Source organism: Anomaloglossus baeobatrachus, chromosome 11 (genome assembly GCF_048569485.1).
Source record: "Anomaloglossus baeobatrachus isolate aAnoBae1 chromosome 11, aAnoBae1.hap1, whole genome shotgun sequence".
Taxonomy (NCBI): domain Eukaryota; kingdom Metazoa; phylum Chordata; class Amphibia; order Anura; family Aromobatidae; genus Anomaloglossus; species Anomaloglossus baeobatrachus.
In genome coordinates, this window is record NC_134363.1 from 5176876 (window position 1) to 5248964 (window position 72089).

At 54.0% G+C, this 72089-nt stretch overlaps 1 protein-coding gene across 1 annotated transcript; it reads right to left on the minus strand.

The window, feature by feature from the left end:
* Positions 1 to 14947: 14947 nt before the first annotated feature.
* On the minus strand, positions 14948 to 54504 carry TRIM62 (tripartite motif containing 62). The gene is given in 6 exon segments (XM_075328326.1): positions 14948 to 15907; positions 19841 to 19956; positions 20029 to 20285; positions 28662 to 28757; positions 53754 to 54031; positions 54034 to 54504. Coding segments are annotated over 6 exon segments (1425 nt in total). The 5' UTR covers positions 54161 to 54504; the 3' UTR covers positions 14948 to 15356.
* Between the last annotated feature and the right edge of the window lie 17585 nt (positions 54505 to 72089).

The window sequence follows — 72089 nt, forward strand, 5'->3', positions numbered from 1 at the left end:
CAGAAAGATTAAAAGAGAATATAATGTATGAAAAGATGGCAGCACCAAAAAGGGGATGAAGGTAATCAGGTACAGACCTGCGGGAACAAAAATGTAATACAGTACAGCACACATATATAGCCCAATAAACAAGATAACATGACCTGTGGATCAAATTATTACCAAGTGGCCATCTTTTCATACATTATATTCTCTTTTAATCTTTCTGCACTTGCACTTTTAATTTCTTTGAATAACATATTATTCCCATTTAGCAATTGTGCTCATGCTTTCTTTTTTGCTATACAAGCTCCTCTCTGACTTTCCCTTTTTCGACTCTTGGGGTTTATTCCTTTCTCTTTAGGACCTTGCAGAGTTCCTCACCTTTTTCAGCTGTTAATTCTCAGCCCTTCCCTTGGTGTCTTTTTATACCCCCGTCCCCCCTTACTCTGTGCTGGTGATCGGTCTAATACCCTCTACAACAAGTCTTCAGTGTCAGCAGTCGGCTTGTACTCATCTGGAGAATCTTTGTGGTTGTTGCTGTTCCTCTCCCTGAGTCATCTGGAGATAAGTTATTTGTTCCCTTCTCCTGTTTGTTATCCCGGTGTCTTCTTTTGAGCTTAGTGGGGTTGACTAGCGCTCATCCTATCCGCTCCCTACCTAGGGCCGATTTCAGGGTCAGGCAGGGTCAGGTATCCGTCTCGGCGCATATGTGCGGAACCTATCTAGGGTAGTGATGGAAGCCATGGGCCAGCGGTAGATTTGATCAGGGGTCACCATTTCCCCCTTCCCTAGACACAGGGTCTCACTTCCCTTTTGCCGTTCGGTTGGTACTTCCCCGTACCTAGCGTGACAGATCGCTGATCTCTCTTTGATCATTAGTTCAATCCGACTGCATAATTTTCCTCTGAATTATGTAGTCAGAAGGGCTGAGGGAATCCACATTTATAGATAATAATGCTCCGATCAGTCTGTAATGAAACAATGGTTAACCTCTGATTTAACAAAAGGAATAACACGTCTAACCTAATGAACAACAATTCACCCCCTACACAAGTGGCCAAATGCTGAGTCCTCACAAGGAGGACAGAGGAGCTTGCAAAAGGACTGAGGACTCTGGCAGGAGGTCAGAGGAGCCTACAGAGGACTCTGGCAGGAGGACAGAGGAGCCTACAGAGGATTCTGGCAGGAGGAGGTCAGAGGAGCCTACAGAGGACTCTGGCAGGAGGAGGACAGAGGAGCTTGCAAAAGGACTGAGGACTCTGGCAGGAGGTCAGAGGAGCCTACAGAGGACTCTGGCAGGAGGTCAGAGGAGCCTACAGAAGACTCTGGCAGGAGGAGGTCAGAGGAGCCTACAGAGGACTCTGGCAGGAGGACAGAGGAGCCTACAGAGGACTCTGGCAGGAGGACATAGGAGCCTACAGAGGATTCTGGCAGGAGGAGGTCAGAGGAGCCTACAGAGGACTCTGGCAGGAGGAGGTCAGAGGAGCCTACAGAGGACTCTGGCAGGAGGACAGAGGAGCCTACAGAGGATTCTGGCAGGAGGAGGTCAGAGGAGCCTACAGAGGACTCTGGCAGGAGGAGGTCAGAGGAGCCTACAGAGGACTCTGGCAGGAGGACAGAGGAGCCTACAGAGGATTCTGGCAGGAGGAGGTCAGAAGAGCCTACAGAGGACTCTGGCAGGAGGAGGTCAGAGGAGCCTACAGAGGATTCTGGCAGGAGGAGGTTAGAGGAGCTTGCAAAAGGACTGAGGACTCTGGCAGGAGGTCAGAGGAGCCTACAGAGGACTCTGGCAGGAGGACAGAGGAGCCTACAGAGGATTCTGGCAGGAGGAGGTCAGAGGAGCCTACAGAGGACTCTGGCAGGAGGAGGTCAGAGGAGCCTACAGAGGACTCTGGCAGGAGGACAGAGGAGCCTACAGAGGATTCTGGCAGGAGGAGGTCAGAAGAGCCTACAGAGGACTCTGGCAGGAGGAGGTCAGAGGAGCCTACAGAGGACTCTGGCAGGAGGACAGAGGAGCCTACAGAGGATTCTGGCAGGAGGAGGTTAGAGGAGCTTGCAAAAGGACTGAGGACTCTGGCAGGAGGTCAGAGGAGCCTACAGAGGACTCTGGCAGGAGGACAGAGGAGCCTACAGAGGATTCTGGCAGGAGGAGGTCAGAGGAGCCTACAGAGGACTCTGGCAGGAGGAGGTCAGAGGAGCCTACAGAGGACTCTGGCAGGAGGACAGAGGATCCTACAGAGGATTCTGGCAGGAGGAGGTCAGAGGAGCTTGCAAAAGGACTGAGGACTCTGGCAGGAGGTCAGAGGAGCCTACATAGGATTCTGGCAGGAGGTCAGAGGAGCCTACATAGGATTCTGGCAGGAGGTTAGAGGAGCCTACAGAGGACTCTGGCAGGAAGAGGTCAGGAGTCTACAGAGGACTCTGGCAGGAAGAGGTCAGAAAAGTCTACAGGGGACTCTGGCAGGAGGAGGTCAGAAAAGTCTACAGAGGACTCTGGCAGGAGGAGGTCAGAGGAGCCTACATAGGATTCTGGCAGGAGGTTAGAGGAGCCTACAGAGGACTCTGGCAGGAGGAGGTCAGAGGAGCCTACAGAGGACTCTGGCAGGAAGAGGTCAGGAGTCTACAGAGGACTCTGGCAGGAAGAGGTCAGGAGTCTACAGAGGACTCTGGCAGGAAGAGGTCAGAGGAGCCTACAGAGGACTCTGGCAGGAAGAGGTCAGGAGTCTACAGAGGACTCTGGCAGGAAGAGGTCAGAAAAGTCTACAGAGGACTCTGGCAGGAGGAGGTCAGAGGAGCCTACAGAGGACTCTGGCAGGAAGAGGTCAGGAGTCTACAGAGGACTCTGGCAGGAAGAGGTCAGAAAAGTCTACAGGGGACTCTGGCAGGAGGAGGTCAGAAAAGTCTACAGAGGACTCTGGCAGGAGGAGGTCAGAGGAGCCTACAGAGGACTCTGGCAGGAAGAGGTCAGAAAAGTCTACAGAGGACTCTGGCAGGAGGAGGTCAGAGGAGCCTACAGAGGACTCTGGCAGGAAGAGGTCAGAGGAGCCTACAGAGGACTCTGGCAGGAGGAGGTCAGAGGAGCCTACAGAGGACTCTGGCAGGAAGAGGTCAGAGGAGCCTACAGAGGACTCTGGCAGGAAGAGGTCAGAGGAGCCTACAGAGGACTCTGGCAGGAAGAGGTCAGGAGTCTACAGAGGACTCTGGCAGGAAGAGGTCAGAAAAGTCTACAGAGGACTCTGGAAGGAGGAGGTCAGAGGAGCCTACAGAGGACTCTGGCAGGAAGAGGTCAGGAGTCTACAGAGGACTCTGGCAGGAAGAGGTCAGAAAAGTCTACAGGGGACTCTGGCAGGAAGAGGTCAGAAAAGTCTACAGAGGACTCTGTCAGGAGGAGGTCAGAGGAGCCTACAGAGGACTCTGGCAGGAAGAGGTCAGAGGAGCCTACAGAGGACTCTGGCAGGAGGAGGTCAGAGGAGCCTACAGAGGACTCTGGCAGGAAGAGGTCAGAGGAGCCTACAGAGGACTCTGCCAGGAGGAGGTCAGAGGAGCCTACAGAGGACTCTGGCAGGAGGAGGTCAGTGGAGCCTACAGAGGACTCTGGCAGGAAGAGGTCAGAGGAGCCTACAGAGGACTCTGGCAGGAAGAGGTTAGAGGAGCCTACAGAGGACTCTGGCAGGAAGAGGTCAGGAGTCTACAGAGGACTCTGGCAGGAGGAGGTCAGAGGAGCCTACAGAGGACTCTGGCAGGAGGAGGTCAGGAGTCTACAGAGGACTCTGGCAGGAGGAGGTCAGGAGTCTACAGAGGACTCTGGCAGGAAGAGGTCAGAAAAGTCTACAGAGGACTCTGGCAGGAAGAGGACAGAGTAACCTACTGTATTGCAAATATAAAAATGGCTATTTTTGAGTTTATACATTAAACGATACGTTATAGTTTCACATAATCAAAGTGTACATGGGTACAAAATCTTGTGTATACTTAAGGGTTTCTGTATATCCATTGTAATAGAATCCTTATGATTTACTTACCTCAAATATCTTATGTTTTGTGTGTTTGTCTTGAATATACAGACAGACAATATATCCATTGTAACAGAAACTTTATGACTTAGGGTACCGTCACACTTTAGCGACGCTCCAGCCATCTGACCTGGTCAGGATCGCTGCTGCATCGCTACATGGTCGCTGAGGAGTTGTCAATCAGGCAGATCTCACCAGCGACCAGTGACCAGCCCCCAGCGACGTGTGGAAGCGATGCTGCGCTTGGTAACTAAGGTAAATATCGGGTAACCAAGCGCTTGGTTACCCGATATTTACCTTGGTTACCAGCGCACACCGCTTAGCGCTGGCTCCCTGCACTCCTAGCCAGAGTACAAATCGGGTTAATAAGCAAACCGCTTTGCTTATTTACCCAATGTGTACTCTGGCTACCTCTGCAGGGAGCCGGCACTGACAGCCTGAGAGCAGCGGACGCTTATAACCAAGATAAATATCGGGTAACCAAGCAAAGGGTTTCCCTTGGTTACCCGATATTTACCTTGGTTACAGCTTACCGCAGGCTGCCAGACGCCGGCTCCCTGCACATTCAGATCGTTGCTCTCTCGCTGTCACACACAGCAATGTGTGCTTCACAGCGGGAGAGCAACGAGCAAAAAATGAACCAGAGCTGTGTGTAACGAGCAGCGATCTCACAGCAGGGACCAGATCACTGCTCAGTGTCACACACAGCGAGATCGATAAAGAGGTCACTGGTGTTTACAAAAACCGTGACTCAGCAGCGATCTTGTACCCCTTACTTAGTACAATGATCTGAATCCTTGGGAGATTTGAAGTCTATGGGTTAATTGCCCCATTGTCTGATGTGTGGTGTATCTCTGATTCATCTAAGCCCAACGACTGGCCATCAATGGGCATGGATCAATAAGAATTAACTTTAAGGAGTACTTTACACGCTGCGACATCGCTAGCGATTGTTAACGATGTGGAGCGCGATAGCACCCGTCCCTGTCGCTCGTGCGACATTTGGTGATTGCGATTGCTGCCGTAGCGAACATTATCGCTACGGCAGCGTCACACGCACATACCTTGTCAGCGTCATCTCTGTGACCGCAGAACAATCCCTCCCTCAAGGGGAAGCTGCGTTTGGCGTCATAGCGGCGTCAATAAGTGGCCGGCCAATAGAAGCGGAGGGGCGGAGATGAGCGGGACGTAATTGCTCATTGCCGGTGGACGCAGGTAAGGAGATGTTCGTCGCTCCCGCGGTGTCACACATAGCGATGTGTGCTGCCGCAGGAACGACGAACAACATCGTACCGGTGGCAGCAGCGATATTAAGGAAATGAACGACGTGACAACGATCACCGTTTTGGAACGATTTTGCGATTGTTGATTGTCGCTGCGATGTTGCTACCGGCGCCAGATGTGCGTCACTAATGACGTTACCCCGACCATATATCGGTAGCGATGTCGCAGCGTGTAAAGCACCCCTAAGGTTTGTAATTTTTGTGCAAGCCTCTATTTAAGATCAGATGAAATATGGCAAAGACAGAAGCTCATGTACCTGCACCGAGACGTCCGGACAGTGATGTCCAGGAGTTCTCTGTCTATGTCATGCTTCTCTGACCTCCAGACAGAAGCTCATGTACCTGCTCCGTGAGACGTCCGGGCAGTGATGTCCAGGAGTTCTCTGTCTATGTCATGCTTCCCTGACCTCCAGACAGAAGCTCATGTACCTGCTCCGTGAGACGTCCGGGCAGTGATGTCCAGGAGTCCTCTGTCTATGTCCTGCTTCTCTGACTTCCAGACAGAAGCTCATGTACCTGCACCGAGACGTCCGGACAGTGATGTCCAGGAGTTCTCTGTCTATGTCATGCTTCTCTGACCTCCAGACAGAAGCTCATGTACCTGCTCCGTGAGACGTCCGGGCAGTGATGTCCAGGAGTCCTCTGTCTATGTCCTGCTTCTCTGACTTCCAGACAGAAGCTCATGTACCTGCTCCGTGAGACGTCCGGGCAGTGATGTCCAGGAGTCCTCTGTCTATGTCATGCTTCTCTGACCTCCAGACAGAAGCTCATGGACCTGCTCCGTGAGACATCCGGACAGTGATGTCCAGGAGTCCTCTGTCTATGTCATGCTTCTCTGACCTCCAGACAGAAGCTCATGTACCTGCTCCGTGAGACGTCCGGGCAGTGATGTCCAGGAGTTCTCTGTCTATGTCATGCTTCTCTGACCTCCAGACAGAAGCTCATGTACCTGCTCCGTGAGACGTCCGGGCAGTGATGTCCAGGAGTCCTCTGTCTATGTCATGCTTCTCTGACCTCCAGACAGAAGCTCATGGACCTGCTCCGTGAGACATCCGGACAGTGATGTCCAGGAGTCCTCTGTCTATGTCATGCTTCTCTGACCTCCAGACAGAAGCTCATGTACCTGCTCCGTGAGACGTCCGGGCAGTGATGTCCAGGAGTCCTCTGTCTATGTCCTGCTTCTCTGACTTCCAGACAGAAGCTCATGTACCTGCTCCGTGAGACGTCCGGGCAGTGATGTCCAGGAGTCCTCTGTCTATGTCATGCTTCTCTGACCTCCAGACAGAAGCTCATGGACCTGCTCCGTGAGACATCCGGACAGTGATGTCCAGGAGTCCTCTGTCTATGTCATGCTTCTCTGACCTCCAGACAGAAGCTCATGTACCTGCTCCGTGAGACGTCCGGGCAGTGATGTCCAGGAGTTCTCTGTCTATGTCATGCTTCTCTGACCTCCAGACAGAAGCTCATGTACCTGCTCCGTGAGACATCCGGACAGTGATGTCCAGGGGTCCTCTGTCTATGTCATGCTTCTCTGACCTCCAGACAGAAGCTCATGTACCTGCTCCGTGAGACGTCCGGGCAGTGATGTCCAGGAGTTCTCTGTCTATGTCATGCTTCTCTGACCTCCAGACAGAAGCTCATGTACCTGCTCCGTGAGACATCCGGACAGTGATGTCCAGGAGTCCTCTGTCTATGTCATGCTTCTCTGACTTCCAGACAGAAGCTCATGTACCTGCTCCGTGAGACGTCCGGGCAGTGATGTCCAGGAGTTCTCTGTCTATGTCATGCTTCTCTGACCTCCAGACAGAAGCTCATGTACCTGCTCCGTGAGACGTCCGGGCAGTGATGTCCAGGAGTTCTCTGTCTATGTCATGCTTCTCTGACCTCCAGACAGAAGCTCATGTACCTACTTCGTGAGACGTCCGGGCAGTGATGTCCAGGAGTTCTCTGTCTATGTCATGCTTCTCTGACCTCCAGACAGAAGCTCATGTACCTGCTCCGTGAGACGTCTGGGCAGTGATGTCCAGGAGTCCTCTGTCTATGTCATGCTTCTCTGACCTCCAGACAGAAGCTCATGTACCTGCTCCGTGAGACGTCCGGGCAGTGATGTCCAGGAGTTCTCTGTCTATGTCATGCTTCTCTGACCTCCAGACAGAAGCTCATGTACCTACTTCGTGAGACGTCCGGGCAGTGATGTCCAGGAGTTCTCTGTCTATGTCATGCTTCTCTGACCTCCAGACAGAAGCTCATGTACCTGCTCCGTGAGACGTCCGGGCAGTGATGTCCAGGAGTCCTCTGTCTATGTTATGCTTCTCTGACCTCCAGACAGATGATGTTCCAAAACTCCTTGGTGATGTAAGTATTTAACTGTACTTAACCTTTGTATGTTGATTATACAAAAGTGTACGCAATATCATACTTTTCTTTTAAGTTTGTATTTCATATTAACCTTTATAATAAAATTATTTATTTGCCTTCTTTAAAGCCGTATCTGAACCTTAGTACTAAAAAATATAGCAAAACATTTGGCGCTGCGAGCAGGGTATACGCAGAAGGCTCTGAAGATATTTTTGTTAATGTGATATTGCGTAAAATATGCCTCTTTTTAAGAAAAAAGTGGTTGTGAGTGAATGCATTGAGATTCCAGGTTGGGAACAGAGTCCCTATGATATTTTGGCAACCAAGTGGTCGCACAGTGTTGGCTTGAGTGAACCATGGGACAAATGTTTGAAAAATGCTGAACCTGTAGATGTGGTTGAATGCTTGCAGAAAGTGAAAGTGGAGAGAGGTAAAGAATTGGGCGCTGTTGGTAGGCGTGGATGGGTCCTGTTGTCTGCATATAGAAAACAGCATCAGGAAAAGATACGTATGGTAACAAAAGTTCAGGAATTAGAGAGGCAGTTGTGTGAGGTCCAGACTGCATTGGTCACAGCACAGTGTCAGAATAAGTTGTCAGTGGACAAGTGTGATGGATATCAGCATGATGCAGACAAGTCTGCTGTATGTATAGAGCAGTACAAATACAGAAAGAAGAGAGGGAAGGAGAATAGAAAGGAAGGAGCTTTGGCCATAGCCAACGCCGGGACAGAGGGGAACTCAGATGAGTGGAGTGGTGACGTATGGAACTCATCTGATTCTGAAAACGTCACCGATCCAGAACAGGAGGAGGAACATGTCAGCGGGGAGAAGGAAAGTGATCCTCATCTTATCCCAATTCATCCTATATACCATAGACAAGTTGTAAAAACAGCTACAGGTAAACAGAACAGAAATATGGTAGAGGATTGCAGTCAGCTTCATGATCGTTATTCACAAAGGCCAAATGATCCTTTAATAACTTAGATAGTCAGATTATGGGAGGCGGGGGCTCATGGAGTACAGCTGGATGCTGTGGAGTGCAGGCGGAGGCTGGGGAGTACAGCTGGATGCTGTGGAGTGCAGGTAGAGGCTGGGGAGTACAGCTGGATGCTGTGGAGTGCAGGCGGAGGCTGGGGAGTACAGCTGGATGCTGTGGAGTGCAGGCGGAGGCTGGGGAGTACAGCTGGATGCTGTGGAGTGCAGGCGGAGGCTGGGGAGTACAGCTGGATGCTGTGGAGTGCAGGTAGAGGCTGGGGAGTACAGCTGGATGCTGTGGAGTGCAGGCGGAGGCTGGGGAGTACAGCTGGATGCTGTGGAGTGCAGGCGGAGGCTGGGGAGTACAGCTGGATGCTATGGAGTGCAGGCGGAGGCTGGGGAGTACAGATGGATGCTGTGGAGTGCAGGCGGAGGCTGGAGTGCAGGCGGAGGCTGGGGAGTACAGCTGGATGCTGTGGAGTGCAGGCGCGGAGGCTGTGGAGTGCAGGTGGAGGCTGTGGAGTATAGCTGGATGCTGGGGAGTACAGCTGGATGCTGTGGAGTGCAGGCAGAGGCTGTGGAGTACAGCTGGATGCTGTGGAGTACAGCTGGATGCTGTGGAGTGCAGGCGGAGGCTGTGGAGTGCAGGCAGAGGCTGGGGAGTACAGCTGGATGCTGTGGAGTACAGCTGGATGCTGTGGAGTGCAGGCGGAGGCTGTGGAGTATAGCTGGATGCTGTGGATGGCCCAAAGTTTGTTCAACTCAGCCATGAGCCTGTAGTGAAGGAGGCATTTTGTTCCTTGATAATTCAGCGATCACATGTAGTGTGTAGTATGTTGGATATTGTGGCTATGGCATTGAAGCATAAATACCCATCTGATAAAATTATAAGCAGGAGGCATAATGCAAGAGCACACACTCCGATCTCCGACAGAAGTTCTGTCGCTTCTCCATGTTATGTAAATAAAAGCTTATAACCTGACTTTAAATTCATCCATTGGTTTTATAAATTACTCTTTTGAAAGCTGAAACCCTCCCAAATTTGGTTTAGGTTATGAAAATAAAGTTGCTGCAAAGCTGAAATATTGATCATTTAATGAACACAGAAAGCTCAGATTTTGGCAAGACAAAAGTTGTCGCCTTGTCATATAATGTCCCCAATCCTAGTTTACATCCTCACCTGTGTTCACTAAATGATCGGTTAATTAGTGGGTGTGTATAAAAAGAAATCCAGCACCCCAGATCTTCACTTGAACTGCTACTTGACCTCTGACAACATGCCAAAAATCCACCCTGCGACCTAAACCTTGATTATCAAGAGGCTGAAGACCAGATCCACTGCAGAGGTGGCTGCACCTTTAATGTGTCTCAGCGTCAAGTACAAAGAATTAAAAAAAGATTTGAAGAGCCTGGAGATGTTTTTGACAAGCCCAGGTCCGGCAGACCCCGCAAGACAACTGCTCAGGAGGAACGTTTGTTGGTTAGAAAATCCAAAGCCAGCCCCTCTTCCACTGCAGCAGAGCTCCCACAGGCCTGGTCACCTCAAGTCCCTGTGTCAACTACAATAGTTTGTAGGATTCTGACTCGAAATGGCCTCTATGGTCGAATCAGTGCCCAGAAGCCAGCACTAAACAAAAGGCAATTAAAAAACGTGTGGCATTTGCCAAGTCCCACAGCCTGCTAAACAGATGGACGCTGGAAAAGTGGCAGAAGGTGGATTTCTCTGATGAATCTTCAGTTGAATTTCACCACAGCCGCCGCAAATACTGCAGGAGACCTACCGGAGCCCGTATGGATCCAGAAAACAGGTAAGTTTGGTGGTGGAAAGATCCTGGTCTGGGGTTACATTTAGTATGGGGGGGTGCGAAACATTTGCAAGGTGGAAGGCAAAATCAATAGCCTAAAATATCAAGAAGTATTAGCGACCTCTTACATTCCCAATCATAAAAGGGGTCAGATTCTGCAGCGGGATGGTGCTCCGTCTCATACATCCATCTCTACAACAAAGGTCCTCCTGGCAAAGAAGATCAAGGTGCTCAAGGACTGGCCACCAGTCACCAGACATGACCATCATTAAGCATGTTTGGGGAAGGATGAAAGAGGAAGCTTGGAAGACAAAACCAAAGAGTCTAGATGACCTCTAGGAGGCATGTAAGACGCATTCTCTGCTATTCCTGATGACTTCATCAATAAATTGAATGAATCATTGCTGAGCCGCATGGATGCAGTCCTTCAAGCTCATGGAAGTCACACAAAATATTACATATGGCTCTAATAGCACCACAACTTCATTCACCAATGTTATGCCACGTATATTTGTATTAGAAGTTCATTATTTGTTTGAATTTCACATTACTTTCTGTGGGCGACAAAACTTTTGTCTTGCCAAAATCTGACCTTTCTGTGTTCATTAAATGATCAATATTTCAGCTTTCCAGCAACTTTATTTTCATAACCTAAACCAAATTTGGGAGGGTTTCAGCTTTCAAAAGAGTAATTTATAAAACCAATGGATGAATTTAAAGTCAGGCTATAAGCTTTTATTTACATAACATGGATAAGCGACAGAACTTCTGTCAGGGACTGTAGTGTAGAGAAGAGCTGAGTGTAAGGTTACGTGTCCACCATCAGGGTTACGTGGCGTTCTGGAAATTCAAGCACCTGTGCATGAGACATTGCACATGCTGCGGATATGAAACCCGCACTGCAGATCAGTTTATGCACCGTTCTAAAGAAGCACAATGGGCACGGGATTTCTATTCCAAGATCTGTGCTTGTACTGTACAACACAGCAAAATATGCTGCATCCAAAATGCTACTAATCCTGATCGTGGGCATGTTCCCCTATATAAACACTTGTAGATCTCTTAGGGCAGTGGGTGAGAATACAGCAGAGCGGAGTGTGATTACAAACACTTCCAGATCACCTCTCAGGGCAGTCACTGTGGAGGAGGGAGAATATAGCAGAGCTGAGTGTGACACAAACACTTCCAGATCTCCTATCAGAACAGTGTAGATAAGGGAGAATACAGCAGAATTGAGTGTAATTGCAAACAGCTACAGATTGCCTCTCAGGGCAATAAGTGTTGGATTGACAATACAGCAGAGTTGAGTGTTATACAAACACTACCAGATGTCTCAGGGCAGTCAGTATAGGGAAGAGTGAATGCAACACAGTGTGATTGCAAACACTTTCATATTTCCACTCAGGTCAGTCAGTGGGGGAGGGGGGGGGGCAGAAGAATATACCATAGCTGAATGTAATTACAAACATTTCCAGATCTCTTCTTCGGGTAGTAAGTGTAGAGGAAGGAAAATACAGCAGAGCTGAGTGTGACACAAACACTTCCAGATCTCCTCTCAGAGCATTTAGTGTATGGAAGGAGAATACAGCAGAGCCTAGTGTGATTGCAAACACCTCCAGATCTCCTCTCAGGGCAGTATACAGCTAAGGTGAATGTGACTACAAACACTTCCAGAGCTCCTCGGAGGCCAGTCAGTGTGGGGGATGATACAGCAGAGCTGAGTTTGATTGCAAACACCTCCAGATCTCCTCTCAGGGCAGTATACAGCTAAGGTGAATGTGACTACAACCACTTCCAGACCTCCTCGGAGGCCAGTCAGTGTGGGGGATGATACAGCAGAGCCTAGTGTGATTGCAAACACCGCCAGATCTCCTCTCAGGGCAGTATAAAGCTAAGGTGAATGTGACTACAAACACTTCCAGAGCTCCTCGGAGGCCAGTCAGTGTGGGGGATGATACAGCAGAGCTGAGTGTGATTGCAAACACCTCCAGATCTCCTCTCAGGGCAGTATAAAGCTAAGGTGAATGTGACTACAACCACTTCCAGAGCTCCTCGGAGGCCAGTCAGTGTGGGGGATGATACAGCAGAGCTGAGTGTGATTGCAAACACCTCCAGATCTCCTCTCAGGGCAGTATACAGCTAAGGTGAATGTGACTACAACCACTTCCAGAGCTCCTCGGAGGCCAGTCAGTGTGGGGGATGATACAGCAGAGCTGAGTGTGATTGCAAACACCTCCAGATCTCCTCTGAGGGCAGTATACAGCTAAGGTGAATGTGACTACAACCACTTCCAGAGCTCCTCGGAGGCCAGTCAGTGTGGGGGATGATACAACAGAGCCTAGTGTGATTGCAAACACCGCCAGATCTCCTCTCAGGGCAGTATACAGCTAAGGTGAATGTGACTACAAACACTTCCAGAGCTCCTCGGAGGCCAGTCAGTGTGGGGGATGATACAGCAGAGCTGAATGTGATTGCAAACACCTCCAGATCTCCTCTCAGGGCAGTATAAAGGTCCAGTCACACTAAGCAACTTACCAGCGATCCCAACAACGATAGGGATCGCTGGTAAGTTGCTAGGAGGTTGCTGGTGAGATGTCACACTGCGACGCTCCAGCGATCCCACCAGCAACCTGACCTGGCAGGGATCGCTGGAGCGTCGCTACACAAGTTGCTGGTGAGCTCACCAGCAACCAGTGACAAGCCCCCAGCGCCGCGTGGAAGATGCTGCGCTTGGTAACTAAGGTAAATATCGGGTAACCAACCCGATATTTACCTTGGTTACCACCGCACGGAGCTACACGTGCAGAGAGCAGGGAGCAGCGCACACTGAGCGCTGGCTCCCTGCTCTCCTAGTTACAGCACACATCGGGTTAATTACCCGATGTGTGCTGCAGCTACATGTGCACAGAGCAGGGAGCAGTGCACAGAGCAGGGAGCAGCGCACAATGCTTAGCGCTGGCTCCCTGCTCTCCTAGTTACAGCACACATCGGGTTAATTAACCCGATGTGTACAGCAGCTACATGTGCACAGAGCAGGGAGCAGCGCACAATGCTTAGCGCTGGCTCCTTGCTCTCCTAGCTACAGCACACATCGGGTTAATTAACCCGATGTGTACAGCAGCTACATGTGCAAGCAGCAGGGAGCAGCGCACAATGCTTAGCGCTGGCTCCCTGCTCTCCTAGTTACAGCACACACCGGGTTAATTAACCCGATGTGTGCTGCAGCTACATGTGCACAGAGCAGGAGCCGGCACTGACAGTGAGAGCAGCGGAGGCTGGTAACAAAGGTAAATATCGGGTAACCAAGGACAGGGCTTCTTGGTTACCCGATGTTTACATTGGTTACCAGCCTCCGCAGAAGCCGGCTCCTGCTGCCTGCACATTTAGTTGTTGCTGTCTCGCTGTCACACACAGCGATCTGTGCTTCACAGCGGGACAGCAACAACTAAAAAATGGCCCAGGACATTCAGCAACAACCAACGACCTCACAGCAGGGGCCAGGTTGTTGCTGGATGTCACACACAGCAACATCGCTAGCAACGTCACAAAAGTTGTTCGTTAGCAGCGATGTTGCTTAGTATGACGGGGCCTTTAAGCTAAGGTGAATGTGACTACAAACACTTCCAGAGCTCCTCGGAGGCCAGTCAGTGTGGGGGATGATACAGCAGAGCTGAGTGTGATTGCAAACACCTCCAGATCTCCTCTCAGGGCAGTATAAAGCTAAGGTGAATGTGACTACAAACACTTCCAGAGCTCCTCGGAGGCCAGTCAGTGTGGGGGATGATACAGCAGAGCTGAGTGTGATTGCAAACACCTCCAGATCTGCTCTCAGGGCAGTATAAAGCTAAGGTGAATGTGACTACAAACACTTCCAGAGCTCCTCGGAGGCCAGTCAGTGTGGGGGATGATACAGCAGAGCTGAGTGTGATTGCAAACACCTCCAGATCTCCTCTCAGGGCAGTATACAGCTAAGGTGAATGTGACTACAACCACTTCCAGAGCTCCTCGGAGGCCAGTCAGTGTGGGGGATGATACAGCAGAGCTGAGTGTGATTGCAAACACCTCCAGATCTCCTCTCAGGGCAGTATAAAGCTAAGGTGAATGTGACTACAAACACTTCCAGAGCTCCTCGGAGGCCAGTCAGTGTGGGGGATGATCCAGCAGAGCTGAGTGTGACGCAAACCCTTCCAGATCTCTCCAGCTCCGGAGAGGTGAAATGACAAGTGTATTATGCAGCTTTGCAGCTGCTATTGCACCTTGTGGCCATTGTAACCTGTTCACACTGGTGACGAGTTCCTGTGGTCTGGTCCCACCTTCTCCACATACAAACAGGCTCGGTCAGTTCTTTACTATTTCAAAATCTTTGCTTACTGTCAGTGAATGATTGATTTATAATGAGGAGGCTGCAGATTCCTGATCGAGTCCTCTTCAGACAGCTGAGTGGGGTCAATGGGATTCTAACATGTTTCTATTCACTGACAGTAAGCAGAGATCAGGAAACCCGAAGAATGGACAGTCACCAGCCATGATGCCTCCTACACAGGACACCGGATCTTTAATGGTGCAGCATAGCCTCTTCCAGCCAGGTGTATAGTGAGCCTGTCCACCGCTGACCACACCAGCACCATCTCCAGCCGCGGCTTCACCTCCTGCATATCCCCTCCCCCGTCCATTAATATGTTATAATAGTCCAGGTCCGTGATGGCACCCGTCACAATAAGCGAGGATCCGTGATGAGGGAGCAAGAAAACGAAATCCCCCTGCCCGAGTCTGGACTAGGCCGGGCTGGTCCAGGCCGGATATGGACATTCATCTGGTGGTTTGAGGCCAATCACCTGACCAACATCAGCATATAGAGGGCGAGTCATGAATGCTGTAGCTAGTCTTGGCGAATATATCGTTCTCTACACCCCATCCTGCCCCCTCCCTTCGGGGGACCCTCATATCCGCACAGTGTTGATCCGCAGCGGCTGCACATTCTTGCCGTTGGCATGGCTCTGTCCAGGGCTGAAATAGGAGCAGAGTTTTCCAGGGAACTTTTCCCGGAAGGTGTAGAGCCAGGACATGTCATCAGCATTATAGAAGATGAGAAGACCCTTGTCATAATCCAGGTAGACCCCCACTTTCTCCAGTTTGCTCCTGACGTTGAGCCGCGTCCAGGGCTCGGTGCAGGCGCTATAGCGGTTCCCGTCGTGCATTACAATGCAGTAGAAGCCTTTCCCGGGCTGGATCTGGATACTTCCCTTACGGCTTACAGCTTCATGGGCCAGTCCAATCATCCACTGGGTCTTATCCGATACCACCACCTCCCAGTAATGCACCCCCCCATCAAACACCTGGGTGCCCAGCACTGACACCTCCACGTCAAACCTCTTTGGGGAGTCTTGGAGCGGCTGGGGGTGTAGGTTACCGTAGGCCACAATAGTGCAATCATCCGACAGGATCAGGCGTTGATGAGCGGTGATGGGATCCAGGGTGAGTACTGCCGGAACTGAGGGAACAAGAATCGGGATTACGACAGCGCCATGTGACCCTCAGGACACCAGAAGCTGCATTACACCCCACCTCAGAAATGGGAGAAGCTCCGGGGTACAATCATAAGAGGGTCTCAGAACAGGATCTGCCCCCACCCACAGGAGGAGCAGGAGGGACGAAGAACAGGATCTGCCTCCCCCTACTCTCAGGGTCACAGGAGAGCTCAGAACAGGATCCCCCTCCCCCCTACCCTCAGGATCTCAGGAGGGCTCAGAACAGGATCCGCCTGCCACCCTCAGGGTCACAGGAGGGCCTCAGAACAAGATCTGCCCCCCACCCTCAGGGTCACAGGAGGAACGAAGAACAGAATCTGCCCCCACCCTCAGGGTCACAGGAGGGACTCAGAGGATCTGCCTCCCGCTACTCAGGGTCACAGGAGGGCTCAAAACAGGATCCACCTACCCTCAGGGTCACAGGAGGGCTCAGAACAGGATCCACCTCCTCCCTACTCTCAGGGTCTCAGGAGGGCTCAGAACAGGATCTGCTCCCACCCATAGGGTTACAGGAAGAGCTCAGAACAGGATATTCCCACTCCAAAGCCTGAGGGGCTCAGAACAGGATCTGCCAATCCAGGGTCACAGGAGGGGCTCAGAACAGGATCTGCCCCCTCCACCAACCCTCAGGGTCACAGGAGGGCCTCAGCACAGGATTTGCCCCCACCCACAGGAGGAGCTCTGAACAGGATTTAGCCTCCCACCCACATGGTCACAGGAGGGGTCCAGAACACAATCTGCTCCCCACCCACAGGGTCATAAAGGGGGTCAGAACAGGATTTGCTCCTCCCCCACCCTCAGGGTAACAGGAGAGGGTTAGAACAGCATCTGCTCCCCACCAACATGGCCACAGGAAGGACGAAGAACAGGATCTGCTCCCCACCCACAGGGTCACAGGAGGAATGAAGAACAGGATCTGCCCCCACCCTCAGGGTCACAGGAGGGACAAATAACAGGATCTGCCCCCACCCTCAGGGTCACAGGAGGGCTCAGAAAAGGATCCGCCTACCTCCTACCCTCAGGGTCGCAGGAGGGCTCAGAACAGGATCTGCTCCCCACTCACAGGGTCACAAAAGAGCCTCAGACCAGGATCTGTCTCCCACCCTCAGGGTCACAGGAGGGGCCCAGAACAGGATCTGCCCCCACCCATAGGGTTACAGGAAGAGCTCAGAACAGGATATTCCACCCCAAAGCCTGAGGGGCTCAGAACAGGATCTGCCAATCCAGAGTCACAGGAGAGGCTCAGAACAGACTCTGCCCCCTCCACCAACCCTCAGGGGCACAGGAGGGCCTCAGCACAGGATCTGCCCCCCTCCTTAGGGTCACAGGAAGGGCTCAGAACATGATCTGCCCCCCACCCACAGGAGGAGCTCAGAACAGGATTTACCCTCCCACCCACAGGGTCACAGGAGGGGCTCAGAGCACAATCTGCTTCTCACCCACAGGGTCACAAAGGGTGTCAGAACAGGATTTGCCCCTCCCCCACCCTCATGGTGACAGGAGAGGGTTAAAACAGCATCTGCTGCCCACCAACATGGCCACAGGAGGGACGAAGGATCTTCCCACCCCCCACCCTTTTGGGCTCAGAACAGGATCTGCCCCTCCAGGGTCACAGGAGAGGCTCAGAACAGGATCTGCTGCCCCACCCCACCCTCAAGGTCACAGGAGGGCCTCAGAACAGGTTCTGCACCCCTCCTCAGGGTCACGAGGGGCTCAGAACAGCATTTGCAACATCAGGGTCTCAGGAGGGTCCCAGAACAGGATCTGCCTTCCCCCCACCCTCAGGGTCACAGGAGGGGCTCAGAACAGGATCTGCCCTCCACCCACAGGGTCACAAGAGTGACAAAGAACGGATCTGCCCCCCACCCACAGGGTCACAGGAGGGACGAAGAACGGATCTGCCCCACACCCACAGGGTCACAGGAGGGCTGAAAACAGGATCTGCTTCTCCCCCACCGTCAGGGTCACAGGAGGGGGTCAGAATAGCATCTGCTCCCCACCCACAGGAGGAGCTCAGAACAGGATCTGCCTTTCCCCCACCTTCAGGGACACAGGAGGGGCTCAGAATAGGATCTGACCCCCACCCTCAGGAACACAGGAGGGACGCAGAACCCCACCCAAAGGGTTACATGAAGGGATCAGAACAGGATCTTCTCACCCCCCACCCTTTTGGGCTCAGAACAGGATCTGCCCCTCCAGGGTCACAGGAGAGGCTCAGAACAGGATCTGCTGCCCCACCCCACCCTCAGGGTCACAGGAGGGCCTCAGAACAGGTTCTGCACCCCTCCTCAGGGTCACGGGGGGCTCGGAACAGGATCTGCCCCCCACCCACAGGAGGAGCTCAGAACAGGATCTGCAACCTCAGCGTCACAGGAGAGTCCCAGAATAGAATCTGCCTTCCCCCCACCCTCAGAATTACAGGAGGGCCTCAGAACAGGATCTGCCCTCCACCCACAGGGCCACAGGAGGGATGAAGAACAGGATCTGCCCCCACCCTCAGGGTCACAGGAGGGACTCAGAACAGGATCTGCCTCCCCCTACTCTCAGGGTCTCAGGAGGGCTCAGAACAGGATCTGCCCCTACCCATAAGGTTACAGGAAGAGCTCAGAACAGGATATTCCCACCCCAAAGCCTGAGGGGCTCAGAACAGGATCTGCCAATCCAGGGTCACAGGAGGGGCTCAGAACAGACTCTGCCCCCTCCACCAACCCTCAGGGTCACAGGAGGGCCTCAGCACAGGATCTGCCCCCCTCCTTAGGGTCACAGGAGGGCCTCAGAACATGATCTGCCCCCCACCCACAGGAGGAGCTCAGAACAGGATTTACCCTCCCACCCACAGGGTCACAGGAGGGGCTCAGAACACAATCTGCTCCTCACCCACAGGGTCACAAAGAGTGTCAGAATAGGATTTGCCCCTTCCCCACCCTCATGGTCACAGGAGAGGGTTAAAACAGCATCTGCTGCTCACCAACATGGCCACAGGAGGGACGAAGAACAGGATCTGCCTTCCCCCACCCTCAGGAACACAGGAGGGACTCAGAACAGGATCTACCCCCACCCAAAGGGTTACAGGAAGGGATCAGAACAGGATCTTCCCACCCCCCACCCTTTTGGGCTCAGAACAGGATCTGCCCCTCCAGGATCACAGGAGAGGCTCAGAACAGGATCTGCTGCCCCACCATCACGGTCACAGGAGGGCCTCAGAACAGGTTCTGCACCCCTCCTCAGGGTCACGAGGGGCTCAGAACAGGATTTGCAACCTCAGGGTCTCAGGAGGGTCCCAGAATAGGATCTGCCTTCCCCCCACCCTCAGGGTCACAGGAGGGGCTCAGAACAGGATCTGCCCTCCACCCACAGGGTCACAAGAGGGACAAAGAAAGGATCTACTCCCCACCCACAGGAGGGGCTCAGAACAGGATCTGCCTTTCCCCCACCTTCAGGGACACAGGAGGGGCTCAGAATAGGATCTGACCCCCACCGTCAGGGTCACAGGAGGGGGTCAGAATAGCATCTGCTCCCCACCCACAGGAGGGGCTCAGAACAGGATCTGCCTTTCCCCCACCTTCAGGGACACAGGAGGGGCTCAGAATAGGATCTGTCTTTCACACCAATAGTAATGGGAGGAACCCCAGAATTGGATTTCCTCCTGTGATAGTGGTGGCTAATAGAAGCAGTAATATGAAGGGCTTGGAGCGACATCCTTGCCCCCCCCAGTAATGGAACCTCAGAGCGACATCCGTGCCCCCCTATAGTAGAGGGTCGGAGCGACATCCGTGCCCCTCTATAGTAGAGGGTCGGAGTGCCCCCTGTAATATGGGGTCTCAGAGCAGAAGCAATCACTCTGGATCACACAGACCACCCTTGCAGGCCGTTGAGGTTCAGCAGGAGTGACTTACCAGGGTGTATGTCCTGGAAGAGCGACTTCCAGATAGTGTACTGCAGGGGTCCCAGGTACTTGGAGGTGGGGAAGTCTTCATACGTCAGGTTGGTTTCATGGATTTTTCCTTTTAACCTGGAGGCAGAAAATCCCATTGAAGTGCTGACAGCGGCAGCTTGGGGACAGTGTGCAGTGGTCTCGTCTCACCTCTCAGACAGGGAGGACACGCCGGCCAGGAAGGTGTGCTTGTCGCCCTCCGTCAGCCGCTCCTGCAGGATCTGCACGCCCTCCTGCACCTTGCGCAGCTGCTGACTGTATCGCTGCACCTTGTGGTCGATGTCCGTCAGTGTTCGCGCCGTGTCCGTCTCCAGCTCCTCCAGCATGGCCTTCTGACGCTCCCTGAGAAGCCGGTGCAGCCGCTCGAAGGCCTCACTGATGGTGGCACGAAGACTCTTAGCGGAGGACTGAGCAGAAGAGGCAGAGATAAAGGGGATCAGACACAAGGACTACAAACCCCAGCATTCACCGTCCACATAGGGAAAGCGTCCGGGTAGCACCCTATTGATGGTGAATGACAGGAAGTTGGGAGGGGGGAAACAACGGCAACATAAGGGGGGGAAGATGGGAGCGTGTGGGCGAGATGACGGGAGCATGTGAGGGGGACGACGGGAGCGTGTGAGGAGGACGACTGGAGCATGTGAGGGGGACGACGGGAGCGTGTGAGGGGGACGACGGGAGCAGGGGGGCGACGGGAGCGTGTGAGGGGGACGACGGGAGCAGGGGGGCGACGGGAGCGTGTGAGGGGGACGACGAGAGCGTGTGAGGGGGACGACGAGAGAGTGTGAGGGGGGACGACGGGACCGTGTGAGGGGGACGACGGGAGCGTGTGAGGGGGACGACGGGAGCGTGTGAGGGGGACGACGGGAGCGTGTGAGGGGGACGACGGGAGCGTGTGAGGGGGACGACGGGAGCGTGTGAGGGGGACGACGGGAGCGTGTGAGGGGGACGACGGGAGCGTGTGAGGGGGACAACGGGAGCGTGTGAGGGGGACAACGGGAGCGTGTGAGGGGGTAACAATGGCAACATGAGGGGGTAAAACGGGAACACATGAGGGGTAGACGAAGGGTGTGAGGGGAGGACAATGGGATTGTGTGGGGGGGACGGCGGGAGCGTATGGGGCGGACAATGGAAGCTAGTAAGGGGGGACGACGGGAGCGTGTGAGGGGGACGACGGGAGCAGGGGGGCGACGGGAGCGTGTGAGGGGGACGACGAGAGCGTGTGAGGGGGGACGACGGGACCGTGTGAGGGGGACGACGGGAGCGTGTGAGGGGGACGACGGGAGCGTGTGAGGGGGACGACGGGAGCGTGTGAGGGGGACGACGGGAGCGTGTGAGGGGGACGACGGGAGCGTGTGAGGGGGACGACGGGAGCGTGTGAGGGGGTAACAATGGCAACATGAGGGGGTAAAACGGGAACACATGAGGGGTAGACGAAGGGTGTGAGGGGAGGACAATGGGATTGTGTGGGGGGGATGGCGGGAGCGTATGGGGCGGACAATGGAAGCTAGTAAGGGGGGACGACGGGAGCGTGTGAGGGGGACGACGGGAGCAGGGGGGCGACGGGAGCGTGTGAGGGGGACGATGGGAGCTTGTGAGGGGGACGACGAGAGCGTGTGAGGGGGACGACGGGAGCGTGTGAGGGGGACGACGAGAGCGTGTGAGGGGGACGACGGGAGCGTGTGAGGGGGACGACGGGAGCGTGTGAGGGGGACGACGGGAGCGTGTGAGGGGGACGACGGGAGCGTGTGAGGGGGACGACGGGAGCGTGTGAGGGGGACGACGGGAGCGTGTGAGGGGGACGACGGGAGCGTGTGAGGGGGACGACGGGAGCGTGTGAGGGGGACGACGGGAGCGTGTGAGGGGGACGACGGGAGCGTGTGAGGGGGTAACAATGGCAACATGAGGGGGTAAAACGGGAACACATGAGGGGTAGACGAAGGGTGTGAGGGGAGGACAATGGGATTGTGTGGGGGGGGACGGCGGGAGCGTATGGGGCGGACAATGGAAGCTAGTAAGGGGGGACGGCGGGAGCGTGTGAGGGGGACGACAAGAGCATGTGAGGGAGGATGGGAGCATGAAGGGGGGGACAACAACAACATGATGGGGGAAGATGGGAGCGTGTGGGGGGATGATGAGAGAGTGTGAAGGGGGACAACGGCAGCGTGTTAGGGCGGGAAGGGAGCATGTGTGGGGGCGACAGGAGCATGTGGGGGGGACAACAGGAGCGTGTGGGGAGGACGATTGGAGCGAGTGAGGGGGGGAGGGGAGCGTGTAAAGGGGATGACGGGAGCGTGTGAGGGGGACAATGGGAGCGTGTGAAAGCGAGAAGAGAGCATGTGAGGGGGAGATGACGGGAGCGAGTGAGGGGAATACGACAGGAGTGAGTGGGGGCAAATGATGGGGGCGTGAGGGGGGAACGACGGGGGCGTGTGAGGGGGACGACGGGAGTGTGTGGAGGGGTGGATGATGGGAACATGTGGAGGGTGGATGATGGGAACGTGGGGAATGTGAATAATGGGAACGTGGAGAAGGCTGGATAATGGGAACACGTGGGTGGTGGATAATGGGAACATGTGGGGGGTGGATAATGGGAACATGTGGGGGGGGTGGATGATGGGAACATGTGGGAGGGTGAATGATGGGAACATGTGGATGGTGAATAATGGGAACATGTGGGTGGTGGATAATGGGAACATGTGGGGGGGGGGTGGATGATGGGAACATGTGGGAGGGTGAATGATGGGAACATGTGGGGGGTGAATAATGGGAACATGTGGGGGGTGGATAATGGGAACATGTGGGGGGGTGGATGATGAGAACATGTGGGAGGGTGAATGATGGGAACATGTGGGAGGGTGAATGATGGGAACATGTGGGGGGTGAATAATGGGAACATGTGGATGGTGAATAATGGGAACATGTGGGGGGTGGATAATGGGAACATGTGGGGGGGGTGGATGATGGGAACATGTGGGAGGGTGAATGATGGGAACATGTGGGAGGGTGAATGATGGGAACATGTGGGGGGTGGATAATGGGAACATGTGGGGGGGTGGATGATGAGAACATGTGGGAGGGTGAATGATGGGAACATGTGGGGGGTGAATAATGGGAACATGTGGGGGGTGAATAATGGGAACATGTGGGGGGGTGGATGATGAGAACATGTGGGAGGGTGAATGATGGGAACATGTGGGGGGTGAATAATGGGAACATGTGGAGAGGGCTGGATAATGGGAACATGTGGGGGGGGTGGATAATGGGAACATGTGGGGGGGTGGATAATGGGAACATGTGGGGGGTGGATAATGGGAACATGTGGGAGGGTGAATGATGGGAACATGTGGGGGGGTGGATAATGGGAACATGTGGAGAGGGCTGGATAATGGGAACATGTGGGGGGGTGGATAATGGGAATATGTGGGGGGTGGTGGATAATGGGAACATGTGGGGTGTGGATAATGGGAACATGTGGGGGGATGTGGATAATAGGAACATGTGGGGGGGTGGATAATGGGAACATGTGGGGGGTGGATAATGGGAACATGTGGAGGGATGTGGATAATAGGAACATGTGGGGGGGTGGATAATGGGAACATGTGGGGGGTGGATAATGGGAACATGTGGGGGGGGTGGATAATGGGAACATGTGGGGGGTAGATAATGGGAACATGTGGAGGGGGGATGAATGATGGGAACATGTGGAGGGGGGATGAATGATGGGAACATATGGGGGGTGAATGATGGGAACATGTGGGGGGGTGGATAATGGGAACATGTGGGGGGTGGATAATGGGAACATGTGGGGGGGTGGATAATGGGAACATATGGGGGGTGGATAATGGGAACATGTGGGGGGGTGGATAATGGGAACATGTGGGGGGTGGATGATGGGAACATGTGGAGGGGGGTGGATAATGGGAACATGTGGGGGGTGGATAATGGGAACATGTGGGGGGTGGATAATGGGAACATGTGGAGGGGGGGTGGATAATGGGAACATGTGGGGGGGGTGGATAATGGGAACATGTGGGGTGTGGATGATGGGAACATGTGGGGGGTGGATAATGGGAACATGTGGGGGGTGGATAATGGGAACATGTGGGGGGGTGGATAATGGGAACATATGGGGGGTGGATAATGGGAACATGTGGGGGGGGTGGATAATGGGAATATGTGGGGGGGGTGGATAATGGGAATATGTGGGGGGTGGTGGATAATGGGAACATGTGGGGGGTGGATAATGGGAACATGTGGGGGGTGGATAATAGGAACATGTGGGGGGTGGATAATGGGAACATGTGGGGGGTGGATAATGGGAACATGTGGAGGGATGTGGGTAATAGGAACATGTGGGGGGGTGGATAATGGGAACATGTGGGGGGTGGATAATGGGAACATGTGGGGGGTGGATAATGGGAACATGTGGGGGGTGGATAATGGGAACATGTGGGGGGGTGGATAATGGGAACATGTGGGAGGGTGGATAATGGGAACATGTGGGGGGTGGATAATGGGAACATGTGGGGGGTAGATAATGGGAACATGTGGGGGGTGGATAATGGGATCATGTGGGGGGGGTGGATAATGGGAACATGTGGGGGGTGGATAATGGGAACATGTGGGGGGTGGATAATGGGAACATGTGGGGGGGTGGATAATGGGAACATATGGGGGGTGGATAATGGGAACATGTGGGGGGGGTGGATAATGGGAATATGTGGGGGGTGGTGGATAATGGGAACATGTGGGGGGTGGATAATGGGAACATGTGGGGGGTGGATAATAGGAACATGTGGGGGGTGGATAATGGGAACATGTGGGGGGTGGATAATGGGAACATGTGGAGGGATGTGGGTAATAGGAACATGTGGGGGGGTGGATAATGGGAACATGTGGGGGGTGGATAATGGGAACATGTGGGGGGTGGATAATGGGAACATGTGGGGGGTGGATAATGGGAACATGTGGGGGGGTGGATAATGGGAACATGTGGGAGGGTGGATAATGGGAACATGTGGGGGGTGGATAATGGGAACATGTGGGGGGTAGATAATGGGAACATGTGGGGGGTGGATAATGGGAACATGTGGGGGGTGGATAATGGGAACATGTGGGGGGGTGGATAATGGGAACATGTGGGGGGTGGATGATGGGAACATGTGGAGGGGGGTGGATAATGGGAACATGTGGGGTGTGGATGATGGGAACATGTGGGAGGTGGATAATGGGAACATATGGGGGGTGGATAATGGGAACATGTGGGGGGTGGATAATGGGAACATGTGGAGGGGGGGTGGATAATGGGAACATGAGGGGGGGTGGATAATGGGAACATGTGGGGGGGTGGATAATGGGAACATGTGGGGGGTGGATAATGGGAACATGTGGGGGGTGGATAATGGGAACATGTGGGGGGTGGATAATGGGAACATGTGGAGGGGGGGTGGATAATGGGAACATGTGGAGGGGGGTGGATAATGGGAACATGTGGGGGGTGGATAATGGGAACATGTGGGGGGGGGTGGATAATGGGAACATATGGGGGGTGGATAATGGGAACATGTGGGGGGGTGGATAATGGGAACATGTGGGGGGTGGATAATGGGATCATGTGGGGGGGGTGGATAATGGGAACATGTGGGGGGTGGATAATGGGAACATGTGGGGGGTGGATAATGGGAATATGTGGGGGGTGGATAATGGGAATATGTGGGGTGTGGATAATGGGAACATGTGGGGGGTGGATGAGGGGAACATGTGGGGGGTGGATAATGGGAACATGTGGGGAGTGAATAATGGGAACATGTGGGGGGGTGGATAATGGGAACATGTGGGGGGTGGATAATGGGAACATGTGGGGGGTGGATAATGGGAACATGTGGGGGGGTGGATAATGGGAACATGTGGGGGGTGGATAATGGGAACATGTGGGGGGTGGATAATGGGAACATGTGGGGGGGGTGGATAATGGGAACATGTGGGGGGGGTGGATAATGGGAACATGTGGGGGGGGTGGATAATGGGAACATGTGGGGGGTGGATAATGGGAACATGTGGGGGGTGGATAATGGCAACATGTGGGGGGTGGATGATGGGAACATGTGGGGGGGGTGGATAATGGGAACATGTGGGGGGGTGGATAATGGGAACATGTGGGGGGTGAATAATGGGAACATGTGGGGGGTGGATGATGGGAACATGTGGGGGGGTGGATAATGGGAACATGTGGGGGGTGGATAATGGGAACATGTGGGGGGTGGATAATGGGAACATGTGGGGGGGGTGGAAAATGGGAACATGTGGGGGGTGGATAATGGGAACATGTGGAGGGTGGATAATGGGAACATGTGGGGGGTGGATAATGGGAACATGTGGGGGGGGTGGATAATGGGAACATATGGGGGGTGGATAATGGGAACATGTGGGGGGTGGATGATGGGAACATGTGGGGGGCGTGGATAATGGGAACATATGGGGGGTGGATAATGGGAACATGTGGGGGGTGGATAATGGGAACATGTGGGGGGCGTGGATAATGGGAACATATGGGGGGTGGATAATGGGAACATGTGGGGGGTGGATAATGGGAACATATGGGGGGTGGATAATGGGAACATGTGGGGGGGTGGATAATGGGAACATGTGAGGGGTGGATAATGGGAACATGTGGGAGGTGGATAATGGGAACATGTGGGGAGTGGATAATGGGAACATATGGGGGGTGGATAATGGGAACATGTGGGGGGTGGATGATGGGAACATGTGGGGGGCGTGTATAATGGGAACATATGGGGGGTGGATAATGGGAACATGTGGGGGGTGGATAATGGGAACATATGGGGGGTGGATAATGGGAACATGTGGGGGGGTGGATAATGGGAACATGTGGGGGGTGGATAATGGGAACATGTGGGGGGGTGGATAATGGGAACATATGGGGGGTGGATAATGGGAACATGTGGGGGGTGGATAATGGGAATATGTGGGGGGTGGATAATGGGAATATGTGGGGGGTGGATAATGGGAACATGTGGGGTGTGGATAATGGGAACATGTGGGGGGTGGATGAGGGGAACATGTGGGGGGTGGATAATGGGAACATGTGGGGAGTGAATAATGGGAACATGTGGGGTGGTGGATAATGGGAACATATGGGGGGTGGATAATGGGAACATGTGGGGGGGGTGGATAATGGGAACATGTGGGGGGTGAATGATGGGAACATGTGGGGGGTGAATAATGGGAACATGTGGGGGGTGGATAATGGGAACATGTGGGGGGTGGATAATGGGAACATGTGGGGGGGTGGATAATGGGAACATGTGGGGGGTGGATAATGGGAACATGTGGGGGGTGGATAATGGGAACATGTGGGGGGGGTGGATAATGGGAACATGTGGGGGGGGGTGGATAATGGGAACATGTGGGGGGGGTGGATAATGGGAACATGTGGGGGGTGGATAATGGGAACATGTGGGGGGTGGATAATGGCAACATGTGGGGGGTGGATGATGGGAACATGTGGGGGGGGGTGGATAATGGGAACATGTGGGGGGGTGGATAATGGGAACATGTGGGGGGTGAATAATGGGAACATGTGGGGGGTGGATGATGGGAACATGTGGGGGGGTGGATAATGGGAACATGTGGGGGGTGGATAATGGGAACATGTGGGGGGTGGATAATGGGAACATGTGGGGGGGGGTGGAAAATGGGAACATGTGGGGGGTGGATAATGGGAACATGTGGAGGGTGGATAATGGGAACATGTGGGGGGTGGATAATGGGAACATGTGGGGGGGGTGGATAATGGGAACATATGGGGGGTGGATAATGGGAACATGTGGGGGGTGGATGATGGGAACATGTGGGGGGCGTGGATAATGGGAACATATGGGGGGTGGATAATGGGAACATGTGGGGGGTGGATAATGGGAACATGTGGGGGGCGTGGATAATGGGAACATATGGGGGGTGGATAATGGGAACATGTGGGGGGTGGATAATGGGAACATATGGGGGGTGGATAATGGGAACATGTGGGGGGGTGGATAATGGGAACATGTGGGGGGTGGATAATGGGAACATGTGGGGGGTGGATAATGGGAACATGTGGGGAGTGGATGATGGGAACATGTGGGGGGCGTGGATAATGGGAACATATGGGGGGTGGATAATGGGAACATGTGGGGGGTGGATAATGGGAACATATGGGGGGTGGATAATGGGAACATGTGGGGGGGTGGATAATGGGAACATGTGGGGGGTGGATAATGGGAACATGTGGGGGGGTGGATAATGGGAACATATGGGGGGTGGATAATGGGAACATGTGGGGGGTGGATAATGGGAACATATGGGGGGTGGATAATGGGAACATGTGGGGGGTGGATAATGGGAACATGTGGGGGGGTGGATAATGGGAACATGTGGGGGGGTGGATAATGGGAACATATGGGGGGTGGATAATGGGAACATGTGGGGGGTGGATAATGGGAACATGTGGGGGGTGGATAATGGGAACATGTGGGGGGTGTATAATGGGAACATATGGGGGGTGGATAATGGGAACATGTGGGGGGTGGATAATGGGAACATGTGGGGGGTGGATAATGGGAACATGTGGGGGGTGGATAATGGGAACATGTGGGGGGTGGATAATGGGAACATGTGCCCCAGCTCTTAGTATCAGACACTCTGCATGTGTGGTGGTCTCTTGTCTGGAGAGGGTCAGCAGTGTGTAGTATTGTGGGTGGTGTCAGTCGGCGGGGTCTCACCTTGGTCTCGGCCAGCTGGCGTTTCAGCAGCTGCAGCGCCTCGGCGTGCCCCTGTGCGCTCTCCTGCAGCGCCTGCAGCTGCTCCTTCAGTTCTCTCTGAGGGAGAAAAATAAAGTGATCCACAGGATCCGGAAGATGAGAAGTATGGAAGCATCATCCATCATCATCCTCCATCACCACCATCTGCACACCAAGGTGATGGAGCGGATAACGGAGGCCACAGCCTGTATACAGAGACCGTGGAGCGGATGACAGAGGCCACAGCCTGTATACAGAGACCGTGGAGGGGATGACGGAGGCCACAGCCTGTATACAGAGACCGTGGAGGGGATGATGGAGGCCACAGCCTGTATACAGAGACCGTGGAGGGGATGACGGAGGCCACAGCCTGTATACAGAGACCGTGGAGCAGATGACGGAGGCCACAGCCTGTATACAGAGACCGTGGAGGGGATGACGGAGGCCACAGCCTGTATACAGAGACCGTGGAGGGGATGATGGAGGCCACAGCCTGTATACAGAGACCGTGGAGCAGATGACGGAGGCCACAGCCTGTATACAGAGACCGTGGAGGGGATGACGGAGGCCACAGCCTGTATACAGAGACCGTGGAGGGGATGACGGAGGCCACAGCCTGTATACAGAGACCGTGGAGCAGATGACGGAGGCCACAGCCTGTATACAGAGACCGTGGAGGGGATGACGGAGGCCACAGCCTGTATACAGAGACCGTGGAGGGGATGACGGAGGCCACAGCCTGTATACAGAGACCGTGGAGCAGATGACGGAGGCCACAGCCTGTATACAGAGACCGTGGAGGGGATGACGGAGGCCACAGCCTGTATACAGAGACCGTGGAGGGGATGACAGAGGCCACAGCCTGTATAGAGACCGTGGAGCGGATGACTCAGGCCACAGCCTGTATACAGAGACCGTGGAGCAGATGACGGAGGCCACAGCCTATATACAGAGACCGTGGAGCAGATGACAGAGGCCACAGCCTGTATACAGAGACCGTGGAGGGGATGACGGAGGCCACAGCCTGTATACAGAGACCGTGGAGGGGATGATGGAGGCCACAGCCTGTATACAGAGACCGTGGAGGGGATGATGGAGGCCACAGCCTGTATACAGAGACCGTGGAGCAGATGACGGAGGCCACAGCCTGTATACAGAGACCGTGGAGGGGATGATGGAGGCCACAGCCTGTATACAGAGACCGTGGAGGGGATGACGGAGGCCACAGCCTGTATACAGAGACCGTGGAGGGGATGACGGAGGCCACAGCCTGTATACAGAAACCGTGGAGCGGATGACGGAGGCCACAGCCTGTATACAGAGACCGTGGAGGGGATGACGGAGGCCACAGCCTGTATACAGAGACCGTGGAGGGGATGACGGAGGCCACAGCCTGTATACAGAGACCGTGGAGGGGATGACGGAGGCCACAGCCTGTATACAGAGACCGTGGAGGGGATGACGGAGGCCACAGCCTGTATACAGAGACCGTGGAGGGGATGACGAAGGCCACAGCTGTATACAGAGACCGTGGAGCGGATGACGGAGGCCACAGCCTGTATACAGAGACCGTGGAGCAGATGACGGAGGCCACAGCCTGTATACAGAGACCGTGGAGCAGATGACGGAGGCCACAGCCTGTATACAGAGACCGTGGAGCGGATGACGGAGGCCACAGCCTGTATACAGAGACCGTGGAGCGGATGACGGAGGCCACAGCCTGTATACAGAGACCGTGGAGGGGATGACGGAGGCCACAGCCTGTATACAGAGACCGTGGAGCGGATGATAGGGGCCACAGCCTGTATACAGAGACCGTGGAGGGGATGACGGAGGCCACAGCCTGTATACAGAGACCGTGGAGGGGATGACGGAGGCCACAGCCTGTATACAGAGACCGTGGAGGGGATGACGGAGGCCACAGCCTGTATACAGAGACCGTGGAGGGGATGACGGAGGCCACAGCCTGTATACAGAGACCGTGGAGGGGATGACGGAGGCCACAGCCTGTATACAGAGACCGTGGAGCGGATGACGGAGGCCACAGCCTGTATACAGAGACCGTGGAGCGGATGACGGAGGCCACAGCCTGTATACAGAGACCGTGGAGCGGATGACGGAGGCCACAGCCTGTATACAGAGACCGTGGAGCGGATGACGGAGGCCACAGCCTGTATACAGAGACCGTGGAGCGGATGATAGGGGCCACAGCCTGTATACAGAGACCGTGCAGCGGATGATAGGGGCCACAGCCTGTATACAGAGACCGTGGAGCGGATGACAGAGCCACAGCCTGTATACAGAGACCGTGGAGCGGATGACAGAGCCACAGGCTGTATACAGAGACAGAGCCACAGGCTGTATACAGAGACCGTGGAGCGGATGACGGAGGCCACAGCCTGTATACAGAGACCGTGGAGCGGATGACGGAGGCCACAGCCTGTATACAGAGACCGTGGAGCGGATGACGGAGGCCACAGCCTGTATACAGAGACCGTGGAGCGGATGATAGGGGCCACAGCCTGTATACAGAGACCGTGCAGCGGATGATAGGGGCCACAGCCTGTATACAGAAACCGTGGAGCGGATGACAGAGCCACAGCCTGTATACAGAGACCGTGGAGCGGATGACAGAGCCACAGGCTGTATACAGAGACAGAGCCACAGGCTGTATACAGAGACCGTGGAGCGGATGACGGAGGCCACAGCCTGTATACAGAGACCGTGGAGCGGATGACGGAGGCCACAGCCTGTATACAGAAACCGTGGAGCGGATGACAGAGCCACAGGCTGTATACAGAGACCGTGGAGGGGATGACAGAGGCCACAGCCTGTATACAGAGACCGTGGAGGGGATGACTGAGGCCACAGCCTGTATACAGAGACCGTGGAGCGGATGACTGAGGCCACAGCCTGTATACAGAGACCGTGGAGCGGATGACAGAGGCCACAGCCTGTATACAGAGACCGTGGAGGGGATGACTGAGGCCACAGCCTGTATACAGAGACCGTGGAGCGGATGACAGAGGCCACAGCCTGTATACAGAGACCGTGGAGGGGATGACAGAGGCCACAGCCTGTATACAGAGACCGTGTAGGGGATGACAGAGCCACAGCCTGTATACAGAGACCGTGGAGGGGATGATGGAGGCCACAGCCTGTATACAGAGACCGTGGAGCGGATGACAGAGGCCACAGCCTGTATACAGAGACCGTGGAGCGGATGATGGAGGCCACAGCCTGTATACAGAGACCGTGGAGCGGATGACAGAGGCCACAGCCTGTATACAGAGACCGTGGAGCGGATGACAGAGCCACAGCCTGTATACAGAGACCGTGGAGGGGATGACGGAGGCCACAGCCTGTATACAGAGACCGTGGAGGGGATGACAGAGGCCACAGCCTGTATACAGAGACCGTGGAGCGGATGACGGAGGCCACAGCCTGTATACAGAGACCGGGGAGCGGATGATGGAGGCCACAGCCTGTATACAGAGACCGTGGAGGGGATGACAGAGGCCACAGCCTGTATACAGAGACCGTGGAGCGGATGACGAAGGCCACAGCCTGTATACAGAGACCGTGGAGCGGATGACGGAGGCCACAGCCTGTATACAGAGACCGTGGAGCAGATGACTGAGGCCACTGCCTGTATACAGAGACCGTGGAGCGGATGACGGAGGCCACAGCCTGTATACAGAGACCGTGGAGCAGATGACAGAGGCCACAGCCTGTATACAGAGACCGTGGAGCAGATGACTGAGGCCACTGCCTGTATACAGAGACCGTGGAGGGGATGATGGAGGCCACAGCCTGTATACAGAGACCGTGGAGCGGATGATGGAGGCCACAGCCTGTATACAGAGACCGTGGAGCGGATGACGGAGGCCACAGCCTGTATACAGAGACCGTGGAGCAGATGACGGAGGCCACAGCCTGTATACAGAGACCGTGGAGCAGATGACGGAGGCCACAGCCTGTATACAGAGACCGTGGAGCGGATGACGGAGGCCACAGCCTGTATACAGAGACCATGGAGCAGATGACTGAGGCCACAGCCTGTATACAGAGACCGTGGAGCAGATGACGGAGGCCACAGCCTGTATACAGAGACCGTGGAGCAGATGACTGAGGCCACAGCCTGTATACAGAGACCGTGGAGCAGATGACGGAGGCCACAGCCTGTATACAGAGACCGTGGAGGGGATGACGGAGGCCACAGCCTGTATACAGAGACCGTGGAGCGGATGACGGAGGCCACAGCCTGTATACAGAGACCGTGGAGCAGATGACGGAGGCCACAGCCTGTATACAGAAACCGTGGAGGGGATGACGGAGGCCACAGCCTGTATACAGAGACCGTGGAGCGGATGACGGAGGCCACAACCTGTATACAGAGACCGTGGAGCGGATGATGGAGGCCACAGCCTGTATACAGAGACCGTGGAGGGGATGACAGAGGCCACAGCCTGTATACAGAGACCGTGGAGCGGATGACAGAGCCACAGCCTGTATACAGAAACCGTGGAGGGGATGACGGAGGCCACAGCCTGTATACAGAGACCGTGGAGCGGATGACGGAGGCCACAACCTGTATACAGAGACCGTGGAGCGGATGATGGAGGCCACAGCCTGTATACAGAGACCGTGGAGGGGATGACAGAGGCCACAGCCTGTATACAGAGACCGTGGAGCAGATGACGGAGGCCACAGCCTGTATACAGAGACCATGGAGCGGATGACGGAGGCCACAGCCTGTATACAGAGACCGTGGAGCGGATGACGGAGGCCACAGCCTGTATACAGAGACAGTGGAGCAGATGACGGAGGCCACAGCCTGTATACAGAGACCGTGGAGCAGATGACTGAGGCCACAGCCTGTATACAGAGACCGTGGAGCAGATGACTGAGGCCACAGCCTGTATACAGAGACCGTGGAGCGGATGACGGAGGCCACAGCCTGTATACAGAGACCGTGGAGCGGATGACGGAGGCCACAGCCTGTATACAGAGACCGTGGAGCGGATGACGGAGGCCACAGCCTGTATACAGAGACCGTGGAGCGGATGACGGAGGCCACAGCCTGTATACAGAGACCGTGGAGCAGATGACGGAGGCCACAGCCTGTATACAGAGACCGTGTTGCAGATGACGGAGGCCACAGCCTGTATACAGAGACCGTGGAGCGGATGATAGGGGCCACAGCCTGTATACAGAAACCGTGGAGCGGATGATGGAGGCCACAGGCTGTATACAGAGACCGTGGAGCAGATGACGGAGGCCACAGCCTGTATACAGAGACCGTGGAGCAGATGACAGAGGCCACAGCCTGTATACAGAGACCGTGGAGCAGATGACTGAGGCCACAGCCTGTATACAGAGACCGTGGAGCGGATGACGGAGGCCACAGCCTGTATACAGAAACCGTGGAGTGGATGACAGAGCCACAGCCTGTATACAGAGACCGTGGAGCGGATGACAGAGCCACAGGCTGTATACAGAGACCGTGGAGCGGATGACGGAGGCCACAGCCTGTATACAGAGACCGTGGAGCGGATGACGGAGGCCACAGCCTGTATACAGAAACCGTGGAGCGGATGACAGAGCCACAGGCTGTATACAGAGACCGTGGAGGGGATAACAGAGGCCACAGCCTGTATACAGAGACCGTGGAGGGGATGACTGAGGCCACAGCCTGTATACAGAGACCGTGGAGCGGATGACTGAGGCCACAGCCTGTATACAGAGACCGTGGAGCGGATGACAGAGGCCACAGCCTGTATACAGAGACCGTGGAGGGGATGACTGAGGCCACAGCCTGTATACAGAGACCGTGGAGCGGATGACAGAGGCCACAGCCTGTATACAGAGACCGTGGAGGGGATGACAGAGGCCACAGCCTGTATACAGAGACCGTGGAGGGGATGACAGAGCCACAGCCTGTATACAGAGACCGTGGAGCAGATGACGGAGGCCACAGCCTGTATACAGAGACCGTGGAGGGGATGATGGAGGCCACAGCCTGTATACAGAGACCGTGGAGCGGATGACAGAGGCCACAGCCTGTATACAGAGACCGTGGAGCGGATGATGGAGGCCACAGCCTGTATACAGAGACCGTGGAGCGGATGACAGAGGCCACAGCCTGTATACAGAGACCGTGGAGCGGATGACAGAGCCACAGCCTGTATACAGAGACCGTGGAGGGGATGACGGAGGCCACAGCCTGTATACAGAGACCGTGGAGGGGATGACGGAGGCCACAGCCTGTATACAGAGACCGTGGAGGGGATGACAGAGGCCACAGCCTGTATACAGAGACCGTGGAGCGGATGACGGAGGCCACAGCCTGTATACAGAGACCGTGGAGGGGATGACTGAGGCCACAGCCTGTATACAGAGACCGTGGAGCGGATGACAGAGGCCACAGCCTGTATACAGAGACCGTGGAGCGGATGTCAGAGGCCACAGCCTGTATACAGAGACCGTGTAGGGGATGACAGAGCCACAGCCTGTATACAGAGACCGTGGAGGGGATGACTGAGGCCACAGCCTGTATACAGAGACCGTGGAGCGGATGACTGAGGCCACAGCCTGTATACAGAGACCGTGGAGCGGATGACAGAGGCCACAGCCTGTATACAGAGACCGTGGAGGGGATGACTGAGGCCACAGCCTGTATACAGAGACCGTGGAGCGGATGACAGAGGCCACAGCCTGTATACAGAGACCGTGTAGGGGATGACAGAGCCACAGCCTGTATACAGAGACCGTGGAGCAGATGACGGAGGCCACAGCCTGTATACAGAGACCGTGGAGGGGATGATGGAGGCCACAGCCTGTATACAGAGACCGTGGAGCGGATGACAGAGGCCACAGCCTGTATACAGAGACCGTGGAGCGGATGATGGAGGCCACAGCCTGTATACAGAGACCGTGGAGCGGATGACAGAGGCCACAGCCTGTATACAGAGACCGTGGAGCGGATGACAGAGCCACAGCCTGTATACAGAGACCGTGGAGGGGATGACGGAGGCCACAGCCTGTATACAGAGACCGTGGAGCGGATGACAGAGGCCACAGCCTGTATACAGAGACCGTGGAGCGGATGACGGAGGCCACAGCCTGTATACAGAGACCGGGGAGCGGATGATGGAGGCCACAGCCTGTATACAGAGACCGTGGAGGGGATGACAGAGGCCACAGCCTGTATACAGAGACCGTGGAGCGGATGACAGAGCCACAGCCTGTATACAGAGACCGTGGAGGGGATGACAGAGGCCACAGCCTGTATACAGAGACCGTGGAGCGGATGACAGAGGCCACAGCCTGTATACAGAGACCGTGGAGCGGATGACGGAGGCCACAGCCTGTATACAGAGACCGGGGAGCGGATGATGGAGGCCACAGCCTGTATACAGAGACCGTGGAGGGGATGACAGAGGCCACAGCCTGTATACAGAGACCGTGGAGCGGATGACGAAGGCCACAGCCTGTATACAGAGACCGTGGAGCGGATGACGGAGGCCACAGCCTGTATACAGAGACCGTGGAGCAGATGACTGAGGCCACTGCCTGTATACAGAGACCGTGGAGCGGATGACGGAGGCCACAGCCTGTATACAGAGACCGTGGAGCAGATGACAGAGGCCACAGCCTGTATACAGAGACCGTGGAGCAGATGACTGAGGCCACTGCCTGTATACAGAGACCGTGGAGGGGATGATGGAGGCCACAGCCTGTATACAGAGACCGTGGAGCGGACGATGGAGGCCACAGCCTGTATACAGAGACCGTGGAGCGGATGACGGAGGCCACAGCCTGTATACAGAGACCGTGGAGCAGATGACGGAGGCCACAGCCTGTATACAGAGACCGTGGAGCAGATGACGGAGGCCACAGCCTGTATACAGAGACCGTGGAGCGGATGACGGAGGCCACAGCCTGTATACAGAGACCATGGAGCAGATGACTGAGGCCACAGCCTGTATACAGAGACCGTGGAGCAGATGACGGAGGCCACAGCCTGTATACAGAGACCGTGGAGCAGATGACGGAGGCCACAGCCTGTATACAGAGACCGTGGAGGGGATGACGGAGGCCACAGCCTGTATACAGAGACCGTGGAGCGGATGACTGAGGCCACAGCCTGTATACAGAGACCGTGGAGCAGATGACGGAGGCCACAGCCTGTATACAGAAACCGTGGAGGGGATGACGGAGGCCACAGCCTGTATACAGAGACCGTGGAGCGGATGACGGAGGCCACAACCTGTATACAGAGACCGTGGAGCGGATGATGGAGGCCACAGCCTGTATACAGAGACCGTGGAGGGGATGACAGAGGCCACAGCCTGTATACAGAGACCGTGGAGGGGATGACAGAGGCCACAGCCTGTATACAGAGACCGTGGAGCAGATGACGGAGGCCACAGCCTGTATACAGAGACCATGGAGCGGATGACGGAGGCCACAGCCTGTATACAGAGACCGTGGAGCGGATGACGGAGGCCACAGCCTGTATACAGAGACAGTGGAGCAGATGACGGAGGCCACAGCCTGTATACAGAGACCGTGGAGCAGATGACTGAGGCCACAGCCTGTATACAGAGACCGTGGAGGGGATGACAGAGGCCACAGCCTGTATACAGAGACCGTGGAGCGGATGACAGAGGCCACAGCCTGTATACAGAGACCGTGGAGCGGATGACGGAGGCCACAGCCTGTATACAGAGACCGTGGAGCAGATGACTGAGGCCACAGCCTGTATACAGAGACCGTGGAGCGGATGACGGAGGCCACAGCCTGTATACAGAGACCGTGGAGCGGATGACGGAGGCCACAGCCTGTATACAGAGACCGTGGAGCGGATGATGGAGGCCACAGCCTGTATACAGAGACCGTGGAGCGGATGACGGAGGCCACAGCCTGTATACAGAGACCGTGGAGCAGATGACGGAGGCCACAGCCTGTATACAGAGACCGTGTTGCAGATGACGGAGGCCACAGCCTGTATACAGAGACCGTGGAGCGGATGATAGGGGCCACAGCCTGTATACAGAAACCGTGGAGCGGATGATGGAGGCCACAGGCTGTATACAGAGACCGTGGAGCAGATGACGGAGGCCACAGGCTGTATACAGAGACCGTGGAGCAGATGACGGAGGCCACAGCCTGTATACAGAGACCGTGGAGGGGATGACGGAGGCCACAGCCTGTATACAGAGACCGTGGAGCAGATGACTGAGGCCACAGCCTGTATACAGAGACCGTGGAGCGGATGACGGAGGCCACAGCCTGTATACAGAAACCGTGGAGCGGATGACAGAGCCACAGCCTGTATACAGAGACCGTGGAGCGGATGACAGAGCCACAGGCTGTATACAGAGACCGTGGAGCGGATGACGGAGGCCACAGCCTGTATACAGAGACCGTGGAGCGGATGACGGAGGCCACAGCCTGTATACAGAAACCGTGGAGCGGATGACAGAGCCACAGGCTGTATACAGAGACCGTGGAGGGGATAACAGAGGCCACAGCCTGTATACAGAGACCGTGGAGGGGATGACTGAGGCCACAGCCTGTATACAGAGACCGTGGAGCGGATGACTGAGGCCACAGCCTGTATACAGAGACCGTGGAGCGGATGACAGAGGCCACAGCCTGTATACAGAGACCGTGGAGGGGATGACTGAGGCCACAGCCTGTATACAGAGACCGTGGAGCGGATGACAGAGGCCACAGCCTGTATACAGAGACCGTGGAGGGGATGACAGAGGCCACAGCCTGTATACAGAGACCGTGGAGGGGATGACAGAGCCACAGCCTGTATACAGAGACCGTGGAGCAGATGACGGAGGCCACAGCCTGTATACAGAGACCGTGGAGGGGATGATGGAGGCCACAGCCTGTATACAGAGACCGTGGAGCGGATGACAGAGGCCACAGCCTGTATACAGAGACCGTGGAGCGGATGATGGAGGCCACAGCCTGTATACAGAGACCGTGGAGCGGATGACAGAGGCCACAGCCTGTATACAGAGACCGTGGAGCGGATGACAGAGCCACAGCCTGTATACAGAGACCGTGGAGGGGATGACGGAGGCCACAGCCTGTATACAGAGACCGTGGAGGGGATGACGGAGGCCACAGCCTGTATACAGAGACCGTGGAGGGGATGACAGAGGCCACAGCCTGTATACAGAGACCGTGGAGCGGATGACGGAGGCCACAGCCTGTATACAGAGACCGTGGAGGGGATGACTGAGGCCACAGCCTGTATACAGAGACCGTGGAGCGGATGACAGAGGCCACAGCCTGTATACAGAGACCGTGGAGCGGATGTCAGAGGCCACAGCCTGTATACAGAGACCGTGGAGCAGATGACGGAGGCCACAGCCTGTATACAGAGACCGTGGAGCGGATGACGGAGGGCACAGCCTGTATACAGAGACCGTGGAGGGGATGACAGAGGCCACAGCCTGTATACAGAGACCGTGGAGCAGATGACGGAGGCCACAGCCTGTATACAGAGACCGTGGAGCGGATGTCAGAGGCCACAGCCTGTATACAGAGACCGTGGAGCGGATGATGGAGACCACAGCCTGTATACAGAGACCGTGGAGCAGATGACGGAGGCCACAGCCTGTATACAGAAACCGTGGAGCAGATGACGGAGGCCACAGCCTGTATACAGAGACCGTGGAGCAAATGACGGAGGCCACAGCCTGTATACAGAGACCGTGGAGCGGATGATGGAGGCCACAGCCTGTATACAGAGACCGTGGAGCGGATGATGGAGGCCACAGCCTGTATACAGAGACCATGGAGCGGATGATGGAGGCCACAGCCTGTATACAGAGACCGTGGAGCGGATGACGGAGGCCACAGCCTGTATACAGAGACCGTGGAGCGGATGATGGAGGCCACAGCCTGTATACAGAGACCGTGGAGGGGATGACAGAGGCCACAGCCTGTATACAGAGACCGTGGAGCGGATGACGAAGGCCACAGCCTGTATACAGAGACCGTGGAGCGGATGACGGAGGCCACAGCCTGTATACAGAGACCGTGGAGCAGATGACTGAGGCCACTGCCTGTATACAGAGACCGTGGAGCGGATGACGGAGGCCACAGCCTGTATACAGAGACTGTGGAGCGGATGATAGGGGCCACAGCCTGTATACAGAGACCGTGGAGCAGATGACAGAGGCCACAGCCTGTATACAGAGACCGTGGAGCAGATGACTGAGGCCACTGCCTGTATACAGAGACCGTGGAGGGGATGATGGAGGCCACAGCCTGTATACAGAGACCGTGGAGCGGATGATGGAGGCCACAGCCTGTATACAGAGACCGTGGAGCGGATGACGGAGGCCACAGCCTGTATACAGAGACCGTAGAGCAGATGACGAAGGCCACAGCCTGTATACAGAGACCGTGGAGCGGATGATGGAGGCCACAGCCTGTATACAGAGACCGTGGAGCGGATGATGGAGGCCACAGCCTGTATACAGAGACTGTGGAGCGGATGACGGAGGCCACAGCCTATATACAGAGACCGTGGAGGGGATGACAGAGGCCACAGCCTGTATACAGAGACCGTGGAGCGGATGACGGAGGCCACAGCCTGTATACAGAGACCGTGGAGGGGATGACAGAGGCCACAGCCTGTATACAGAGACCGTGGAGGGGATGACAGAGGCCACAGTCTGTATACAGAGACCGTGGAGGGGATGACGGAGGCCACAGCCTGTATACAGAGACCGTGGAGCGGATGACGGAGGCCACAGCCTGTATACAGAGACCGTGGAGCGGATGACGGAGGCCACAGCCTATATACAGAGACCGTGGAGCGGATGACGGAGGCCACAGCCTGTATACAGAGACCGTGGAGCAGATGACAGAGGCCACAGCCTGTATACAGAGACCGTGGAGCAGATGACGGAGGCCACAGCCTGTATACAGAGACCGTGGAGCGGATGACGGAGGCCACAGCCTGTATACAGAGACCGTGGAGCAGATGACGGAGGCCACAGCCTGTATACAGAGACCGTGGAGCAGATGACGGAGGCCACAGCCTGTATACAGAGACCGTGGAGCAGATGACGGAGGCCACAGCCTGTATACAGAGACCGTGGAGCAGATGACGGAGGCCACAGCCTGTATACAGAGACCGTGGAGCAGATGACGGAGGCCACAGCCTGTATACAGAGACCGTGGAGCAGATGACTGAGGCCACAGCCTGTATACAGAGACCGTGGAGAAGATGACGGAGGCCACAGCCTGTATACAGAGACCGTGGAGCGGATGACGGAGGGCACAGCCTGTATACAGAGACCGTGGAGGGGATGACGGAGGGCACAGCCTGTATACAGAGACTGTGGAGCGGATGATAGGGGCCACAGCCTGTATACAGAGACCGTGGAGCAGATGACGGAGGCCACAGCCTGTATACAGAGACCGTGGAGCGGATGATAGGGGCCATAGCCTGTATACAGAGACCGTGGAGCAGATGACGGAGGCCACAGCCTGTATACAGAGACCGTGGAGGGGATGACGGAGGCCACAGCCTGTATACAGAGACCGTGGAGCAGATGACGGAGGCCACAGCCTGTATACAGAGACCGTGGAGCGGATGACGGAGGCCACAGCCTGTATACAGAGACCGTGGAGCGGATGACGGAGGCCACAGCCTGTATACAGAGACCATGGAGCAGATGACGGAGGCCACAGCCTGTATACAGAGACCGTGGAGGGGATGACGGTTGCCACAGCCTGTATACAGAGACCGTGGAGCGGATGACGGAGGCCACAACCTGTATACAGAGACCGTGGAGCGGATGATAGGGGCCACAGCCTGTATACAGAGACCGTGGAGCAGATGACGGAGGCCACAGCCTGTATACAGAGACCGTGGAGCAGATGACGGAGGCCACAGCCTGTATACAGAGACCGTGGAGGGGATGACGGAGGCCACAGCCTGTATACAGAGACCGTGGAGGGGATGACAGAGGCCACAGCCTGTATACAGAGACCGTGGAGGGGATGACAGAGGCCACAGCCTGTATACAGAGACCATGGAGCGGATGATGGAGGCCACAGCCTGTATACAGAGACCGTGGAGCGGATGACGGAGGCCACAGCCTGTATACAGAGACCGTGGAGCGGATGACAGAGCCACAGGCTGTATACAGAGACCGTGGAGCAGATGACGGAGGCCACAGCCTGTATACAGAGACCGTGGAGCGGATGATGGACGCCACAGCCTGTATACAGAGACCGTGGAGCGGATGATGGAGGCCACAGCCTGTATACAGAGACCGTGGAGCGGATGATGGACGCCACAGCCTGTATACAGAGACCGTGGAGCGGATGACGGAGGCCACAGCCTGTATACAGAAACCGTGGAGCGGATGATGGACGCCACAGCCTGTATACAGAGACCGTGGAGCGGATGACGGAGGCCACAGCCTGTATACAGAGACCGTGGAGCAGATGACAGAGCCACAGCCTGTATACAGAGACCGTGGAGGGGATGATGGAGGCCACAGCCTGTATACAGAGACCGTGGAGCGGATGACGGAGGCCACAGCCTGTATACAGAGACCGTGGAGCAGATGACGGAGGCCACAGCCTGTATACAGAGACCGTGGAGCAGATGACGGAGGCCACAGCCTGTATACAGAGACCGTGGAGCGGATGACGGAGGCCACAGCCTGTATACAGAGACCGTGGAGCAGATGACGGAGGCCACAGCCTGTATACAGAGACCGTGGAGCGGATGACGGAGGCCACAGCCTGTATACAGAGACCGTGGAGCGGATGACGGAGGCCACAGCCTGTATACAGAGACCGTGGAGGGGATGACAGAGGCCACAGCCTGTATACAGAGACCGTGGAGGGGATGACAAAGGCCACAGCCTGTATACAGAGACCGTGGAGCAGATGACGGAGGCCACAGCCTGTATACAGAGACCGTGGAGCGGATGACGGAGGCCACAGCCTGTATACAGAGACCGTGGAGCGGATGACAGAGGCCACAGCCTGTATACAGAGACCGTGGAGGGGATGACAGAGGCCACAGCCTGTATACAGAGACCGTGGAGGGGATGACAGAGGCCACAGTCTGTATACAGAGACCGTGGAGGGGATGACGGAGGCCACAGCCTGTATACAGAGACCGTGGAGCGGATGACGGAGGCCACAGCCTGTATACAGAGACCGTGGAGCGGATGACGGAGGCCACAGCCTATATACAGAGACCGTGGAGCGGATGACGGAGGCCACAGCCTGTATACAGAGACCGTGGAGCAGATGACAGAGGCCACAGCCTGTATACAGAGACCGTGGAGCAGATGACGGAGGCCACAGCCTGTATACAGAGACCGTGGAGCGGATGACGGAGGCCACAGCCTGTATACAGAGACCGTGGAGCAGATGACGGAGGCCACAGCCTGTATACAGAGACCGTGGAGCGGATGACGGAGGCCACAGCCTGTATACAGAGACCGTGGAGGGGATGACAGAGGCCACAGCCTGTATACAGAGACCATGGAGCGGATGATGGAGGCCACAGCCTGTATACAGAGACCGTGGAGCGGATGACGGAGGCCACAGCCTGTATACAGAGACCGTGGAGCAGATGACGGAGGCCACAGCCTGTATACAGAGACCGTGGAGCAGATGACGGAGGCCACAGCCTGTATACAGAGACCGTGGAGCAGATGACTGAGGCCACAGCCTGTATACAGAGACCGTGGAGCAGATGACGGAGGCCACAGCCTGTATACAGAGACCGTGGAGCGGATGACGGAGGGCACAGCCTGTATACAGAGACCGTGGAGCGGATGACGGAGGGCACAGCCTGTATACAGAGACCGTGTAGCGGATGATAGGGGCCACAGCCTGTATACAGAGACCGTGGAGCAGATGACGGAGGCCACAGCCTGTATACAGAGACCGTGGAGCGGATGATAGGGGCCACAGCCTGTATACAGAGACCGTGGAGCAGATGACGGAGGCCACAGCCTGTATACAGAGACCGTGGAGCAGATGACGGAGGCCACAGCCTGTATACAGAGACCGTGGAGCGGATGATAGGGGCCACAGCCTGTATACAGAGACCGTGGAGCAGATGACGGAGGCCACAGCCTGTATACAGAGACCGTGGAGGGGATGACGGAGGCCACAGCCTGTATACAGAGACCGTGGAGCGGATGACGGAGGCCACAACCTGTATACAGAGACCGTGGAGCGGATGATAGGGGCCACAGCCTGTATACAGAGACCGTGGAGCAGATGACGGAGGCCACATCCTGTATACAGAGACCGTGGAGCAGATGACGGAGGCCACAGCCTGTATACAGAGACCGTGGAGGGGATGACAGAGGCCACAGCCTGTATACAGAGACCGTGGAGCGGATGACGGAGGCCACAGCCTGTATACAGAGACCGTGGAGCGGATGACAGAGCCACAGGCTGTATACAGAGACCGTGGAGCAGATGACGGAGGCCACAGCCTGTATACAGAGACCGTGGAGTGGATGATGGACGCCACAGCCTGTATACAGAGACCGTGGAGCGGATGATGGACACCACAGCCTGTATACAGAGACCGTGGAGCGGATGACGGAGGCCACAGCCTGTATACAGAGACCGTGGAGCAGATGACAGAGCCACAGCCTGTATACAGAGACCGTGGAGGGGATGATGGAGGCCACAGCCTGTATACAGAGACCGTGGAGCGGATGATGGAGGCCACAGCCTGTATACAGAGACCGTGGAGCAGATGACGGAGGCCACAGCCTGTATACAGAGACCGTGGAGCGGATGACGGAGGCCACAGCTTGTATACAGAGACCGTGGAGCGGATGATGGAGGCCACAGCCTGTATACAGAGACTGTGGAGCGGATGACGGAGGCCATAGCCTGTATACAGAGACCGTGGAGGGGATGACGGAGGCCACAGCCTGTATACAGAGACCGTGGAGGGGATGACAGAGGCCACAGCCTGTATACAGAGACCGTGGAGCAGATGACGGAGGCCACAGCCTGTATACAGAGACCGTGGAGCGGATGATGGAGGCCACAGCCTGTATACAGAGACCGTGGAGCGGATGACAGAGGCCACAGCCTGTATACAGAGACCGTGGAGGGGATGACGGAGGCCACAGCCTGTATACAGAGACCGTGGAGGGGATGACTGAGGCCACAGCCTGTATACAGAGACCGTGGAGGGGATGACGGAGGCCACAGCCTGTATACAGAGACCGTGGAGCAGATGACGGAGGCCACAGCCTGTATACAGAGACCGTGGAGCAGATGACGGAGGCCACAGCCTGTATACAGAGACCGTGGAGGGGATGACGGAGGCCACAGCCTGTATACAGAAACCGTGGAGGGGATGACGGAGGCCACAGCCTGTATACAGAGACCCTGGAGGGGATGACGGAGGCCACAGCCTGTATACAGAGACCCTGGAGGGGATGACGGAGGCCACAGCCTGTATACAGAGACCGTGGAGGGGATGACGGAGGCCACAGCCTGTATACAGAGACCGTGGAGCGGATGATGGAGGCCACAGCCTGTATACAGAGACCGTGGAGCGGATGATAGGGGCCACAGCCTGTATACAGAAACCGTGGAGCAGATGACTGAGGCCACAGCCTGTATACAGAGACCGTGGAGCGGATGATAGGGGCCACAGCCTGTATACAGAAACCGTGGAGCGGATGACGGAGGCCACAGCCTGTATACAGAGACCGTGGAGCGGATGACGGAGGCCACAGCCTGTATACAGAGACCGTGGAGCAGATGACTGAGGCCACAGCCTGTATACAGAGACCGTGGAGCGGATGACGGAGGCCACAGCCTGTATACAGAGACCGTGGAGCGGATGACGGAGGCCACAGCCTGTATACAGAGACCGTGGAGCAGATGACTGAGGCCACAGCCTGTATACAGAGACCGTGGAGAGGATGACAGAGGCCACAGCCTGTATACAGAGACCGTGGAGCGGATGACGGAGGCCACAGCCTGTATACAGAGACCGTGGAGCGGATGATGGAGACCACAGCCTGTATACAGAGACCGTGGAACGGATGATAGGGGCCACAGCCTGTATACAGAGACCGTGGAGGGGATGACAGAGCCACAGCCTGTATACAGAGACCGTGGAGCAGATGACGGAGGCCACAGCCTGTATACAGAGACCGTGGAGCGGATGGAGGCCACAGCCTGTATACAGAGACCGTGGAGCGGATGACGGAGGCCACAGCCTGTATACAGAGACCGTGGAGCGGATGATGGAGGCCACAGCCTGTATACAGAGACCGTGGAGGGGATGACGGAGGCCACAGCCTGTATACAGAGACCGTGGAGCGGATGATGGAGGCCACAGCCTGTATACAGAGACCGTGGAGCGGATGATGGAGGCCACAGCCTGTATACAGAGACCGTGGAGCGGATGACGGAGGCCACAGCCTGTATACAGAGACCGTGGAGCGGATGACGGAGGCCACAGCCTGTATACAGAGACCGTGGAGCAGATGACTGAGGCCACAGCCTGTATACAGAGACCGTGGAGCGGATGACGGAGGCCACAGCCTGTATACAGAGACCGTGGAGCGGATGACGGAGGCCACAGCCTGTATACAGAGACCGTGGAGCAGATGACTGAGGCCACAGCCTGTATACAGAGACCGTGGAGAGGATGACAGAGGCCACAGCCTGTATACAGAGACCGTGGAGCGGATGACGGAGGCCACAGCCTGTATACAGAGACCGTGGAGCGGATGATGGAGACCACAGCCTGTATACAGAGACCGTGGAACGGATGATAGGGGCCACAGCCTGTATACAGAGACCGTGGAGGGGATGACAGAGCCACAGCCTGTATACAGAGACCGTGGAGCAGATGACGGAGGCCACAGCCTGTATACAGAGACCGTGGAGCGGATGGAGGCCACAGCCTGTATACAGAGACCGTGGAGCGGATGACGGAGGCCACAGCCTGTATACAGAGACCGTGGAGCGGATGATGGAGGCCACAGCCTGTATACAGAGACCGTGGAGGGGATGACGGAGGCCACAGCCTGTATACAGAGACCGTGGAGCGGATGATGGAGGCCACAGCCTGTATACAGAGACCGTGGAGCGGATGATGGAGGCCACAGCCTGTATACAGAGACCGTGGAGCGGATGACGGAGGCCACAGCCTGTATACAGAGACCGTGGAGCGGATGACGGAGGCCACAGCCTGTATACAGAGACCGTGGAGCGGATGATAGGGGCCACAGCCTGTATACAGAGACCGTGGAGCGGATGACGGAGGCCACAGCCTGTATACAGAGACCGTGGAGCGGATGATGGAGACCACAGCCTGTATACAGAGACCGTGGAACGGATGATAGGGGCCACAGCCTGTATACAGAGACCGTGGAGGGGATGACAGAGCCACAGCCTGTATACAGAGACCGTGGAGCAGATGACGGAGGCCACAGCCTGTATACAGAGACCGTGGAGCGGATGGAGGCCACAGCCTGTATACAGAGACCGTGGAGCGGATGACGGAGGCCACAGCCTGTATACAGAGACCGTGGAGCGGATGATGGAGGCCACAGCCTGTATACAGAGACCGTGGAGGGGATGACGGAGGCCACAGCCTGTATACAGAGACCGTGGAGCGGATGATGGAGGCCACAGCCTGTATACAGAGACCGTGGAGCGGATGACGGAGGCCACAGCCTGTATACAGAGACCGTGGAGCAGATGACTGAGGCCACAGCCTGTATACAGAGACCGTGGAGCGGATGACGGAGGCCACAGCCTGTATACAGAGACCGTGGAGCGGATGACGGAGGCCACAGCCTGTATACAGAGACCGTGGAGCAGATGACTGAGGCCACAGCCTGTATACAGAGACCGTGGAGAGGATGACAGAGGCCACAGCCTGTATACAGAGACCGTGGAGCGGATGACGGAGGCCACAGCCTGTATACAGAGACCGTGGAGCGGATGATGGAGACCACAGCCTGTATACAGAGACCGTGGAACGGATGATAGGGGCCACAGCCTGTATACAGAGACCGTGGAGGGGATGACAGAGCCACAGCCTGTATACAGAGACCGTGGAGCAGATGACGGAGGCCACAGCCTGTATACAGAGACCGTGGAGCGGATGGAGGCCACAGCCTGTATACAGAGACCGTGGAGCGGATGACGGAGGCCACAGCCTGTATACAGAGACCGTGGAGCGGATGATGGAGGCCACAGCCTGTATACAGAGACCGTGGAGGGGATGACGGAGGCCACAGCCTGTATACAGAGACCGTGGAGCGGATGATGGAGGCCACAGCCTGTATACAGAGACCGTGGAGCGGATGATGGAGGCCACAGCCTGTATACAGAGACCGTGGAGCGGATGACGGAGGCCACAGCCTGTATACAGAGACCGTGGAGCGGATGACGGAGGCCACAGCCTGTATACAGAGACCGTGGAGCGGATGATAGGGGCCACAGCCTGTATACAGAGACCGTGGAGCGGATGACGGAGGCCACAGCCTGTATACAGAGACCGTGGAGCGGATGATGGAGACCACAGCCTGTATACAGAGACCGTGGAACGGATGATAGGGGCCACAGCCTGTATACAGAGACCGTGGAGGGGATGACAGAGCCACAGCCTGTATACAGAGACCGTGGAGCAGATGACGGAGGCCACAGCCTGTATACAGAGACCGTGGAGCGGATGGAGGCCACAGCCTGTATACAGAGACCGTGGAGCGGATGACGGAGGCCACAGCCTGTATACAGAGACCGTGGAGCGGATGATGGAGGCCACAGCCTGTATACAGAGACCGTGGAGGGGATGACGGAGGCCACAGCCTGTATACAGAGACCGTGGAGCGGATGATGGAGGCCACAGCCTGTATACAGAGACCGTGGAGCGGATGATGGAGGCCACAGCCTGTATACAGAGACCGTGGAGCGGATGACGGAGGCCACAGCCTGTATACAGAGACCGTGGAGCGGATGACGGAGGCCACAGCCTGTATACAGAGACCGTGGAGCGGATGATAGGGGCCACAGTCTGTATACAGAGACCGTGGAGCGGATGACGGAGGCCACAGCCTGTATACAGAGACCGTGCAGTGTGTGTGGGTCACAGGTTATTGTCAGGCAGCTGGGGTCAGTGCACACAACACTGAGTACAGGGACTGCACCTACCACAATCCGGACAGAAAGCACAGGGGGAAGAAGACCGCGACTGCACCAACCGGGACCGCAGGGAGGGAAAGAGCAAAGTCACTGCACACACAATCAACCGCTTCATAACCCAACTGCACATCATCTATATACTACAGAGCTGCACTCACTATTCTGCTGGTGCAGTCACTGTGTACATACATTACTGATCCTGTATTATCATCCAGAGCTGCACTCACTATTCTGCTGGTGCAGTCACTGTGTACACACATTACTGATCCTGTATTATACTCCAGAGCTGCACTCACTATTCTGCTGGTGCAGTCACTGTGTACACACATTACTGATCCTGTATTAATCTCCAGAGCTGCACTCACTATTCTGCTGGTGCAGTCACTGTGTACACACATTACATTACTGATCCTGAGTTACCTCCTGTATTATCATCCAGAGCTGCACTCACTATTCTGCTGGTGCAGTCACTGTGTACATACATTACATTACTGATCCTGAGTTACCTCCTGTATTATCATCCAGAGCTGCAATCATTATTCTGCTGGTGCAGTCACTGTGTACATACATTACTGATCCTGAGTTACATCCTGTATTATACCCCAGAGCTGCACTCACTATTCTGCTGGTGCAGTCACTGTGTAGAGACATTACTGATCCTGAGTTACCTCCTGTATTATACCCCAGAGCTGCACTCACTATTCTGCTGGTGCAGTCACTGTGTACACACATTACATTACTGATTCTGAGTTACCTCCTGTATTATACTCCAGAGCTGCACTCACTATTCTGCTGGTGCAGTCACTGTGTACATACATTACATTACTGATTCTGAGTTACCTCCTGTATTATACTCCAGAGCTGCACTCACTATTCTGCTGGTGCAGTCACTGTGTACATACATTACATTACTGATCCTGAGTTACCTCCTGTATTATACTCCAGAGCAGCACTCACTATTCTGCTGGTGCAGTCACTGTGTACATACATTACATTACTGATCCTGAGTTACCTCCTGTATTATACTCCAGAGCTGCACTCACTATTCTGCTGGTGCAGTCACTGTGTACATACATTACATTACTGATTCTGAGTTACCTCCTGTATTATCCTCCAGAGCTGCACTCACTATTCTGCTGGTGCAGTCACTGTGTACATACATTACATTACTGATCCTGAGTTACCTCCTGTATTATACTCCAGAGCTGCACTCACTATTCTGCTGGTGCAGTCACTGTGTACATACATTACTGATCCTGAGTTTCCTCCTGTATTATACTCCAGAGCTGCACTCAGTATTCTGCTGGTGCAGTCACTGTGTACATACATTACTGATCCTGACTTACCTCCTGTATTATACTCCAGAGCTGCACTCACTATTCTGCTGGTGCAGTCACTGTGTACATACATTACATTACTGATCCTGAGTTACCTCCTGTATTATACTCCAGAGCTGCACTCACTATTCTGCTGGTGCAGTCACTGTGTACATACATTACATTACTGATCCTGAGTTACCTCCTGTATTATCATCCAGAGCTGCAATCACTATTCTGCTGGTACAGTCACTGTGTACACACATTATTGATCCTGTATTATCCTCCAGAGCTGCACTCACTATTCTGCTGATGCAGTCACTGTGTACATACATTACTGATCCTGAGTTACCTCCTGTATTATACTCCAGAGCTGCACTCACTATTCTGCTGGTGCAGTCACTGTGTACACACATTACTGATCCTGTGTTATCCTCCAGAGCTGCACTCACTATTCTGCTGGTGCAGTCACTGTGTACATACATTACATTACTGATCCTGAGTTACCTCCTGTATTATACTCCAGAGCTGCACTCACTATTCTGCTGGTGCAGTCACTGTGTACATACATTACATTACTGATCCTGAGTTACCTCCTGTATTATACTCCAGAGCTACACTCACTATTCTGCTGGTGCAGTCACTGTGTATATACATTACTGATCCTGAGTTACCTCCTGTATTATACCCCAGAGCTGCACTCACTATTCTGCTGGTGCAGTCACTGTGCACATACATTACTGATCCTGAGTTACCTCCTGTATTATACTCCAGAGCTGCACTCATTATTCTGCTGGTGCAGTCACTGTGTACATACATTACTGATGCTGAGTTACCTCCTGTATTATCCTCCAGAGCTGCACTCACTATTCTGCTGGTGCAGTCACTGTGTACATACTTTACATTACTGATCCTGAGTTACCTCCAGTATTATACTCCAGAGCTGCACTCACTATTCTGCTGGTGCAGTCACTGTGTACATACTTTACATTACTGATCCTGTATTATCCTCCAGAGGTGCACTCACTATTCTGCTGGTGCAGTCACTGTGTACATACATTACTGATCCTGAGTTACCTCCTGTATTATCCTCCAGAGCTGCACTCACTATTCTGCTGGTGCAGTCACTGTGTACATACATTACATTACTGATCCTGAGTTACCTCCTGTATTATACTCCAGAGCTGCACTCACTATTCTGCTGGTGCAGTCACTGTGCACATACATTACATTACTGATCCTGAGTTACCTCCTGTATTATACTCCAGAGCTGCACTCACTATTCTGCTGGTGCAGTCACTGTGCACATACATTACATTACTGATCCTGAGTTACCTCCTGTATTATACTCCAGAGCTGCACTCACTATTCTGCTGCTGCAGTCACTGTGTACATACATTACACTACTGATCCTGTGTTACCTCCTGTATTATCCTCCAGAGCTGCACTCACTATTCTGCTGGTGCAGTCACTGTGTACACACATTACTGATCCTGTGTTATCCTCCAGAGCTGTACTCACTATTCTGCTGGTGCAGTCACTGTGTACACACATTACTGATCCTGTGTTATCCTCCAGAGCTGTACTCACTATTCTGCTGGTGCAGTCACTGTGTACACACATTACTGATCCTGTGTTATCCTCCAGAGCTGCACTCACTATTCTGCTGGTGCAGTCACTGTGTACACACATTACATTACTGATCCTGAGTTACCTCCTGTATTATACTCCAGAGCTGCACTCACTATTCTGCTGGTGCAGTCACTGTGTACATACATTACATTACTGATCCTGAGTTACCTCCTGTATTATACTCCAGAGCTACACTCACTATTCTGCTGGTGCAGTCACTGTGTATATACATTACTGATCCTGAGTTACCTCCTGTATTATACCCCAGAGCTGCACTCACTATTCTGCTGGTGCAGTCACTGTGCACATACATTACTGATCCTGAGTTACCTCCTGTATTATACTCCAGAGCTGCACTCATTATTCTGCTGGTGCAGTCACTGTGTACATACATTACTGATCCTGAGTTACCTCCTGTATTATACTCCAGAGCTGCACTCACTATTCTGCTGGTGCAGTCACTGTGTACATACATTACTGATCCTGAGTTACCTCCTGTATTATCCTCCAGAGCTGCACTCACTATTCTGCTGGTGCAGTCACTGTGTACATACTTTACATTACTGATCCTGAGTTACCTCCAGTATTATACTCCAGAGCTGCACTCACTATTCTGCTGGTGCAGGCACTGTGTACATACATTACATTACTGATCCTGTGTTATCCTCCAGAGCTGCACTCACTATTCTGCTGGTGCAGTCACTGTGTACACACATTACTGATCCTGTGTTATCCTCCAGAGCTGTACTCACTATTCTGCTGGTGCAGTCACTGTGTACACACATTACTGATCCTGTGTTATCCTCCAGAGCTGCACTCACTATTCTGCTGGTGCAGTCACTGTGTACACACATTACTGATCCTGTGTTATCCTCCAGAGCTGCACTCACTATTCTGCTGGTGCAGTCACTGTGTACATACATTACTGATCACTCCAGAGCTACACTCACTATTCTGCTGGTGCAGTCACTGTGTACATACATTACTGATCCTGAGTTACCTCCTGTATTATACTCCAGAGCTGCACTCACTATTCTGCTGGTGCAGGCACTGTGTACATACATTACATTACTGATCCTGTGTTATCCTCCAGAGCTGCACTCACTATTCTGCTGGTGCAGTCACTGTGTACACACATTACTGATCCTGTGTTATCCTCCAGAGCTGTACTCACTATTCTGCTGGTGCAGTCACTGTGTACACACATTACTGATCCTGTGTTATCCTCCAGAGCTGCACTCACTATTCTGCTGGTGCAGTCACTGTGTACACACATTACTGATCCTGTGTTATCCTCCAGAGCTGCACTCACTATTCTGCTGGTGCAGTCACTGTGTACATACATTACTGATCCTGAGTTACCTCCTGTATTATACTCCAGAGCTACACTCACTATTCTGCTGGTGCAGTCACTGTGTACATACATTACTGATCCTGAGTTACCTCCTGTATTATACTCCAGAGCTGCACTCACTATTCTGCTGGTGCAGTCACTGTGTACACACATTACTGATCCTGAGTTACCTCCTGTATTATACTCCAGAGCTACACTCACTATTCTGCTGGTGCAGTCACTGTGTACATACATTACTGATCCTGAGTTACCTCCTGTATTATACTCCAGAGCTGCACTCACTATTCTGCTGGTGCAGTCACTGTGTACATACATTACTGATCCTGAGTTACCTCCTGTATTATACTCCAGAGCTACACTCACTATTCTGCTGGTGCAGTCACTGTGTACATACATTACTGATCCTGAGTTACCTCCTGTATTATACTCCAGAGCTGCACTCACTATTCTGCTGGTGCAGTCACTGTGTACACACATTACTGATCCTGTGTTATCCTCCAGAGCTGCACTCACTATTCTGCAGTCACTGCCCTGATTCTGGGCGCCCCTCACCTGCAGCTCCTCGAAGGCCTCGTCCACGTTGGTCACCTGGTGCTGCTCGTGGAGGGAGGGCTCGTCACAGAAGAAGCAGACCACGGCGCGGTCCGTCAGGCAGAAGAGCTTCACCTTGTCGTGGTCCTTGCAGGGGAAGCAGCTCCGTTGGGCGCTGAGGATGGCGTCCAGGGGGAAGGCGGAGTAGCGCTCCACTATGTTGGCCAGCTTCAGGCTGGGGGACAGGGTGGGCTCGGAGAAGGTGCGGCGACACTCCGGGCAGTCCAGCGGGCCCCCGGCTTGTGCCGGCTCCAGTGCTCAGTGATGCACTTACGGCAGAAGTAATGTTCACAGCCGAAGCTGACGGGGTCCTGGTAGATGCTGAGGCAGATGGAGCACAGCAGCTCGTCCTTCAGGCAGCACGCCATCCTGGGGGCGGCAGAGGACCGGCGGGGGGGGCTCTGCTGTGCCAAGTGGTGGCGGTGGAGGCTCTGCTGTGCCAAGTGGTGGCGGTGGAGGCTCCGCTGTGCCAAGTGGTGGCGGTGGAGGCTCCGCTGGGCCAAGTGGTGGCGGTGGAGGCTCCGCTGTGCCAAGTGGTGGTGGTGGAGGCTCCGCTGTGCCAAGTGGTGGCGGTGGAGGCTCTGCTGTGCCAAGTGGTGGCAGTGGAGGCTCCGCTGTGCCAAGTGGTGGTTGTGGAGGGTCTGCTGTGCCAAGTGGTGGCGGTGGAGGCTCCGCTGTGCCAAGTGGTGGCGGTGGAGGCTCCGCTGGGCCAAGTGGTTGGAGGCTCCGCTGGGCCAAGTGGTGGCGGTGGAGGCTCCGCTGTGCCAAGTGGTGGTGGTGGAGGCTCCGCTGTGCCAAGTGGTGGCGGTGGAGGCTCTGCTGTGCCAAGTGGTGGCAGTGGAGGCTCCGCTGTGCCAAGTGGTGGTTGTGGAGGGTCTGCTGTGCCAAGTGGTGGCGGTGGAGGCTCCGCTGTGCCAAGTGGTGGTTGTGGAGGGTCTGCTGTGCCAAGTGGTGGCGGTGGAGGCTCCGCTGGGCCAAGTGGTGGCGGTGGAGGCTCCGCTGTGCCAAGTGGTGGCGGTGGAGGCTCCGCTGTGCCAAGTGGTGGTTGTGGAGGGTCTGCTGTGCCAAGTGGTGGCGGTGGAGGCTCCGCTGGGCCAAGTGGTGGCGGTGGAGGCTCCGCTGTGCCAAGTGGTGGTGGTGGAGGCTCCGCTGTGCCAAGTGGTGGTTGTGGAGGGTCTGCTGTGCCAAGTGGTGGTGGTGGTGGTTCCGCTGTGCCCAGTGGTGGTGGAGGCTTCACTGTGCCCAGCAGTGGTGGAGGAGGCTTCGTTGTGCCCGGTGGTGGTGGAGACTTCGCTGTGCCCGGTGGTGGTGGAGGCTTCGCTGTGCCTGGTGGTGGTGGTGGAGGCTTCGCTGTGCCCGCTGGTGGTGGAGGCTTCGCTGTGCCCGGTGGTGGTGCTGGAGACTTCGCTGTGCCTGGTGGTGGTGGAGGCTTCGCTGTGCCCGGTGGTGGAGGCTTCGCTGTGCCCGGTGGTGGTGGTGGAGACTTCGCTGTGCCCGGTGGTGGTGGTGGAGCCTTCGCTGTGCCCGGTGGTGGAGGCTTCGCTGTGCCCGGTGGTGGTGGTGGAGGCTTCGCTGTGCCCGCTGGTGGTGGTGGAGGCTCCGCTGTGCCCGGTGGTGGAGGCTTCGCTGTGCCCGCTGGTGGTAGTGGAGGCTCCGCTGTGCCCGGTGGTGGAGGCTTCGCTGTGCCCGGTGGTGGAGGCTTCGCTGTGCCCGGTGGTGGTGGTGGAGGCTTCGCTGTGCCCGCTGGTGGTGGAGGCTTCGTTGTGCCCGGTGGTGGTGGTGGAGGCTTCGCTGTGCCTGGTGGTGGTGGTGGAAACTTCGCTGTGCCCGGTGGTGGTGGTGGAGGCTCGCTGTGCTTGGTGGTGGTGGTGGGGACTTCGCTGTGCCCGGTGGTGGTGGAGGCTTCGCTGTGCCCGGTGGTGGTCGTGGAGGCTTCGCTGTGCCCGGTGGTGGTGGAGGCTTCGCTGTGCCCGGTGGTGGTCGTGGAGGCTTCGCTGTGCCCGGTGGTGGTGGTGGAGGCTTCGCTGTGCCCGCTGGTGTTGGAGGCTTCGCTGTGCCCGGTGGTGGTGGTGGAGGCTTCGCTGTGTCTGGTGGTGGTGGTGGAGACTTCGCTGTGCCCGGTGGTGGTGGCTCCGCTGTGCTTGGTTGTGGTGGTGGGGACTTCGCTGTGCCCGGTGGTGGTGGAGGCTTCGCTGTGCCCGGTGGTGGTGGTGGAGGCTTCGCTGTGCCCGCTGGTGTTGGAGGCTTCGCTGTGCCCGGTGGTGGTGGTGGAGGCTTCGCTGTGCCCGGTGGTGGTGGTGGGGACTTCGCTGTGCCCGGTGGTGGAGGCTTCGCTGTGCCCGGTGGTGGTGGAGGCTTCGCTGTGCCTGGTGGTGGTGGTGGAGGCTTCGCTGTGCCCGCTGGTGTTGGAGGCTTCGCTGTGCCCGGTGGTGGTGGTGGGGACTTCGCTGTGCCCGGTGGTGAAGGCTTCGCTGTGCCCGGTGGTGGTGGTGGAGGCTTCGCTGTGCCCGGTGGTGGTGGTGGAGGCTTCGCTGTGCCCGCTGGTGTTGGAGGCTTCGCTGTGCCCGGTGGTGGTGGTGGAGGCTTCGCTGTGCCTGGTGGTGGTGGTGGAGACTTCGCTGTGCCCGGTGGTGGTGGCTCCGCTGTGCTTGGTTGTGGTGGTGGGGACTTCGCTGTGCCCGGTGGTGGTGGAGGCTTCGCTGTGCCCGGTGGTGGTGGAGGCTCTGCTGTGCCCAGTGGTGGTGGTGGAGGGTCTGCTGTGCCCGGTGGTGGTGGCTTCGCTGTGCCCGGTGGTGGTGGAGGGTCCGCTGTGCCCGGTGGTGGTGGTGGTGGTGGAGGGTCTGCTGTGCCCGGTGGTGGTGGTGGAGGGTCTGCTGTGCCCGGTGGTGGTGGAGGGTCTGCTGTGCCCGGTGGTGGTGGTGGAGGGTCTGCTGTGCCCGGTGGTGGAGGGTCTGCTGTGCCCGGTGGTGGTGGTGGTGGTGGAGGGTCTGCTGTGCCCGGTAGTGGTGGTGGAGGGTCTGCTGTGCCCGGTGGTGGTGGTGGTGGAGGGTCTGCTGTGCCCGGTGGTAGTGGTGGTGGAGGGTCTGCTGTGCCCGGTGGTGGTGGTGGTGGAGGGTCTGCTGTGCCCGGTAGTGGTGGTGGAGGGTCTGCTGTGCCCGGTGGTGGTGGAGGGTCTGCTGTGCCCGGTGGTGGTGGAGGGTCTGCTGTGCCCGGTGGTGGTGGAGGGTCTGCTGTGCCCGGTGGTGGTGGTGGAGGGTCTGCTGTTCCCGGTGGTGGTGGTGGTGGAGGGTCTGCTGTGCCCGGTGGTGGTGGTGGTGGAGGGTCTGCTGTGCCCGGTGGTAGTGGTGGTGGAGGGTCTGCTGTGCCCGGTGGTGGTGGTGGTGGAGGGTCTGCTGTGCCCGGTAGTGGTGGTGGAGGGTCTGCTGTGCCCGGTGGTGGTGGAGGGTCTGCTGTGCCCGGTGGTGGTGGAGGGTCTGCTGTGCCCGGTGGTGGTGGAGGGTCTGCTGTGCCCGGTGGTGGTGGAGGGTCTGCTGTGCCCGGTGGTGGTGGAGGGTCTGCTGTGCCCGGTGGTGGTGGTGGAGGGTCTGCTGTGCCCGGTGGTGGTGGAGGGTCTGCTGTGCCCGGTGGTGGTGGAGGGTCTGCTGTTCCCGGTGGTGGTGGAGGCTCTGCTGTGCCCAGTGCTGGTGGTGGTGGAGGGTCTGCTGTGCCCGGTGGTGGTGGTGGAGGGTCTGCTGTGCCCGGTGGTGGTGGTGGAGGGTCTGCTGTGCCCGGTAGTGGTGGAGGGTCTGCTGTGCCCGGTGGTGGTGGTGGAGGGTCTGCTGTGCCCGGTGGTGGTGGAGGGTCTGCTGTGCCTGGTGGTGGTGGTGGAGGGTCTGCTGTGCCCGGTGGTGGTGGTGGAGGGTCTGCTGTGCCCGGTGGTGGTGGAGGGTCTGCTGTGCCTGGTGGTGGTGGTGGAGGGTCTGCTGTGCCCGGTGGTGGTGGTGGAGGGTCTGCTGTGCCCGGTGGTGGTGGAGGGTCTGCTGTGCCCGGTGGTGGTGGTGGAGGGTCTGCTGTTTCCGGTGGTGGTGGAGGCTCCGCTGTGCCCGCAGCGGCCTCTGCTCGGTTTAGCAGATCTTCCTAGTCCCCGTCACCATGGAACAGTCCACCCTGGCCGCTCTGCACACACACACTGCAGGCACATCCCCAGCTTCACCCTCCACCCCCATCACAGTGGTACAGTCCTCCCAATCCTCTGTTCTGTGCAGAGGGGAGGATTAAAAGGACAGCGTGATACCACAGGCTCAGATACACAGCTCAGCAGACCGTACCACACAGGAGAGGATTAGATACACAGCTCAGCAGACAGTATCACACAGGAGAGGATTAGATACACGGCTCAGCAGACAGTATCACACAGGAGAGGATTAGATACACGGCTCAGCAGACAGTATCACACAGGAGAGGATTAGATACACGGCTCAGCAGACAGTATCACACAGGAGAGGATTAGATACACGGCTCAGCAGACCGTACCACACAGGAGAGAATTAGATACACAGCTCAGCAGACAGTATCACACAGGAGAGAATTAGATACACAGCTCAGCAGACAGTATCACACAGGAGAGGAGTAGATACACAGCTCAGCAGACAGTATCACACAGGAGAGGATTAGATACACGGCTCAGCAGACAGTATCACACAGGAGACGATTAGATACACTGCTCAGCAGACAGTATCACACAGGAGAGGATTAGATACACGGCTCAGCAGACAGTATCACACAGGAGAGGATTAGATACACAGCTCAGCAGACAGTATCACACAGGAGACGATTAGATACACGGCTCAGCAGACAGTATCACACAGGAGAGGATTAGATACACGGCTCAAAAGACAGTATCGCACAGGAGAGGATTAGATACACGGCTCAGCAGACAGTATCACACAGGAGAGGATTAGATACACGGCTCAGCAGACAGTATCACACAGGAGAGGATTAGATACACGGCTCAGCAGACAGTATCACACAGGAGAGGATTAGATACACGGCTCAGCAGACAGTATGACACAGGAGAGGATTAGATACACAACTCAGCAGACAGTATCACACAGGAGACGATTAGATACACTGCTCAGCAGACAGTATCACACAGGAGAGGATTAGATACACGGCTCAGCAGACAGTATCACACAGGAGAGGATTAGATACACGGCTCAGCAGACAGTATCACACAGGAGAGGATTAGATACACGGCTCAGCAGACAGTATCACACAGGAGAGGATTAGATACACGGCTCAGCAGACAGTATGACACAGGAGAGGATTAGATACACAGCTCAACACACAGTATCACACAGGAGAGGATTAGATACACAGCTCAGCAGACAGTATCACACAGGAGAGGATTAGATACACGGCTCAGCAGACAGTATCACACAGGAGAGGATTAGATACACGGCTCAGCAGACAGTATCACACAGGAGAGGATTAGATACACGGCTCAGCAGACAGTATCACACAGGAGAGGATTAGATACACGGCTCAGCAGACAGTATCACAGGAGAGGATTAGATACACTGCTCAGCAGACAGTATCACACAGGAGAGGATTAGATACAAGGCTCAGCAGTCAGTATCACACAGGAGAGGATTAGATACACGGCTCAGCAGACAGTATCACACAGGAGAGGATTAGATACACACCTCAGCAGACAGTATCACACAGGAGAGGATTAGATACACGGCTCAGCAGACAGTATCACACACGATAGGATTAGATACACGGCTCAGCACAGTATTACACAGGAGAGGATTAGATACACAGCTCAGCAGACAGTATCACACAGGATAGGATTAGATACACACCTCAGCAGACAGTATCACACAGGAGAGGATTAGATACACGGCTCAGCAGACAGTATCACACACGATAGGATTAGATACACGGCTCAGCACAGTATTACACAGGAGAGGATTAGATACACAGCTCAGCAGACAGTATCACACAGGAGAGGATTAGATACACACCTCAGCAGACAGGATCACACAGGAGAGGATTAGATACACAGCTCAGCAGACAGGATCACACAGGAGAGGATTAGATACCCGGCTCAGCAGACAGTATCATACAGGAGAGGTTTAGATACACGGCTCAGCAGACAGTATCACACAGGATGGAATTAGATACAAAGCTCAGCAGACAGGATCACACAGGAAAGGATTAGATACATGGATCAGCAGACAGTATCACACAGGAGAGGATTAGATACACAGCTCAGCAGACAGTATCACACAGGAGAGGATTAGATACACAGCTCAGCAGACAGTATCACACAGGAGAGGATTAGATACACGGCTCAGCAGACAGTATCACACAGGAGAGGATTAGATACACGGCTCAGCAGACAGTATCACACAGGAGAGGATTAGATACACGGCTCAGCAGACAGTATCACACAGGAGAGGATTAGATACACGGCTCAGCAGACCGTACCACACAGGAGAGGATTAGATACACAGCTCAGCAGACCGTACCACACAGGAGAGAATTAGATACACAGCTCAGCAGACAGTATCACACAGGAGAGAATTAGATACACAGCTCAGCAGACAGTATCACACAGGAGAGGAGTAGATACACAGCTCAGCAGACAGTATCACACAGGAGAGGATTAGATACACGGCTCAGCAGACAGTATCACACAGGAGACGATTAGATACACTGCTCAGCAGACAGTATCACACAGGAGAGGATTAGATACACGGCTCAGCAGACAGTATCACACAGGAGAGGATTAGATACACAGCTCAGCAGACAGTATCACACAGGAGACGATTAGATACACGGCTCAGCAGACAGTATCACACAGGAGAGGATTAGATACACGGCTCAAAAGACAGTATCGCACAGGAGAGGATTAGATACACGGCTCAGCAGACAGTATCACACAGGAGAGGATTAGATACACGGCTCAGCAGACAGTATCACACAGGAGAGGATTAGATACACGGCTCAGCAGACAGTATCACACAGGAGAGGATTAGATACACGGCTCAGCAGACAGTATGACACAGGAGAGGATTAGATACACAACTCAGCAGACAGTATCACACAGGAGACGATTAGATACACTGCTCAGCAGACAGTATCACACAGGAGAGGATTAGATACACGGCTCAGCAGACAGTATCACACAGGAGAGGATTAGATACACGGCTCAGCAGACAGTATCACACAGGAGAGGATTAGATACACGGCTCAGCAGACAGTATCACACAGGAGAGGATTAGATACACGGCTCAGCAGACAGTATGACACAGGAGAGGATTAGATACACAGCTCAACACACAGTATCACACAGGAGAGGATTAGATACACAGCTCAGCAGACAGTATCACACAGGAGAGGATTAGATACACGGCTCAGCAGACAGTATCACACAGGAGAGGATTAGATACACGGCTCAGCAGACAGTATCACACAGGAGAGGATTAGATACACGGCTCAGCAGACAGTATCACACAGGAGAGGATTAGATACACGGCTCAGCAGACAGTATCACAGGAGAGGATTAGATACACTGCTCAGCAGACAGTATCACACAGGAGAGGATTAGATACAAGGCTCAGCAGTCAGTATCACACAGGAGAGGATTAGATACACGGCTCAGCAGACAGTATCACACAGGAGAGGATTAGATACACACCTCAGCAGACAGTATCACACAGGAGAGGATTAGATACACGGCTCAGCAGACAGTATCACACACGATAGGATTAGATACACGGCTCAGCACAGTATTACACAGGAGAGGATTAGATACACAGCTCAGCAGACAGTATCACACAGGATAGGATTAGATACACACCTCAGCAGACAGTATCACACAGGAGAGGATTAGATACACGGCTCAGCAGACAGTATCACACACGATAGGATTAGATACACGGCTCAGCACAGTATTACACAGGAGAGGATTAGATACACAGCTCAGCAGACAGTATCACACAGGAGAGGATTAGATACACACCTCAGCAGACAGGATCACACAGGAGAGGATTAGATACACAGCTCAGCAGACAGGATCACACAGGAGAGGATTAGATACCCGGCTCAGCAGACAGTATCATACAGGAGAGGTTTAGATACACGGCTCAGCAGACAGTATCACACAGGATGGAATTAGATACAAAGCTCAGCAGACAGGATCACACAGGAAAGGATTAGATACATGGATCAGCAGACAGTATCACACAGGAGAGGATTAGATACACAGCTCAGCAGACAGTATCACACAGGAGAGGATTAGATACACAGCTCAGCAGACAGTATCACACAGGAGAGGATTAGATACACGGCTCAGCAGACAGTATCACACAGGAGAGGATTAGATACACTGCTCAGAAGACAGTATCACACAGGATAGGATTAGATACACAGCTGTGCAGACAGTATCACACAGGAGAGGATTAGATACACAGCTCAACAGACAGTATCACACAGGAGATTAGATACACGGCTCAGCAGACAGTATCACACAGGAGAGGATTAGATACACGGCTCAGCAGTCAGTATCACACAGGAGAGGATTAGATACACGGCTCAGCAGACAGTATCACACAGGAGAGGATTAGATACACGGCTCAGCAGACAGTACCACACAGGAGATTAGATACACAGCTCAACAGACAGTATCACACAGGAGATTAGATACACAGCTCAACAGACAGTATCACACAGGAGAGGATTAGATACACGGCTCAGCAGACAGTACCACACAGGGGAGGATTAGATACACGGCTCAGCAGACAATATCACACACACACAGGAGAGGATTAGATACACGGCTCAGCAGACAGTACCACACAGGAGAGGATTAAATACACAGCTCAGCAGACAGTATCACACAGGAGAGGATTAGATACACACCTCAGCAGACAGTATCACACAGGAGAGGATTAGATACACAGCTCAGCAGACAGTATCACACAGGAGAGGATTAGATACACAGCTCAGCAGACAGTATCACACAGGAGAGGATTAGATACACAGCTCAGCAGACAGTATCACACAGGAGAGGATTAGATACACCGCTTAGCAGACAGTATCACACAGGAGATGATTAGATACACCGCTTAGCAGACAGTATCACACAGGAGAGGATTAGATACACTGCTCAGCAGACAGTATCACACAGGAGAGGATTAGATACACAGCTCAGCAGACAGTATCACACAGGAGAGGATTAGATACACTGCTCAGCAGACGGTATCACACAGGAGAGGATTAGATACACAGCTCAGAAGACAGTATCACACAGGATAGGATTAGATACACAGCTGTGCAGACAGTATCACACAGGAGAGGATTAGATACACAGCTCAACAGACAGTATCACACAGGAGATTAGATACACGGCTCAGCAGACAGTATCACACAGGAGAGGATTAGATACACGGCTCAGCAGTCAGTATCACACAGGAGAGGATTAGATACACGGCTCAGCAGACAGTATCACACAGGAGAGGATTAGATACACGGCTCAGCAGACAGTACCACACAGGAGATTAGATACACAGCTCAACAGACAGTATCACACAGGAGATTAGATACACAGCTCAACAGACAGTATCACACAGGAGATTAGATACACAGCTCAACAGACAGTATCACACAGGAGAGGATTAGATACACGGCTCAGCAGACAGTACCACACAGGGGAGGATTAGATACACGGCTCAGCAGACAATATCACACACACACAGGAGAGGATTAGATACACGGCTCAGCAGACAGTACCACACAGGAGAGGATTAAATACACAGCTCAGCAGACAGTATCACACAGGAGAGGATTAGATACACACCTCAGCAGACAGTATCACACAGGAGAGGATTAGATACACAGCTCAGCAGACAGTATCACACAGGAGAGGATTAGATACACAGCTCAGCAGACAGTATCACACAGGAGAGGATTAGATACACCGCTTAGCAGACAGTATCACACAGGAGAGGATTAGATACACTGCTCAGCAGACAGTATCACACAGGAGAGGATTAGATATACAGCTCAGCAGACAGTATCACACAGGAGAGGATTAGATACACTGCTCAGCAGACGGTATCACACAGGAGAGGATTACATACACAGCTCAGAAGACAGTATCACACAGGATAGGATTAGATACACAGCTGTGCAGACAGTATCACACAGGAGAGGATTAGATACACAGCTCAACAGACAGTATCACACAGGAGATTAGATACACGGCTCAGCAGACAGTATCACACAGGAGAGGATTAGATACACGGCTCAGCAGACAGTATCACACAGGAGAGGATTAGATACACGGCTCAGCAGACAGTATCACACAGGAGAGGATTAGATACACGGCTCAGCAGACAGTATCACAGGAGAGGATTAGATACACGGCTCAGCAGACAGTATCACACAGGAGAGGATTAGATACAAGGCTCAGCAGTCAGTATCACACAGGAGAGGATTAGATACACGGCTCAGCAGACAGTATCACACAGGAGAGGATTAGATACACACCTCAGCAGACAGTATCACACAGGAGAGGATTAGATACACACCTCAGCAGACAGTATCACACAGGAGAGGATTAGATACACGGCTCAGCAGACAGTACCACACAGGAGAGGATTAAATACACAGCTCAGCAGACAGTATCACACAGGAGAGGATTAGATACACACCTCAGCAGACAGGATCACACAGGAGAGGATTAGATACCCGGCTCAGCAGACAGTATCATACAGGAGAGGTTTAGATACACGGCTCAGCAGACAGTATCACACAGGATGGAATTAGATACAAAGCTCAGCAAACAGGATCACACAGGAAAGGATTAGATACATGGATCAGCAGACAGTATCACACAGGAGAGGATTAGATACACAGCTCAGCAGACAGTATCACACAGGAGAGGATTAGATATACAGCTCAGCAGACAGTATCACACAGGAGAGGATTAGATACACTGCTCAGCAGACAGTATCACACAGGATAGGATTAGATACACAGCTGTGCAGACAGTATCACACAGGAGAGGATTAGATACACAGCTCAACAGACAGTATCACACAGGAGATTAGATACACGGCTCAGCAGACAGTATCACACAGGAGAGGATTAGATACACGGCTCAGCAGTCAGTATCACACAGGAGAGGATTAGATACACGGCTCAGCAGACAGTATCACACAGGAGAGGATTAGATACACGGCTCAGCAGACAGTACCACACAGGAGATTAGATACACAGCTCAACAGACAGTATCACACAGGAGATTAGATACACAGCTCAACAGACAGTATCACACAGGAGAGGATTAGATACACGGCTCAGCAGACAGTACCACACAGGGGAGGATTAGATACACGGCTCAGCAGACAATATCACACACACACAGGAGAGGATTAGATACACGGCTCAGCAGACAGTACCACACAGGAGAGGATTAAATACACAGCTCAGCAGACAGTATCACACAGGAGAGGATTAGATACACACCTCAGCAGACAGTATCACACAGGAGAGGATTAGATACACAGCTCAGCAGACAGTATCACACAGGAGAGGATTAGATACACAGCTCAGCAGACAGTATCACACAGGAGAGGATTAGATACACAGCTCAGCAGACAGTATCACACAGGAGAGGATTAGATACACCGCTTAGCAGACAGTATCACACAGGAGAGGATTAGATACACTGCTCAGCAGACAGCATCACACAGGAGAGGATTAGATACACAGCTCAGCAAACAGTATCACACAGGAGAGGATTAGATACACAGCTCAGCAGACAGTATCACACAGGAGAGGATTAGATACACGGCTCAGCAGACAGTATCACACAGAAGAGGATTAGATACACGGCTCAGCAGACAGTATCACACAGGAGAGGATTAGATACACGGCTCAGCAGACAGTATCACACAGGAGAGGATTAGATACACAGCTCAGCAGACAGTATCACACAGGAGAGGATTAGATACACAGCTCAGCAGACAGTATCACACAGGAGAGGATTAGATACAAGCCTCAGCAGTCAGTATCACACAGGAGAGGATTAGATACACAGCTCAGCAGACAGTATCACACAGGAGAGGATTAGATACACAGCTCAGCAGACAGTATCACACAGGAGAGGATTAGATACAAGGCTCAGCAGTCAGTATCACACAGGAGAGGATTAGATACACAGCTCAGCAGACAGTATCACACAGGAGAGGATTAGATACACAGCCCTGCAGACAGTATCACACAGGAGAGGATTAGATACACAGCTCAGCAGACAGTATCACACAGGAGAGGATTAGATACAAGGCTCAGCAGACAGTATCACACAGGAGAGGATTAGATACACGGCTCAGCAGACAGTATCACACAGGAGAGCATTAGATACACAGCTCAGCAGTCAGTATCACACAGGAGACTATTAGATACACGGCTCAGCAGACAGTATCACACATGATAGGATTAGATACACGGCTCAGCAGACAGTATCACACAGGAGAGGATTAGATACACAGCTCAGCAGACAGTATCACACAGGATAGGATTAGATACATGGCTCAGCAGACAGTATCACACAGGAGAGGATTAGATACACGGCTCAGCAGACAGTATCACACAGGAGAGGATTAGATACACGGCTCAGCAGACAGTATCACACAGGAGAGGATTAGATACACGGCTCAGCAGACAGTATCACACAGGAGAGGATTAGATACACGGCTCAGAAGACAGTATCACACAGGAGAAGATTAGATACACGGCTCAGCAGACAGTATCACACAGGAGAGGATTAGATACACGGCTCAGCAGACAGTATCACACAGGAGAGGATTAGATACACGGCTCAGCAGACAGTATCACACAGGAGAGGATTAGATACACAGCTCAGCAGACAGTATCACACAGGAGGGGATTAGATACACGGCTCAGCAGACAGTATCACACAGGAGAGGATTAGATACACGGCTCAGCAGACAGTATCACAAAGGAGAGGATTAGATACAGCTCAGCAGGCAGTATCACACAGGAGAGGATTAGATACAGCTCAGCAGACAGTATCACACAGAGGATTGGATACATTGCTCAGCAGACAGTATCACACAGGAGAGGATTAGATACACGGCTCAGCAGTCAGTATCACACAGGAGAGGATTAGATACACAGCTCACCAGTCAGTATCACACAGGAGAGGATTAGATACACAGCTCAGCAGTCAGTATCACACAGGAGACGATTAGATACACAGCTCAGCAGACAGTATCACACAGGAGAGGATTAGATACACGGCTCAGCAGACAGTATCACACAGGATAGGATTAGATACACGGCTCAGCAGACAGTATCACACAGGAGAGGATTAGATACACAGCTCAGCAGACAGTATCACACAGGATAGGATTAGATACACGGCTCAGCAGACAGTATCACACAGGAGGGGATTAGATACACAGCTCAGCAGACAGTATCACACAGGAGAGGATTAGATACAGCTCAGCAGACAGTATCACACAGAGGATTGGATACATTGCTCAGCAGACGGTATCACACAGGAGAGGATTAGATACACTGCTCAGAAGACAGTATCACACAGGATAGGATTAGATACACAGCTGTGCAGACAGTATCACACAGGAGAGGATTAGATACACAGCTCAACAGACAGTATCACACAGGAGATTAGATACACGGCTCAGCAGACAGTATCACACAGGAGAGGATTAGATACACGGCTCAGCAGTCAGTATCACACAGGAGAGGATTAGATACACGGCTCAGCAGACAGTATCACACAGGAGAGGATTAGATACATGGCTCAGCAGACAGTACCACACAGGAGATTAGATACACAGCTCAACAGACAGTATCACACAGGAGATTAGATACACAGCTCAACAGACAGTATCACACAGGAGAGGATTAGATACACGGCTCAGCAGACAGTATCACACAGGGGAGGATTAGATACACGGCTCAGCAGACAATATCACACACACACACAGGAGAGGATTAGATACACGGCTCAGCAGACAGTACCACACAGGAGAGGATTAAATACACAGCTCAGCAGACAGTATCACACAGGAGAGGATTAGATACACACCTCAGCAGACAGTATCACACAGGAGAGGATTAGATACACAGCTCAGCAGACAGTATCACACAGGAGAGGATTAGATACACAGCTCAGCAGACAGTATCACACAGGAGAGGATTAGATACACAGCTCAGCAGACAGTATCACACAGGAGAGGATTAGATACACCGCTTAGCAGACAGTATCACACAGGAGATGATTAGATACACCGCTTAGCAGACAGTATCACACAGGAGAGGATTAGATACACTGCTCAGCAGACAGTATCACACAGGAGAGGATTAGATACACAGCTCAGCAGACAGTATCACACAGGAGAGGATTAGATACACGGCTCAGCAGACAGTATCACACAAGAGAGGATTAGATACACAGCTCATCAGACAGTATCACACAGGATAGGATTAGATACACAGCTCAGCAGACAGTATCACACAGAAGAGGATTAGATACACGGCTCAGCAGACAGTACCACACGGGAGGATTAGATACACTGCTCAGCAGACAGTACCACACAGGATAGGATTAGATACACAGCTCAGCAGACAGTATCACACAGGAGAGGATTAGATACACTGCTCAGCAGACGGTATCACACAGGAGAGGATTAGATACACAGCTCAGAAGACAGTATCACACAGGATAGGATTAGATACACAGCTGTGCAGACAGTATCACACAGGAGAGGATTAGATACACAGCTCAACAGACAGTATCACACAGGAGATTAGATACACGGCTCAGCAGACAGTATCACACAGGAGAGGATTAGATACACGGCTCAGCAGTCAGTATCACACAGGAGAGGATTAGATACACGGCTCAGCAGACAGTATCACACAGGAGAGGATTAGATACACGGCTCAGCAGACAGTACCACACAGGAGATTAGATACACAGCTCAACAGACAGTATCACACAGGAGATTAGATACACAGCTCAACAGACAGTATCACACAGGAGATTAGATACACAGCTCAACAGACAGTATCACACAGGAGATTAGATACACAGCTCAACAGACAGTATCACACAGGAGAGGATTAGATACACGGCTCAGCAGACAGTACCACACAGGGGAGGATTAGATACACGGCTCAGCAGACAATATCACACACACACAGGAGAGGATTAGATACACGGCTCAGCAGACAGTACCACACAGGAGAGGATTAAATACACAGCTCAGCAGACAGTATCACACAGGAGAGGATTAGATACACACCTCAGCAGACAGTATCACACAGGAGAGGATTAGATACACAGCTCAGCAGACAGTATCACACAGGAGAGGATTAGATACACAGCTCAGCAGACAGTATCACACAGGAGAGGATTAGATACACCGCTTAGCAGACAGTATCACACAGGAGAGGATTAGATACACTGCTCAGCAGACAGTATCACACAGGAGAGGATTAGATATACAGCTCAGCAGACAGTATCACACAGGAGAGGATTAGATACACTGCTCAGCAGACGGTATCACACAGGAGAGGATTACATACACAGCTCAGAAGACAGTATCACACAGGATAGGATTAGATACACAGCTGTGCAGACAGTATCACACAGGAGAGGATTAGATACACAGCTCAACAGACAGTATCACACAGGAGATTAGATACACGGCTCAGCAGACAGTATCACACAGGAGAGGATTAGATACACGGCTCAGCAGACAGTATCACACAGGAGAGGATTAGATACACGGCTCAGCAGACAGTATCACACAGGAGAGGATTAGATACACGGCTCAGCAGACAGTATCACAGGAGAGGATTAGATACACGGCTCAGCAGACAGTATCACACAGGAGAGGATTAGATACAAGGCTCAGCAGTCAGTATCACACAGGAGAGGATTAGATACACGGCTCAGCAGACAGTATCACACAGGAGAGGATTAGATACACACCTCAGCAGACAGTATCACACAGGAGAGGATTAGATACACACCTCAGCAGACAGTATCACACAGGAGAGGATTAGATACACGGCTCAGCAGACAGTACCACACAGGAGAGGATTAAATACACAGCTCAGCAGACAGTATCACACAGGAGAGGATTAGATACACACCTCAGCAGACAGGATCACACAGGAGAGGATTAGATACCCGGCTCAGCAGACAGTATCATACAGGAGAGGTTTAGATACACGGCTCAGCAGACAGTATCACACAGGATGGAATTAGATACAAAGCTCAGCAGACAGGATCACACAGGAAAGGATTAGATACATGGATCAGCAGACAGTATCACACAGGAGAGGATTAGATACACAGCTCAGCAGACAGTATCACACAGGAGAGGATTAGATATACAGCTCAGCAGACAGTATCACACAGGAGAGGATTAGATACACTGCTCAGCAGACAGTATCACACAGGATAGGATTAGATACACAGCTGTGCAGACAGTATCACACAGGAGAGGATTAGATACACAGCTCAACAGACAGTATCACACAGGAGATTAGATACACGGCTCAGCAGACAGTATCACACAGGAGAGGATTAGATACACGGCTCAGCAGTCAGTATCACACAGGAGAGGATTAGATACACGGCTCAGCAGACAGTATCACACAGGAGAGGATTAGATACACGGCTCAGCAGACAGTACCACACAGGAGATTAGATACACAGCTCAACAGACAGTATCACACAGGAGATTAGATACACAGCTCAACAGACAGTATCACACAGGAGAGGATTAGATACACGGCTCAGCAGACAGTACCACACAGGGGAGGATTAGATACACGGCTCAGCAGACAATATCACACACACACAGGAGAGGATTAGATACACGGCTCAGCAGACAGTACCACACAGGAGAGGATTAAATACACAGCTCAGCAGACAGTATCACACAGGAGAGGATTAGATACACACCTCAGCAGACAGTATCACACAGGAGAGGATTAGATACACAGCTCAGCAGACAGTATCACACAGGAGAGGATTAGATACACAGCTCAGCAGACAGTATCACACAGGAGAGGATTAGATACACAGCTCAGCAGACAGTATCACACAGGAGAGGATTAGATACACCGCTTAGCAGACAGTATCACACAGGAGAGGATTAGATACACTGCTCAGCAGACAGCATCACACAGGAGAGGATTAGATACACAGCTCAGCAAACAGTATCACACAGGAGAGGATTAGATACACAGCTCAGCAGACAGTATCACACAGGAGAGGATTAGATACACGGCTCAGCAGACAGTATCACACAGAAGAGGATTAGATACACGGCTCAGCAGACAGTATCACACAGGAGAGGATTAGATACACGGCTCAGCAGACAGTATCACACAGGAGAGGATTAGATACACAGCTCAGCAGACAGTATCACACAGGAGAGGATTAGATACACAGCTCAGCAGACAGTATCACACAGGAGAGGATTAGATACAAGGCTCAGCAGTCAGTATCACACAGGAGAGGATTAGATACACAGCTCAGCAGACAGTATCACACAGGAGAGGATTAGATACACAGCTCAGCAGACAGTATCACACAGGAGAGGATTAGATACAAGGCTCAGCAGTCAGTATCACACAGGAGAGGATTAGATACACAGCTCAGCAGACAGTATCACACAGGAGAGGATTAGATACACAGCCCTGCAGACAGTATCACACAGGAGAGGATTAGATACACAGCTCAGAAGACAGTATCACACAGGAGAGGATTAGATACAAGGCTCAGCAGACAGTATCACACAGGAGAGGATTAGATACACGGCTCAGCAGACAGTATCACACAGGAGAGCATTAGATACACAGCTCAGCAGTCAGTATCACACAGGAGACTATTAGATACACGGCTCAGCAGACAGTATCACACATGATAGGATTAGATACACGGCTCAGCAGACAGTATCACACAGGAGAGGATTAGATACACAGCTCAGCAGACAGTATCACACAGGATAGGATTAGATACATGGCTCAGCAGACAGTATCACACAGGAGAGGATTAGATACACGGCTCAGCAGACAGTATCACACAGGAGAGGATTAGATACACGGCTCAGCAGACAGTATCACACAGGAGAGGATTAGATACACGGCTCAGCAGACAGTATCACACAGGAGAGGATTAGATACACGGCTCAGAAGACAGTATCACACAGGAGAAGATTAGATACACGGCTC